This window comes from Rousettus aegyptiacus, unplaced genomic scaffold, assembly GCF_014176215.1.
Source record: "Rousettus aegyptiacus isolate mRouAeg1 unplaced genomic scaffold, mRouAeg1.p scaffold_m13_p_13, whole genome shotgun sequence".
In the NCBI taxonomy this organism is placed as follows: domain Eukaryota; kingdom Metazoa; phylum Chordata; class Mammalia; order Chiroptera; family Pteropodidae; genus Rousettus; species Rousettus aegyptiacus.
The window spans coordinates 72,077,116-72,138,063 of record NW_023416288.1 but is presented as its reverse complement, the minus strand read 5'-3'; the positions used below and the strand labels follow the sequence as shown (position 1 = coordinate 72,138,063).

Genomic DNA, 60,948 nt, shown 5'->3' with positions numbered 1-60,948 from the left:
ATTTCACCAAAGGCAAAAGATTCATTATTGACTCATTCTTAAGGAATTTCCAACAGGCAGTGTTTAAGCTCATCCAACTTCACCATGGTTACCAGAGAGACACTACCACCCGAGATCAGTATTAAGCCTTTGTTTCAAGATGCCCTGGCATATCTGAACTTGTCTTTTGGGTGTTCACTTATTTCTTCGGAAAACTCATGACTCCAGTAATGTTTCCATAAAATAGCACTTTACCACCAACTGTTACTGTATTCTTTCTGCCTCTCCCTGACGTCTCCTGATTTAAGTACTCAATGACAACTTTGGTGATTATACTGAATACTCACATATGTGAAAAGGACTCATTGTGCTAGAGCGCATGGGTGTGTTTTGAATATACAACCTGAAACACATTCTTGCTTAATAGAATCTTTTTTTTTTTAATGTATTTACTAGATGCTTAAATAGCTTTAGCTAATTATTTTGTCTCTTCATGGGAAACATATCATTGTAGCTTCTATTTAATTTGATAATGTATTTTGAAACACTCAAAACAAGATATTATTAACCCTTTATACTTGTTTTGAATGGCATTTCATGCTGACATTTATGAAGGCTGCTATTGATTTTTCTTCAATGATTCTTCTACCCAGGATATCTTGATCTTCAGACAAAAACGAAAACAACTTGTACCCAGTTATCTTTACTAGAGTCAGCCATTATTAAACACAGAGACATTAGAGTTGATGTCACCAGAAATACTTACTGAAGCATCATAGTAGTTTAAAGGAGGAGTGCTGGTTTTGAGTCTAGAAACCTTCTAGCCAAGTCCCATTGATTCTCTCGCCGCCTCAGAGTTACAGCTAAGTAGGGTGAAGAACCAGATTGTTGGATTCAGGGAGTCTAGGAAATAATAGGCCCAAGTATGGGATGGACATCTATAAAAATTTTGAAGTCGCCAAGAATAACAGAAAATGGTGGAGAGAACAGTGAGCCAGAGGCTATCGGTTATCCAAAAAAAAAAAAAAAATGCAGGAGTATCCTGGAGTTTGACAGAGTGGGAACTAAGAGTTGAAATGAGTAGTAAATCTGAGGCCATTCACTATACTTCAAAGAGCTCATTGCTAGGAAACATACGGGAGTTAGTGGAAATAACAATAGAGAATGAGTAAGACACCTACCCCATGGGCATTGTGAAATGCCCATATGAGAGAAAAAATAACTGGCCTCTATTCAGAGTACTATAGAAGAAACAGAGACCTTGAGAGATAACTGGGTATCAGAGCAAGGAGATGAAGAGTTTGCCAGTAGCAGGGAGTTGACAGTTCACAGAAGTTGCATTTCAGAGGGCACAGAGGTAAAGTTAGGGAGTATAGGACGACCAGATTAACGGATTTACAAAGCAGAATGGATATCAAGTTTCCAAATGAGACCAAAACATACAGATAGATGCCTGGGATAAGCAGGACTGAGAGACATACCAAGGTTAGTTTTGATAGTTTGCGAGAGAAGGATCACAATCAGTTATGAATGCCTTTGACTGTAAGTAATGAAAAGCACAGCTAAGACTGGCTTAAATACAAGACATAGGCCAGCACGAATTGGGCTTAGAATAAGCTCTTTTTAATCTCTCTGCTCTGCCATCTTGTATGTGATTCCTTCCATTCTCAGATCTATCCTTTTATTTAAGCACCATGCCTTCAAAAACAGCACTCAAAGCGTTAAGCTGAGAAGGAGGAAAGGGCATTTTAATCTCCTAATAAGGAGAAAAATCTTTCCCAGGAGTCTCAAAATGGTGAATAACAAAATGAATTAACACCTGAATAAGGCATGAAAACCAGGTAAGAATTTTACTAGTTGAGATGTAATTCGTTTGGTCTAAAGAATGGAGTAGTAGAAGAAACAGTAGCTTTAAGTTAAAAAAAAAAAAAAAAAAAAGTTTAATTGAATTTTTTAAATGCCAGTACAAGGATCAAAGTACATTGCTCTCAGCAATACTTATCAAAATTTCATCTTTTCTCCTACTTGCTTTTCTCACACTACCAGGTTCTACCTCCCCAAGTCCCCCAAACCTCAATCTTTCCCAATTTCTTTTTTTGCAGTCTGCCATCTCCACTTCTTTCCATTGCTTCACTCATTTATTCATTCACTCGCTCAATATTTATTGAGCATTTGCTGTATGCCTGGACTGGTTGCAGGCACTGGGAAAAAAAGCAGTGGACAAGACCAACAAGTTCCCTGCTCTCACAGTGCTTTATGTTCTAGAGAAAATAGAAGTAAAGAATTCTAACACATATAGTGAAATGTAGCCAAATGGGGAGAATAAGATTCAAGATCAGAGAATACATAAATAACAAGAGGAGGTCAAAGCCATTAAAATATTAGCAAATAAGGGCTTACATTGTAGTGATAATAAGGTTCAAGTTTTAAGATTCCAAGCATTGACTTTTATCATTACGTGTGAGAACTGGTGTCCTCTTGGACAGTGTGAATGGATTGAGAGAAGTCTGCGAACTCTCCCACGTGAATTATTAATAATCCACTGCCTAAGAAATTACTATTAGATCTTAGTGCTAACAGAGCTTTACTCTCCAAAGGAAGATGTGCATTTTCTCATTTCTAAAATTGAGAGTAACACAAATAACTACGTCTCCCTTTCACTTTGACTTTCGGGAAACTCTGAGCAAAAAAATCTAACCCTCACTATCATAGCACTTAAATATCTCTTTTAGTTTTCCAGACAACTTTATTGTGTAAGTTCATTTGACCTGCTTCAAATTCTTTGTTTAATTAGATAAGATGTCTTTTTGGTTAGCACCATTTTTTTTTTCTTTTCCAAATAACCGCAAGAGTTATTCATTATTGGAGTATAGGCAGGAACTTGTCAGGCTGAGGAAAGAATAGAAACTGGGTTGGGCAACCATCAGATGTCTTTCCCATCTTGCTCTCATCCAAGTTATTCCCAGAATATCTGCTCTATTTTTCTTTTCTGTGAACATATTCTTTCTGGTCCTGAGTCCACGGAGTTAGTGAAAGATAGATGCCCTAACACTTCTGATTTTATGTTACAAATCTAGTCACACTGAGAGACTCATGGGCTGCCTCTAGGTTCTGATTTCAAATTCCCTAAAAAGAAAATCTGATTGACCCCAATTGTTTCACATTGTTTAAACCAGTTTATGCCCAGGAGACATAGTCATGCAACCTAAGCAAAACAGTTACAAATTTCCCCAAATGAGGTTTGAGAGGGGAACAGAATGGGAATAAAGAGGTTTAGGATGAGCAATTTAGAAGATTGTATAAGTAGAAAGTTAGAAGGATAGGTGACAGATATTGGTTAGATGATTACCAAACTTATTTCCAGTGGGACTATATTTCCCAGCATCCACAAGTTGTGTAGGGCTTTGTGATTGAGTTTTATCCAGCAGAACATGAGAAGATGTAATGTGATCTCCCTCTAGGCTTGACCATTAAAAGTCAAGATTCCCAGGCAGTGCCCTCTGTGGTCCCCCAGATCTGTCTCTTGCTTCAACAGTGTTTGGACGGAACAGACCCAGGGACATTCTTTCTTCTAGCCTCCGACCACCCTCCAACCTCTTTTCCAGTGGCAACCTTCAGAACTTTCTCAGCCATCCTTGGCTTCTGAGACCAGCCAACACCATATTTTGAGCTTATTTAATTCCTTATTGCTGAACAACCAGGAGCTCTCAAATCTGTCAAAATTATTCCACTGGTGGAGGCGGCATCAACCACCTGGTCAACCTGTGTTTGCAAACCTCCTACATCTACCTCTCTCAGGCCTTCTACTTCATGGAGTCAGTGTGGCTCTGGAAGGCGTTGGCCACTTCTTCCCAGAGTTGGCCGAGGAGAAACGTGAGGGTGCCAAGTGTCTCTTGACGATGCAGAACCAGTGTGGCAGCCACGCGCTTTTTCAGGACCTGCAGAAGTCTTCTCAAGATGAGTCAGGTAAAACTCAGGAAGCTGCATGGTCATGGAGAAGAACCTAAACCAGGCCCTTTTAGATATGCATTCCTTGGGTTCTGCCCATGCAGACCCCCATCTCTGTGACTTCCTGGAGAGCCATTTCCTAGACGACGAGGTGAAACTCATCAAGAAGATGGGTGACCACCTGACTAACCTCCACAGGCTGACCGGCCCCCACACTGGGCTGGGCAAGTATCTCTCTGAAAGGCTCACCCTCACACATCACTAAGAGCCTCTGGAGCCGAGAGGCTTTTGAGAAGCCCCTCTGCATCCCCCTGGTCTTGGCCTTGTGCCTGGACTTCTTCCTGAAATCAATAAGCAGCCTTCTAATCATCCTGGAGGCCTCTTCCATGCCTTGGACCAAACTGAAACAATAAAACTTTGTACAGAAAAAAAAAAATTCCCTAGAAGGTGGTGGAGCCAAGAGAGAAAGGAGGCCCTCCTTTCCACACTGTAGCACACTGGAACACACTATGAGCAAGAAGTAAGCATTTATTGTTTTAAGCCACTGAGATTAGGGTTGTTTATCATGAACATTAATCTTTCCTAACTAGTACAGAGAAATAAAGCACACCATTTATTCATTCTACAAACATCCCTTGACTAGGTCATGTGTTGCATTGGGATGCTTGGAAACTGGGGGTGAATAAGGTTAGCACTTCTGCTCTAAATTCTTCATAGTCTCATGGAGGAGACAGATGGGTAAAGAGCAAATTAAAGTAATGAACACTTGTCCTTGAAAGGAGACAACAGAAATGATCCTAAAGTGACTGCAATATTAAAATGTCTTCTCTAATAACAGAGATTATTATTATCACTGTTTTCCTAGGTGAGTGGATGGATAGACAAAAATATTACAGAGACAGAGTTTAAAACGCTTGGTCACACTGTGATTGAAGGACAGAGAGGAATCAAGGTCAACCCAGAAGCCCCAGCCCCACCAATTGGAAGAATGGTGGCGACTTCAACAGAAACAGAAAATCCACTTATGGAGGAGCTATGTTGAGAGAAAAATGATGAGTTTTCTTTGGAATATGTTGAGCTTGAGACAGGTGGAGGAATACAATTTAGAACCTGAAATCTGTATCTCGAAAAAACAAAAACAAAGTAAAATCCTCTGGTTAGAGATATAAAGAAGTCAACAGATGAAAGTAATGTTAACAATTTCCATATTAACTTACAAAAAGGGGTCCTATTCTTCTTATGAAATATGACTATGTCAATGATACTTTTGAAATAATTTTCATGTTACTCTATTTTTTTTCCAGGGTGAAATCAAGACAAGTTCAGTATATTTTATCTTTTCCAAAGAAATAAAAATTATACTAGCAGTTTCACTATTTCCACAATAGACATGGAAAGTCCTGAGCAACCACTTAACCTCTCTGTGTCTCAATTTCTCATTTATAAAATAGGAATATCAATCCCTATGTGGCAAATTGCATTTTCAAAAATAGCCATAGTCATACTCTGTTTCTACACGCTCTTTCAGAACATTACCAGTCACCATCTGGAGTCTATCTTCCCTCCCCTTGAAACTAAGCAGGACTACCTGGACGAAATGAATGTGGCATGCATGCCTTCCTATGCTAGGTCATAACAAGTGACATGACCCCTCCAGGCTCTCTGTCTTAAATGATGAAACCCAGTTATTACACTATAAGGAAGTCCAAAGTAGCCCACTTGGTGGGTCCATCGGAGAGGTGAAGAGGAACTGAGGCTCCAAGCCCAATACCGGCATCGATCCCAGATAGGGATTCTTCAAATTATTCCGTTCCCCAGCCTCAAGGCTTTGAGTTGATGACTCTGACATGAGCAGAGACAAACTGAATTCGCTGTGTCCTGTTTAAATTCCGAAACCATAGATTCCGTGAACTCAAATGAATGGTTGTTTTATGCCACAAATTTTGGGGTAATTTTTTATGTAGCCGTGTTATCAGTCACATCTATTGAACAGAATTATTTGTTAAATAAAGAATTCCTGAAAAATATGTGTGTTTACTCTTCATAATACAAAATGTTATTTGTATAAATGTACTAGTTAGGTTATTAACTTTTATTCTTTTATCCACCTTTCCCTTTGTTTAAGGATTTATACACTTGTGCACTCTTAATAAATGTAAGTCTATAAACTGTAGAATTTATAAACATCAGGAACATTTATAATAATCTAGACTTAGAAAACCTAGTGAGCACTATTTTCAACACAGTACATTCCAGGGTTTGGGGTCATGACCTGGAAGCAAGCAGGATGCTTATATTTCCATGAAGAGTCTTCAGTTCTTGAATTCTTTTGCTGGACAAATGGGATCCTCAGCACTCCAGTTGCCAAGGTGAGAAACACCTTTAGTGCTACTAATGAGTCAATGGGAAAGAATTTAGAATGCTGGGCCATGTTTATTCTCCAGATTCTATGAAATAAAATTTTATTTAATGAAAATTGAGGGGGGATTTATTAATCACCCACAATTCCCAAGTACTGTGGGTATAAAACTATGTATAGTATAGGCCTTGCCCTCAAGAAGTTCACAATTTCATATCCCATGAAAGAAACACATATTTAAATGAACTAACAATCCATTGTAATAAACCAAACAGAAGATAGAAAATCTGGAGATTAGTCCAGAAGTTTGTCAATACTTGCAGTTTACCAAAGAATAATGGCATGTGATACTATTCATAATCAGTGACTTACCCAATTCTAACAATTTTTTCCTGAAATTTAAAAATGAATAACTCCCCTTAAATTTATATAATTTAGGTATCTTACTTTCAAAATAGTTAAGTGTTTGTAAGAGTGAAGAGCTAGGGCGCTTGTGAGTTTTGGCAGTCTTGCCTGACAAAGGCTTGTAGTACATTATTTTTTGTCCACACACATTTCCTCTCTTCTTGTTCCAAATAAAGTTCTACTAATAGTCTTGAAATGGGGGCTAGGGAAGCAGGAAAGAGGGAAGCTAGGACAACATAGGACCACAGCCACAAACAGTACTTTTATTCTGAATTGATTTTCTGCCAAATGACACTGCACAGAGTATTTTCCAGGAAAAAATACCCTTTACAGTTATTGCAAAATCTGTGAGGTAACTGTAAGGCACTATTATGAAATCATCATCACCATTGAATATTCATTAAGGATTCCCCTCTGCCCACTTCTCCGGTGACGGGAGACAGAGCACACGCACGCGCAGTGGGCTGCACCCAGAGGGACTGACCATTCAGTATCCCGTCAAGGGCTTAGAGTAACCCTTGCTTCTTCACCTGTAAAACAAACATGGGAATTCCCATTATGTATCTCCCACCAAAGGTCTTTGGATGATATTCATAGAGCCCTTTTCAGAGTACTTAATATGGGTTTCACCAAAGGAAGAGTTAATAGCTTTAGAATGACCTTTCTTAAGTTTGTATTTGTTGGGAGAAGCATTATCATGTGAGAGCACATTTTGGATGAAACATTTTTTTTAAGTTATTTTTTTGATTACCTTAACATTCTTTTGATCACTAGAGCTAAGTCACTGTTCTCAATGCTTTATACATATACACTCACTTAATCTTCACAACAACACTTGGACGTAGGTACTTTTATTTTATCATTTTATAGATAGCTAACTGAGGGATTAAGTAACACAAAAACGACAAAGCCAAGACGTGTAAGAACTGGAATTCGAACTCCGAACCAAAAGTTTGAATTCTTATTTACCTCACCATACTGCCATACTGAGTACAGGTCTCTTCCCTTTCATATAAATTATGTCAGGATCACGTAAAAGTAGTTTTCTTTTGCTTATTTGCCCTTCCACAGTGATTCCTCCCATGCACCTTTGCATCTTTCAATATCATTTGCCAGTCCTTAAAGAAAGAAAGGGCTTCCCTCGTTAAGGAGTTGCTCCATATCACATTGATTCTGGGCCGTGCAACCAGCAGGAGTCCCAGGTCAGCCTGCTAAAGACAGAACCCTTTCTGTTTCTCAACCTAATCCCTCAGAGTTTGGGCTGAAAATAAGAACTGCCCTACTGAGGTGCCAAAGGAAACATACTTACATTATGAAGTGTTACTAACAAATGTTTCAGAGATTCTAAAGGGGTAGATTTCTGAATATTCTAGGCATTTGTAAACAACCCAGACACACAGGACAGATTTGCAGCCCAAGCTTTGTTTCTGGGTTGTATAATCTTCTTCTTGAAAACCAGCACAGCTGTTGCAGTGCCATTCATCAATTGTCCAATGATACCAACAAATGTTTTCTAGGGTCAAAGTAATTAAAATGGTATTCCAATCCTTTGATTTTGAAATGGGCATTGTTAATATAACTTTGGCATTCTTTAACAGATTACCAAGTGGAATCAGAGGTTTATGTTTATAAAGTTTATAATCATTCCACAAAGTTCAAGAAGTTTGGCAGTGGTTGGAAAACTTGAAAAGAGTAATAAAAGGTTACCATGAGGAATTCAAAGCTGCCTTGTATGGTAATGCCGATTCAAACTTGCACATACTTAGCATTACAAGTTTAGTGGCGATTTTAGGGATGGATCAGTGTGTGGCTGCAGAATAGCTACAAAAAGTATAACACAGTTGTTTGCCAGTTACACAATGAATAGGGACTTTGGAAACCTTACAATTAATATTTCAGTTTTGAAAGCACATTAGAGAAATGAGAATGAGAGAGGAAGAAAGACAGAGAGACAGAGCTGGAGAGAATTATGATTTCGCTTACTTTTTGGCCTCATTTACTAAGTATTTATAGCCTCCTTGACTTTCAGCGGCAGCAGCCCCACCTTGCCTTGTAATTGCAAACCGTACACTTTTGCCAACCTGGAATGCGCACTCTGTTTCTGCCCACCCCAACCCGTGCTGAGTACGTGCTCTCAAACGCTGCTATCCCAAGCTCTTGATTTGTTGTCAGCCAGTAAAAAGAGTTTTCTTGTGAATCACAGTGCGTAGGAAGGCTGAGTGGTAGACCCTACACTTGTGTTTTAATCTGTATGGAATGCATTTGAAATAGAAATTGAGAGTTTTGTTCAACATTTGACTTTAAGCACGTTCTCAAGAAGTTAAAGTGCGACATGGAAAAATCATGGTGTCTCTCCTGCTGCGGAAAAGTTACTCCCATGAGATTGTCTCCAAAGGGGTAGGAGCCACGGTGCACACGTTTGGCTTCCGAGGTCCCTGATTAGGAATAAGCCCGTGTCATGACCCTTCCAGATGACCCAGCTTTTCCATTGGATAATATAAGTAGTCCTTCCTTTGGTAAGTTGAAGTGGAAAGGCGTGTGGCTGAGAATACACAGTTGCTGTAGACGAAGACTTTTATCAATTCTGTTGAACAACTGTAAAAGCTGACACGTCACACTTTTAATGGCAAGAAGGTGGCTGAAGAATATTATATGTGTTTATAAAAGAAGAAACAGATGTGAGAATACCATGTTTCTTCACTTGTTTACAATAAGTTGAAGAAAATGAATTTTCTTACCAGTAGTAGACACTTATTTCCCTAAATAAAACTTACTGATTTTGATTAACATTCAAAGATACAAGTCAAGTTATTTATCTCACATATCTTGTAACATGCATTTCCAAATATAGGCAAGTGATATAAGAAAAAAGGAAATGAAAAAGAAGTAATCTATTTTGGATACTTATAAATTTGGCTTTATACAAAAGTCCCTTTAGCATCGATAATCTGATACGGTCACTAGCTATAGCTGATGTCAGCAAACTCACTATCGATATATAGAAAATATCAAGGCTGTGTTAATTTACTTAATCAACAATCAATCATTCAGAGTTTAGCAAAAACTGTGATATTCACGAGGTATTATTCAAGGAAGCCATGGGCTCAAGAAACTCACCATTTTGGGAGATAGGCAGACATGCCAACGAGTTATTATAAGCCGTGTTAAGTCCTCAGAGGGGTATACAAAGGGGGTAGAGATGAGAGCAGAGCAGACTTCAGGGAGAAAGGCGACATTTGGACTGGGTCATTATTGGAAGTGTAAGTGACACACTCCAGTGAGCGTTCATGACACAGAACTGCTAAAACCCTTAGAATTTCCTAACTGATGAGAGAGTTAGTTATTCATAACAAGCCTCTTTCAGCTATACCTGAGTTTACCAGAGGAAGCAACCATGTCATTAGAGGATTGGAACATTCATTACCACTCCCTGATCTCTGGAGAGAGGAGGGGGCGGGGGACTGTGATCAATCACCAATGGCCAATGAATTAATAAATCACACCTAGGTGATAAAACCTCCATAAAAACCCAAAAGGACAGGTTTTAGGGGCAGCTTATGGGGTGGTGAACACGTGGAGATGCTAGGAAAGTGGGGTGCTTGGAGAAGGCACGAAAGCTCCTCATTCCTTTTCCATACCTTGCCCTAGGCATCTCTTTCATCTGGCTGTTCTTGAGTTATATTCTTTTATAATAAACCAGTAATCAAATAAATAAACTGTTTTCCTGAGCTTCATGAGCAGCTTTAGCAAATTAATTGAACCCAAGAGTTGTGGGAACCTCAGATTTATAGCCAGTCTGTCAGAAGCACAGGTTACAACCTGGACCTGCAATTGGCTTCTGAAATGATGGGAAGGCAGTCTTGTAGGGCTGAGTCCTTAACCTGTGGGATCCTATGCTAGTTTCAAATAGATAGTGTAGGAAAAGTGTTAAATTGTAGGACACACAGCTGATGTCACAGAATTGTTTACTGCGAGAAAAACTAATCACACATTTAGTGATCAGAAATGCCAGAAGTGAAGTAATATGTTGTGAAACTAAGGAAACACATCTGATCACCAAAGTGTTCTCTGCACTTCTTGAAGAAACACACAGAACGAGTGTATTTTTTCCATGAGAGATTAAACAGTAAAGGGTATTGTAGACAGAAGTTATTGTTTGTGCAGTAACAAGACATGTTAGTATGTGGTGTAATGAGATCGTTGTATTAGTTTTGATTGACAAAAGAGAGAGAATATTGGTGAGGAAAGTGATAGACTTTGAGCTAGTGAAGACATGCAAGGTGTGAGTTTTATTGTAAGACTTGCTAAGGAGTATGAACTAAAAGCAATATCTTCCCAATGGTGTTGTATGAAATATTAACCTTATAGACCACTTGTTTCTTGAGTTATATGTAGTGAACTGTGGCAAACAAAGGGTTTTTTGTTCAAGTAAGTTTGAGAAATGCAGGACTTATTTCACAGAACTTCTCAGAATCTTCAATATGTTAATCTATATGGCAAGACAAGACATGGTAACTAGGGTAGATTTTCCCACACTTATTGATCATAGAAACTTTATTCTGAACAAGTGAACCAGTGCTCCACATAAAGTAATTTGGAAATGCTGCTATAAGCAATTGAGTGGAATTAAGGTTTTAATTGTTGAAAGTCAGGAAGATTCATGTCCAAATTTGTATTTCAGAAATGCAACTTTGGCAAATTAGAGAAGAATTGGAAGAGATATAGAGTCAGGAGATGAATTGGGAAGCTAATGCAACAATCTAAATAAAGGCCATGAGAATGAAGGAGAAAATCTTAATTTGGGAGATTTTCAGAACTGACAGCATCAAAGGGCTAGTTGGTATGAGGAGTGAAAAAGTGAATGATAAAGAAAAAGTAGATATGACTTAACCAAGTAATAAAGGTAACATTATCAATAATGAGACAGATTGACACACTGTATGTATCTCTTGATGTGATATACTTAGAAGACACAGTATCACTTACTTTATATTGCTGACAACAAATGCATAAACTGAAAAAACATCAGATAAACCCAAATTAATAGGTATAAAATCAATAATTGTACTCTCCAAAAATATCAGTGTCATAAAAGACAAATAAAGGTTGAAAAAGCATTCCAGATCGAGATATGAAAAATATGTGCAAGTGTGATTCTTTTCTTTTTAATTTTTTAATTTTTCAATTACAGTTAGCATACAATAATATATTAGTTTCAGATGTACAACATAGTAATTAGACATTTATATAACTTACAAAGCGACCACCCGGATAAGTCTAGTACCCATCTGACACCATACATAGTTATTACGATTTTATTGACTATATTCCTTATGCTTCACGACTATGTTGTAACTACTCATTTGTATTTCTTAATCCCTTCATTTTTTCACCCACCCCCAATCACCCTCTCATCTGGCAACTATCAAAATGTCCTCTATAAGTTTGTTTCTGTTTTGTTTGTGTGTTTTTTTGTTCTCTAGATTCCACATGTATGTGAAATCAGGTGTCATTTGTCTTCCTCTTTCTGACTCACTCCACCCTGCACATCATCCTCTTGGTCCATTTATATTGTTGCAGGTGGCAAAATTTCATCCTTTTTATGGCTAATATTCTATTATATATATATTCTCTCTTCTTTATTCATTTATCTATTGGTGGACACACACACTGCCTCCATATCTTGGTTATTGTAAATAATGCTGCAGTGAACATATAGATGTACCTGTCCTTTTGAAGAAGCATTTTTGGTTTCTTTGGATAAATACTCAGAAGTGGGATTACTGGGTTTTTCTTTGTCTCTTGTTATAGCCTTTGTTTTAAAGTTTATTTTGTCTAACATAAGTATTGTTGCCCCGGCTTTTGGGGGGATTTGTTTGTTTCTATTTTAATGAAATGTCTTTTTCCATCTCTTTATTTTCAGTGTGTCTTTTCATCTGGAGTGAGTTTCTTGTAGACAGCATATGTGAGGATCTTCTTATCCTTTTAGCTACGTTATGTCATTTCATCCATTTACATTTAAAGTAATTGATGATAGATATGTAGTTATTGCCATTTTATTATTTATACTTTTGATATTTTTTTCTTCTTTTTCTTCTTAAAGAATACCCTCTAACATTTCTTGTAATAGTGGTTTGGTGGTGATATACTCCTTTAGCTTTTTCCTGTCTGGGAGGCTCTTTATCTGTCCTTTAATTCCAAATAATAGCTTTGCCGGGCAGCACAATCTTGGTTGCAGGTCCTTACTTTTATCACTTTGAATATTTCCTGCCAATCTCTTCTGGCCTACAAAGTTTCTGTTAAGAAATTAGCTGACAGTTTCATAGGAGCTCTGTTGGAGGTAACAAACTGCTTTTCTCTTGCTGCTTTTAAAATTCTCTACTTGTCTTTAACCTTCGGCATTTTAATTATGATGTGTCTTGATGTGGACTTCTTTGGGCTCATCTTGTTTGGGACTCTGTGTTTCTGGAGCTTGTATGCCTATTTCTTTTACCAAGTTAGAATAATTTTCCATTATTATTTATTCAAATACATTCTCAATTTCTTACTCTCTCCTCCTTTTGGTACCCCTATGATGTAAATGTTGGTATGCTTGATGTTGTCCCAGAGGCCCCTTAAACTATCCTCATTTTATTGAATTCTTTTTTTTTCTTTTCAGATTGGGTGTTTTCTATTACCTTATTTTCTATGTCTCTGATTCGATCCTCTGCCTCTTCTAATCTACTGTTGATTCCTTCTAAAGTGCTCTTCATTTCAGTTATTGTAGTTTTCATTTCTGCCTGGTTCTTTTTTATATTTTATATCTTTATTTTTATGTTTTCTATCTCTTTGTTAAAGTTCTCACTGAGTTCATTTACTCTTCCTCTAAATTCATTGAGCACCCAATGTTTGAACTCTGCATTGGGTAGATTACTTGTCTCCATTTTGTTTAGTTCTTTTTTTGGAACCTTATACTTCTCCTCCATTTGGAACATGCTTTTTTGTCTCTCCATTTGGGCCGCCTCCCTGTGTTTGTTTCTATGTATTAGGTAGGGCTTCTATGTTTCCTGGTCTTAGTTGAGTGTCCTTATGCATTAGGTGTCTTGTGGGGCCTAGTGGCACAGTCTCCCTGCTCACCTGAGCTAGGTGCTCTAAGTGTGTCCCTAGTGTTGGTTGTGTGTGCTCTCCTGTTGTAGTTGAGCTTTGGTTGCTGTTGAAACATCAATAGGAGGGATTGGTCCTTAGGCTGACTGATTGTGAGGGCTGGCCGTGACCAGTGGAGGCTGACCCTCTGGACCAGGATTCACTTTAGCGGAGCTCTGGTGCTGGTTTAGTCTGCCCTTTGGGTGTGTTATCCTCAGGTGTGGCCCCAGGTGGTACTCTGGCTTGGTCCAAAGCTGGCCCTAGGTTTTCCTGGGAGGGGCCCTGCTATAAGCCACCTTCAGCCTCAGCCTATGCCCTGCCCAGGGACCACGTGGCATGAGCCACCAAGCAATCTGCAGATGGCTTCCACCCGTCCACCCGTGCTTAGCTTAGATGTGCTTTAAGAGGCCACTTGGTGAATCTAGGCCAGTTACTTCTAATGCTGGGCTTGAGGCTAATCATCAAAAGGTATAGGACATACTGAAGCCAGATGCTGCCTGTTTGGATTTTATGAACCTTTGAGAGATTTTATGAAATTATACATTATGAGCCAAGACAGGCCATTTGTATAGAAAAGTCACTGGAAGTGGCTTGGGTAGGACAAGGAATCACCAGGGCAGGGTGACCAGTGTTAGCCAGATCGATTACTCAGATATAGTGGCCACCTGTGTCTGCACGCCAGGATAGGGGAACGCTCAACAAAGAAACAATGGATTCTGCCAGCACTTCTATCTGGGTGAAAGCTGCTGCCCCTTGAGCCCTCACACTGAAACCAGACAGTTTAGTTCCTCTCTGTATGTAACTGGCACCTTTCAAGCTGCTACTCCAGCACTGGAACTCAGAGTGAGTGAGCCCATCACTGAGTAACTGTGTGTGTCTGCCCTTTAAGAAGAATCCTGGCACTCCAGCAGCCCTCTGTGTCACTCATCCACAATCTCAGTTGGTTTTCACAGCCAGAGTTGTGGGGACGCTACTTCCCAGCACTGGAGCCCTGGGATGGGGAGCCTGGCATGGGGCTGGGACCCCCTCACTCCTCAAGGGGCACTTGTGTAGCCAAGATATTGCTCTCAATTTTTAAACTAGCACAGATGGCTGTGGGACCAGCTTGTTTTGAATCTCTGCCCCTCCCACTAGTCTTCAGGTGGCTTCTTCTGTGTGTTCTTGGTGCAGGACTTCCGTTTAGCTACACTTCAAGTGATGCTCCATAATGGGTGTTCTGTAGTTTGGATGTAATTTTGATGTGGTCATGAGAGGAGGCAGCACAGTGTTTACTTACTCTGCCATCTTTGCCAGAAATTGAAGAGGTGATTCTTAATTCCATCTTGGACCAGCAAAATATATGCTATAAGACATTAAAAGGACAATTGGTATAATCTGAGTAGGTCTTATGGATTAGATAATAGCAGTGTATCGATGTTAATTTTTATGATTCTAAGAATTTTACTATGATTATGTAGAATATTCTCAGTCTTAGGAAATAACACTTAAATAGGAAAAAAGGAGCATGAGGTCTGTACCTTACCCTCAAATAGAACAGAAAAAAAATTATATAGGTGTATATATATGTATGTATATATATGTATATATGTATATACCTGAGAAAAGAGAGAGATAGGGAAGAAGAGAGGTGAGAGAGGAGAGAGAAAAAAGAAAAAATGAGTGATAAAGCAAATATGAGACAGCATTAAAATTTTAAATTGATGACCAATATAGGTAAAGGGCATATGGAAATTCTTAGTACTCTTTTACAACTTTTCTGTAATTTGAATTATTTCAAAATAAAAAGTTAAAAAATAACTCAGTAATTCCACTTACAAATCCAACTATTGCAATATATAAGTTAATAATGATTGTGCAGTTTCTTACTTCAATGATTGATCAAACAAACATATAGGCTGGGAAGGAACAAGTTTGAAAGAAAAAGATGGTGAGGTCTGTTAGGACATGTTTCTTTAAAATGCCAATATCATATTCAGGGGGACATACCTGATAAGATGTGCCTGAATTTCTGGAAATAGGGGACATTGGAGTCTGAGATTTTAAGGCATCTTTACATGGGATAGTCTCCACCTGCTGGTGTTTTTAATTAAATGACAGCTTCTCTCTTCATTCAAACAAATGTAGTTGAATCAGACCAAAATTATAACTTTAGCTTAGGCTTAATCTTAAATTTCTAAATATAACATATAAAATTTTGCCACCTTTTTGCTAGACACTCCCCAAAAGGTTACTGATATAAATGACTGACAATTAAGTTAAAAGAAAAATTCAGGTACATTAAATAATTGATATCAGGTAGTATTAGGGCATAATAAGTACAACCTAGCTTCTTCAACGGTAATGGCAATAAAGTGTATTTTGTACATGTTCCCAAAAATTGATTGAATATTATAGCATATTAGTTGAGATTTTAAGATTCCTCAAGAATACCAGTCAGTTATATGTTTTGACCTTCTTAAATTTCACTATCTACAGAGCTTGAGTTTGTGTTTCATGGGCAACTTGAATTTCTGGTTTGGTTAAATTAATCATTACAGTGGAAACAATATTTGCTTTAAAAAGTACTTCTCCTTAACCTAAAACTCTAATTTCATTAGAACACAGAGAACACTAATGCTAAAATAGATTACACTAGCTAAGCTAAGAAAATGTCAAGTTTTTCAAACTTTGGAGTATAAAAATGAACAGGCTCAAAATATTCTGCTGAAATAAATATTACCTTAATCTTGTGTATACAGGCAGTTTCAACTTTTCCAATACAAATGCAAGATATTTTTGCATGAGCCTTGCCAGTTGTAAAATGCCAGAGATATCCTCCCATCATGCTGTGACACTAACTCACACCAACTTGGAAAGACCTCATGCACATTTCTTTTCGTTTCTTGGCACAGTTGTTTGAACAACCAGAGTCATTCTTCCACTCTCTTTACTTAATTTAAATGCTAATCAAATTATATCAGAATGTAGAGCCAGACTGCCTGAGTGCGATTCTGACTTCCTTCTTGTTAACTGTGACCTTGGACAAGGTGTTGAATCTTTGTCCCTTGTTTTCCCATCTATAAAATGGAACAGTGACAGTACTTAGAGTTTTCATCTCAATATGTGCAATATTAGTTAGCCAAAGTTATTCACCTGCCTAGATGAAAAGAGGGTCCAGCTTCCTTTGGGGTTCATCTCTAGCATCACCAAGAAGCTTGCAGAAGTGATTACTTTTATCCAAAGGGCAAATCTTACTAGTTCTTAACTACAGTCCAGACAGTATTTCTTGTGAGAGGACTCTACCAGCACTCTTCATAGGCTAGTAATTTCAGAAACGAACACCCTCTTGTGCTTGCTGTGACCACTGTCATTTATCATCACCCTAGGAAACTTCTAGAAGTGACCGTGACAGCTGCTCATACTCTGTCTGTATTTGTTTAACAGTATAGTGCCGTGTCCTAGAAGAAGGGAATTCACTTTCAGTTTTACCCCTCTTCCTCAAGAACTGTGAAATATATAATCTCATTAGTTCAGTTCAACAAATCCAAAATCTAAGCATGCACTAATTTTAAATTATCAATAAGCCATCTTGGGGAAATATCTTTATCCCAATACCATGTTCTGGAAAGTTGGCACAAAAGCAGTTAGAAGAGGCAGAGGGAGTATCACCTGAGGAGAAGACATAGTGGGAGAGACAGAAGGTCGGTGCAAAAAAATTGCAAGAAGCAAACCATGACCTAACATGGGTTGAGGAAAATTTCTCAAATCTTTTGTTTCCTCTCAAGAAGTAATGTGTCAGAGAGTTAATAAAAAATGAAGCTCAAGTAGTCTAACATATGAATTCTGGATAATTCTAAACAAAAACGTAGACGGCAGTAAAGTGTTTCTACCACCATCTACCACTTCTTCAGTGTCTCTTGTATCACGCTTAAAAAATGCTTTAATGAAAATCAAAATAAAAGTTGGAAATATTTTCTGGTGGATGATTTTTCTGGTATTGATGCGCCACGAAACTATACTTTTTCTTCCAAACTATGGATTTTTTTTTTTTACAGAAAATTGTCTTTCTACCACAAATTGTCAAGAACCCTAGTGAGGAGAAATCACATCACAATTAGAAAATGAGTTAAATGCTATTAACAGTCCTATGTGTGGCCACCACAAGGACAATGTGTCAAGAGAGGCTCAGTGGGTACGTTACAATATCCTGTCTGCTTTATCCCTAGGGCAGCTGTCAAGGCCAGTGGTGGTAGAGCCTCACCGAGTCTCATAGGAGAACAGCCTGAGGCCTACTGTGGTCCACGCAGGCAAGGAGCCCACTGCCACTCTGCATGGAAGGTTGCAGCAGCCAGTGAATCCCAGTCACTTCCGCAGCCAGTTCCCAAGTCCCCACTGCCCAATGTGGGCAAGGCCCAGTATTATTTTCCTGTGGCTGTTGTACAAATTATCACAGATTTGGTGGTTTAAAATAATGGAAATTATTCTCTTCTGATTCTGGAGGCCAGAGTCTGAAATCAAGGTGTCAGGACATAAATTACACATGAAAATGTTTTCCGGCTCTCTAGACAATAGGGATTGGTGATCAAAAAAGAATCCAAACCTACAAACAGTGTTAATGTTTACTTTAAAAATCTAATAGTGTGGCTATATTCACACAGTGGAATATAGTAGCAATAAGAGAAAATAACCTAACAGTATAACATAACCTAGTAACATAACATAATAACATAAAACAACATATTGCTGAGTGAAAAAAGCATGGCACAAAAGAACATATACTGAATGATTCCATTTATGTAAATTACAAATTCATTTATGGTGTTGGAAGACAGGATAGTGGTGACCAAGAGGAGGTTACAGACTAGAATGGGGTTCTGAGTTGCTGGTAATGTTTTATTTCTTGATCTGAGGGCTGATGACCCAGGTATGGTCAGTTTCTGAAAATTCATTGAAACTTTACACTAATGTATCTGCTTTTCTATATGTATATTTTCTTTGATTAAATTTAATCAGAGCAGAATAAATTATAAAATAATTACCTCTCCTACTTTTCTTTCTGTTGTTTCCTCCTAATTTTGTTGAAAATATTATCCATTGAATAGAATACCATACCAATGCTTTCAAGTAAAATAAAAACAATAAACTGACAGTTATATGTTTTTCTGTAAAAAGTGTCTATTTAAAAGTTAGGTGTTGTGCATAATTGTAAATGTGATTGGGAATATGAGAAGTAGAGCATGCTTTTTTGATCAAAAATGAAAAGTGCTGTCTCCTGAGTTTGGAGTAGATTGGAACACAAATTTTCTGGACTCTAAGACATTCATTTTCAACTATCCCATGTTTGACAGAGGCATATGGTATTCTCTACATCCTCCAGCATCCCTTAGAGTTAGGGTAGGGTCACATGACTAGTTATAATCAATGGATTAGGAGTAGGAATGGCACATGTCACTTTGAGCCCAAGCTGACTCTTCTACCTCCTTCCTGACACATGTTAGGAAACAGGATTTTATGTAAGAGTAACTAAGAACAGGGTGGGAGTAAATTTAAAGAAATCACATCATTTACATCAAACTTTAAGTGGAAAGTTTAGTACAAACAAAAGAATCATTGTTATATAATTATATGATTTAAAAAAATTATTTTCCAGTATCTTTTGCTACTTTTTTCAAAGTCCACAGCTTCGAACTTGCTAATATTTTTTAAGTTTTTAAAAAAATTTTTGTCAAATAATATAAAATAGCATTCATCTGAAATCTCTTTGTCTAGGTCTCTTTCTAGCACTGTTTCTGTTTCTCACACACACAAACACACACACATACTCATCCTTTTTCTACATTTATTGTAATATTACAAAAAAAAAGGTATTATACCATCATGAGGAAATTTGACCAAAAAATCAAAATAAAATTTAGAACTAAATGTTACTTATGGATCATTAACTGATAACAAACAACATCAGTGTGATTCAATGATTAAAACTATACTTTTGTTAGAATAGTTAAAAGAAATGTAGCAGTAGGAAGAGGGAAGAAGGAAAAGGGAGAAAGGAAAAGGAGTGACCTGGGTTTAAGAAAGGCAGAAGTGTTAAAAATTTGAAAGTACAAGTGGTTAGGGAAAAAAAATATTTTTGAAGAAAGTTTTGTGACAGAAAGGAGCCATTATGGAAGCCCATTATAGAAGCACTGGGTGTGCAATTTAATGCCTACCCTTCAGTATACTTATTTATTAATTCAATTTATTTATCGAGCTTACAAAACTGCATGACTCTCTTCAGGCACATGGATAAAGCATAGGCAGAAAGATAACTAGGAAACAGTCCAAAGCTTTATACTGCCTGTTACCCCCTTGTACTAATTCTTTTTTAATAGAAGTGTGTAGGCCAGTAGTTTATTCAGAGGAAAACAGTCTTCACATTCCAGAAGCTCATGGGGAGGTTGTTGAAAATAACAAGCCGTGCACACAGAAACACGCCCAGAAGAACCACTCATTCCCTAGACTGGAACGTAAGATTTGCTTTGAAATAGCTGAGGTGATGTTGATTTCCCTGGAAAAAAAGAGGGAGTAAAACCTAACAAGGCCATTTATCTTGGCACCTAGGATAAGAGTAGGTTTGGTCAATGAGTTCATGGCCATAATTTTATCCAATGTAGTTGGCTCCTCTGGGGGCGGGATTTAGGACTCTACACCTAAGGAATCAGCAGATGAAGAAGCCAATTGAAGAAGAAGAAAGAAAGAAAAGAAAAATTTTGAATACTAGAGGCTAACTGAAGACTCGGTTGCATGCAAACACAATGCCAGCAGTTGGCAGGATATGTGGTAGTGAAAGTTGATCAGACTTGGAGATCAGAATCCTGGACTCTAGTTTGCACCTAGTGCAAGTCACTTTTATGTCTGATTCTCTTTTTTTTTTTCATCTATCAAATGAGCATATTTTTAAGAAATGAGCTATGAGACTTACTGTTATCTAATCTATTATGTAACAGCAACTGAGAACAGAGTGGGAGTGAATTTAAGAAAATCGTCACTTATCATTCACATCAAAATGCAATTTAAAAGGTTAGTACAAACAAAAGAATCATTGTTATATAATTATGTGATATAAAAAAAATTTTCTGTTATCTTTTGCTACTTCCTTCAGACTCCACTTAAGTGGTTGAGCTTTCCTAATATCTCTGAATAATGAATTTCTAGGTTTATTGCCTTATTGTCAGAGATTATGGTCTTTACAACAATGTCTTAAAAGTTCTATGATTTGAAATGTGGGATATTTATTCTCTATCTTAGTCTTTTGATTTAATCTCTTATTTGGACCTCATATGATACTATGTAATACCACTTAATGTCTCTGTTTCAATTGAAGCCCTAAAGGCTAAGAACAATAGATTAGACGCTGAGTCCTTGCATCCCAAGGCAAGGAGCTTATGATATATGCCAAGAAATTATAAAACTACTTCTTTCAGCATTAGCAGGTCTCAGTGGGTTTACTGCAAAATAACGTGCACAAAGTCTTTTCCCAGACAATGAATAATGTCCGTTAAAAGGGTATTTAATTGCTGTACCCTGAAATCTTACAGCTTATATGTGAAAGAAACTTTATAGTGGTTTCCCCAAATTTTACAAGAATTCTAAAAATTTACATGGCAGATCCAATAAGGAGGTATAAAGGTAGAAGGAACTTTTAAACTAATTTTAAAAAATTTTAATGAACCATACCAGAACAAAACTTAAAATACCTTTCTAAGATATCTGTTGAAAATGATATTTCTAAATCATTGGCATATGAAGAGGAGATGGAAGAATATACAATCAAAATTTATAGGGAAATAGGTATTTAAGAGGTATGTCAGACAGCTAATAAAAATATTGTTATTTTTTAGTTTTGTGAGATTTAGGGTGCTTGTAATCTTTTAAAATATTTTAATTATTTCTAATTTTTAAAATCTTCTTAGTAAATATTCATGTTTACTTAATTCTTCATTTGTCCTTTAATATATATATATTTTTATTAACACTCCCACAGAACTGTATCAACTTCAGGTACCACGAAAGGTGAATGGTTCCCTGGTGATAACATATTTTTAGTGACTAAAGAATGAAGTGTTGAAGAATTTAAAGAGAAGATTCATTTGTATCCCCTCACCCCAAACCAAATAACCACAAGTTTGATGGAAAAAGAAGCTGGAGAAGTTGTTAAATCATTGTGTATCCCCAAAATTGTCCCCAACCCTGCTTCCCCATCACCTCAGTCAGATGATAAGGGCTCTGAATCTTCTTGAGGTATTAGTTAACATGTCCTGTGTTGGAAAAGGTATCTGAGGCTGGAATTTTTTTTTTTTTTTTTTTTTTTTTTGGTCAGTAAAGGGAAATTGGAGCTTTGGGCACAAGCTACACTTTCCAAAGAAGGAGCTGGGCAAGGTGCCTGACAGGAGTCAAGTAGTTCCCTAGGAGAGTGCATACTTGGGAAATTTTAAAAGGGATCCCTAGTCAAGAGAACTGCCTGGAGATGCAAAGGGACTCCATCAGAGGGAGGTTGTGTGGGGTGAACTTCTCCCTGTCTAAAATGAAATTTAGAGTTCTGATTACTGTGTTGGACTGGGCATTTAAAAGATTGAATTGTGAGTGTCCTTGTGACTGAGTGACCCACCTGAGATATCATTCAACAGTGGGAAAAGACTTAATTGAGCTTGTGCTTCAAGGACTATGGGAAAAGAATGAAGTTACTTTGTATTATACCGTAAGTCCAACTTATTCAAGAAAATTTATATCCATTTAACTTTAACATTCTTAATCAAGGACTTGGAAATTTGTGTAACAGTCTACCTGGTTTTCTTTAAAACTTGTTTTCCATTTTTAACAAAGTTTTAAAATTCTTTTCCCCCAGCTATACTGAAAAATAATAGACAATTAGTTCCTCATATTTACATTACGTGATTAATGAGTTTTTTTCTCAGTTATAGTTGGCATATAATAATATATTAGTTTTGGTCATACAGCATAGTGACTAGAGCTCAAGTGATCACACCACTAAATTTACATCTCCATGACTATTTTGTAACTATCCATTTGTACTTCTTAGTCCCTGGGCCCTTTTTCACCATCCTCTCAATCTTCCTCCTGTTTAGCAGCCCTCAAAATATTCTCTATCTATAAGCTTGTTTCCATTTTTGTTGTCATTGTTGTTTCTTTTGTCCTTTAAATTCCACATGAATGTGAAATCATGTGGTATTTGTCTTTATCTAACTTTGTTCAGTGTAATACCCTCTAGGACCAACAAAGCAATATATTTTTCCATCCCTTTCCTTTTAGTCTGAGTGTTCCTTTTAATCTGAAGTGAGTCTCTTGTAGGCAGCATATGTAAGAATCTTGTTGTCTTATTCAGCCACTCTATCCTTTGGTTGGAGCACTTAATTCTTTTCCATTTGAGGTACTCGTTGATAGATATGTAGTGGTTACCAGTTTTTATTCATGATTCTTGATACATGTTTTTCTTCTTAAAGACTTCCTTCTAACATTTCCTGTAATAGTGGCTTGGTGATGATGAATTCCTTTAGCTTATTTTTTTTGTCTGGGAAGTTCTTTATCTGTCATTAAACTCTAAATGATAATTTGCTGGATAAACTATTCTTGGTTATAGATCTTGGGTTTTTATCACTTTGAATATTTTGTGCCAAGCCCTCCTGTCCTGCAAAATTTTTTGTGAGAAATCAGCTTCCGTTTTATGGGTACTCCCTTGTAGGTAACTAACTGCTTTTCTCTTGCTGCTTTTAAGATTCTCTCTTTGTATTTAACCTTTGGGACTTTAATTAGCATGTGTCTTGGTGTGGGCCTCTTTGGGTTCCTGGTTTTTAAGACTCTCTGAGCTTCCTGGGGTTTTATGTCTATTTTTTTCACCAAGTTAGGTAAGTTTTCCATCATTATTTCTTCAAATAGCTCTTCAACTTCTTGTTTCCTTCAGGTACCCCTATGACATGAATATTTTTACATTTAATTGTGTACCATAGGCTCCTTAAATTATTACTAGTTTTGGCTTCTTTTTTCTTGCAATTCTGATTGAGTGTCCTTGGCTTCCCCATCCTCTATATTGGTAGTCTTTACCCACTCTGTTGATTCTCTCTAATATACTCTTCATCTCACATAATGTATTCTTCATTTCTGACTGGTTGTCTTTTATAATTTCTATTTCCATTTTTGTTTTTTGTTATGTCATTGTTAAAGTTCTCACTTTAGAATTCATCTACACTTCCCCTAAGTTCCCTGAGCATCTTTATAACCAGTGTTTAGAACTCTGCATCTGTTAGATTGCTTGACTCCATTTTTCTTGCATCTCTGTTCTGTCTTTTCATATGGTTTCTGCTTCTATGTCTTCCCTTTTTGGCTGCCTTTTTGTACCTGTGTCTATGTACTAAGCGAAGCTCCAAAGTCTCCTGGTCCTATTAGCATGGTTTTGTGTAGTAGGTGTCCAGTGGCCCAGTCCTGAGAGGGGTTCAGCAGCAGGCCAAGTTTAGCCCCAGCCTGTGTCCCTCCAGGGCCACCTGTTAAGATTCAGCAAGCAATCTACTGATGCTATACTTATAGTTTCTTCAGGCAGCCATGCCAGAAACAAGGCCAGATGCCAGTATGGGTCTTGGAGCTTGCTCAGCAAGTTGCACAGGACTTGGCAAGGACACACCTGGATGTGGCAGGTTGGGGGAGACAGAGTTTCAGGGAATCCTCTAGGTGGAGTGACCTATGTTAATCAGTTTGATGACACCTCAGCTATGGTGGTGCTTCATCCACACACTATGAGAGGGGAGAGCTCAATAGAGGAACAATGTTTATCACCAGCACTTCTGCCTGGGAGAAAGCCTTACTTTTGGTTCTCATTCCAACAAGTCAGCTTCCCCTTTTAGTCCCTGGTGTCCAACCACTCCTACCCCACCGGACCCCAGCAGCCAACCATGTGGTCAGAGCAAGTGAATACATCACCACCAAAGTTTGGTCATAGACAGGGTTCCTTTAAGGAATGTCTATACCTGCTAGCTGCAGCTGCCGTAGCCTCTGTCTCACTGGGCAACCTTGTGTCTTCACCCCCCCTTACTTTCCACCAATGCAGGGAGATTTCTTATTTCTTTTCCTAGTCGTAGTGCTTCTGTTCCTTTAGACCTCAGGCAACTCTGCTTGCTGTTCGCTCCATGTTTCTGTCACAATTTTGATTGTGGTCACAAGAACAGATGAATGAAGCCATTATTACCTATACCATTTTGTCCAGAATACCTCAATAGATTTTTAAAAAATGTATTTAAAAGCTATATTACATAGCATATAAAGTTTTATCTTTTAGCAAATGTGTCAATATAATAGCATCACTGCTTTTATTTTTTTTAAGCATTTACCTAACTAAATTTAGCTTTCAAAAGAGAAAATATAGCACCTTAGGAATTTTTGGATTTTCTTTTTACCCTAAAAATGATTGTTAGGTATTTTTATAAACATTCCATAGCGTTTGAAAGAAATCTATATCCTCTGCTTAAAGAAAGTAACTTTTCCCATGCATCCGTATTATTTATATCTATAACCAATTATAAAGGATTATTCCCCAAAAAGTACACATCAGAAAAGAGAAAGTACTCTCATATTTGAAACCCACAGCAAATGCCAAGAAGAGTAGAATGAACCAGGTGAAATCCTTTATGTTTAGCAGTGGAAGCAGCGCATCTGAGTTTTTCCAGGTTTTATGAGTTCACCTGCGTACAGAAAAGGCAGGATTGTTCAGTGCAATGACTACAGATGCCTCCCCAGAGCCCATGCAACATTTTGGAACTTCACTCAGCCTACATTGTACTAGGAATGTTGGTCAGTAAGGCAGTCAAAGATTTTGGGGGGAAATCAGACATTGTTTCAGATATACTAGATAACTAGAAGTGAGAGTATGAAAAATGGCATTCTCAAGTTGGCAGGATTTACGTAAATTGAAAATATTTATACCCTTTGGGCCAGCAGTTGCACTTATAAATCCATGAGAAAAACGGTTGTGTATGAGTATTAAAAAATATAGTATTATGCAACTCAAATTTGTTAAGTGGGTAGATTTCACGTTCAATGTTCTTACAAACAACAATCCCCCCCAAAAAGACACAAAGAAATTCTAGGGGGTGTTGCAGATGTCTATTACCTTGATTGTGGTGATGGTATCACAGGTGTTTGTATGTGTTTGAAGCCATCAAATTGTACACATTAAATATATGCAGTTCTTTATATATCAATTATACCTCAATAAAGCTGTAACAATTATTTTTTTAAACATTTGGGCCTAAATCCCTTTTTTGAGACTTCTGATACATAAAAATTGAATTAATACCAGGTTGCAAAAAAAAATAAATAGAAAGTTTTATAAAACATTGTTTTAAGAGAAAAAATAGGCAATTATTCAAATATTAATTAATCGAGGCTTAACTAAATTATGATATATCTATACTGTGAAATTCTACGCAATAATTATAAGTAAAATTTATGTGTTGACATGTGAGATTCATAAGATACTATTTTTTTTTAATGAAGTTGCAAAACAATATAAAAAGTCTGATCTCATTTGTAAAGATGTGTGTCATTTTGCAAAAATGCCCAGAAAAGGCTTTGGAAGGATATACCAAAACTGTTAATAATATTCTTTGGGAAGGCAAGTAGAGCTGGAAAGGGATATTGAAAGAAGGCTGAAGATATACTTCTCAACTGGTTAAACTTTAGATGAGAATATTTTAATGTATTAATTATATAAGAGATTATAATAAAAATATGGAAATCTTCCCTTATACAACTTGGAAGTTTGGGTTTTTATAACTCACAGAGCCAAAAAGTAAAATTGAAGGCAATATGGATTATAAAATTTTAAAATTTTCATTTTCATTTTATTAGTATCAAAAAATTATTGTCTTTCATTGCCACCAAATTTTTTTTTTATTACTATTTATGCGTACAGCACCTGGTGTTCCTAGGTAGTCTCTCATCCAAGTATTAAACAGGCCCAACCTTGCTTCGCTTCCGAGATCAGACATTGGGCTCATTCAGGGTGGCATAGCTGTAGACCATGGACCGTGGCTCCACTGGGGTGTGAACCCAGGACCTTCTGCTTGTAAAGCAGATGTGCTAACTGCTACACTATGGAACCACATCTGTCACTAAATATTTTACAGTAGTCATTTTATCATTAATGAAGTTGCCAGATTATAAGTTTTATTGGCAAATGAAAAAGTCGTCAGACCGACTTCCATAAATCAGCAAACATTTATTAAATATGAGCTTTACGTCCATATTATGTTAGTCACCAATATCGCCGAGCAATATCGCTGAGTTTAGAACTGAGATAGCAGGTCTCAGAAACTATTCAATTTACTGGTCCAAAACATTGCATTGCTTGTAAATGTTATAAATACAACATTATTATAAAATGGTCCAATACATATATTTCAACTCATTTTTAAAGCAGTTTAGGTTCAGTTTTTTTGGGATCTTCTCCTGTTCCTTTAAAATATTTCAGAAATGGTTTATTCTTTCCTTAAACTCTCTGAAGCTTTTCCAGTTTAAGGTTTATTTAACAAGTATCATTTTTAAGAGGCCAATCCTCCTGAGTAGTTTAGATATTCTAGTTTTAATGTAAATTACTCTAACTAGATTGCTCCTACTCGAGACTCTGAGTTCTCAAACAATGTACTATGGAGGGAGAGTAAAATTGGTGGGCAGAGGAATGAAGGAACGTGAAATGATGAACAGAGGTGATTTTAGAGTACAGACACTGTGGGAGGTTGCTGACACAGGAGTCTATCATCAGCTGCAGGTGGCTGGGGGACAGGGTATGTCAGGAGATAGGAAAGAAGTGGTGGTGGAAGTGGACTTAATCATAAATATGAGGTTGATAATACCATTGTTGATCATGCTGTTAGCAATAATGACCAGCATTTCTAGGGTGCTTAACCAAGAGTCAAGCTGCCATAAGCCCTTTATATATATGATCTCATTTACAGGTCATCTCACTTAATCCTCACAAAAACCTAACTATACATATAATGTTTTTATACCCATTCTGCAAATGAGAAATTGGAGGCTCAAACAGATTGAGCAATTTTCCAAGTTTACACGTTAGTAAGTAAACAGAACCAGCTGGAGTAAGTTTTAATACTTCTAAAATCAGATTTCATATACATTGGGGAAATTCTCCAAGTTAGTTCTATGAAATATGTATTCATTTTAGTGTTAAAAAATATAAATAGAAACCTATAGTTAGAGTTTTATGGCTTAAATTTTATTTTCTCCAAAAACTCAGAACGCAAAAGAAATAAATGATCTGTGAAGGTCAGGGAAAATCTGATACTTGAAACCACACAATTACTACCTACTCAAATGCCTTCCTATTTCCTTATATTTCATACGAAAGCCTCTCTCTCTCTCTCTCTCTCTCTCTCTCTCTCTCTCTCTCTCTCTCTCTCTCTCTCTCTCTGTGTCTCTCCACCCGGTCTGTAGATTCTCCCTTATGGCGTTATCATGACTCCTCTGCTTCCCTCACTATTTTAGTTTTTATATTTACTCTCTGCTCAGTATGGCTTTGATTCCAGCCTGGACTCTCCAAGACCTTGCTATGAGCTCTTCACTGTTACCTGACACAGATGTGTCTCAATATCAAATCCTAAAATTGGATACTATGACTGGCTGACTGGTTCAGTTTGAGTTCAGTTTCCTTAGGCAGGTACAATTAGTTATTGTCATGGTCCATGTGATAATGGAGCTGCACCCTTTGGGAGATTGTAATTGAGGAGACTTTTTTTTTCTAAGAAAATAATATGATTGAGGAAATAATTGATGCTGTTAGCACTATGGTTTTGAAGCAGTAGATAGAAAAGTCAAACTTTATTGGAGTTAGAGGTAGCCTTAAGAAAGTAGGAGAAAAAACCTGTGAGAAGAAGCCAGAAGAGCAAGGGACTATGGGTGTTAGGCAAGGTACTGGAAAGGGAGAGAATATATCACAAGGACATTTAAATATAGAATAAAATTCAAAGGAGGAATACTTAGAAGCAAAAGAGTATGACGCTTGTCTTATTCTGGGACCTGAGCAAGAGCCATAGATAATGAAAATATAACATCACTTAGGGTCAGATGGGAAATCTATACCAAGTGATAAATCTAGTCTGGTTTGGGGCAAAACTGAGAACTCTGCAGGTTCTTAAATGGTATTGGCCCAAAATGGAACATGTTGTCTTTTTAAAGTCTTTCAGAGCAACTCAGAAACATTCATGTGAGACTGGTGATGCCATCTCATCTTATTTGTTTTTTTTTTTTTGGATGTGTCATTTGCTTTTTCTTTGTTTACTTCAGTTCATTGCTATAACTATCATTTTGAGCCTTCTAGATATTAAGGAATTTGTTAAGAAAAAAGAATAGATCACTGTTTATGCACCACTAGACGGTCGGTAACTGGAGAGGGGGGGGGAATGTTATTTAACTCTGTGTTCTTAGCAACCAGCACTGGGTTTGGCTTCTTGCAGTTGCTCAGTAAATATTTGCTAAATGATTCAGACCTAGAGCAGACCACCCTGGACAGCCAGGTGTCTTGTTAGCAGTAGCAGACCAGATCAAGGACACAGGTGGTTGGGCAATCAGAGAAAGCAGTGAGAAAGAATTTCAGGATAAAATTCAACTGCAAATATGACTTCAGTATTTCTGAACACAAGGCCCAAACTAGGACTGAATAGATAGACTACCATGCTTGTTTCTAACGTTAAATAACTAATAGAGTAGCATTGTTTACCCAAATACTACCAACAATAGCTTAAAACTCAGTGGGCTTTGTGGTATTTTAAACCTTTTTAGAAGTCTGGAAGTAGGACTGAGGATGACACAGTGCATTCTTTGCATTCAAGCAATTGGCTCACACCTGCACCCTCTATAATTCACACTACTGAGCATCTAATAAGACTCCTTTAATGAGTGATAAATAAATGGACTGTTTTTCTGACACTCTTGCCAAGTAACAGAACCATAAGTATATTAAAGATATAGCATGGACCAACTAGAGACAAATGATGTTCTTGAATCCAATCAAATATACTATTTTATAGAAAGCTTTTCCTCTAACTCATAGCAAGCATGAGACAAATATTGCCCTTCGATTTGTGGAAAAGTCAAAATGAATGGTAAAGCTAGATTTTTACTCGCTAACTAATCTCATTGAAAATACATGAAAAGAATGTGGACTAGGGAAGCAAGGAAAGCATGGCTAAGTCACTCACTCTCAGTTCCCACATATTTTACTTTAACTTAAATTTATCTAGTAGTTTCCTTAACATTATTTTAATAACCACCATTTCTCTCCATCTCTATGCTGACAAAAAAAAATTGGCCTTCACAAAAATATGAGAAGTGGGTACATATATTTTTTAAGCCTGATATTCATATGTACTTAATTTAAGCATAAAACTTAATTGAAATTAAAAGGTGTCTGACTACCTGAGTATCTATTTGGAGATGTTGATTAAAGTCTTACTAGTAAGAGCACAGATTTTGGAATATCTCTATAATGGTGATCTCTCATTACATGGAGTCAGTGATTTCAATTTACCAAAGTGCCAAATCTCATTCTGACAATAAATGTGACTTCTTGGGCATCTCACAATTATTCCTTTAAAAAGCCTCCCTTTTTTTCTAAATTACTTATTTGACTCCAGTGTTGTTCTTATCTCTTCTGTCTCAGGGTTTGACCCTAACACAACTATCGCAGCTGGACCAATGCCTGCCTCTGCCTGGCACGAACCTGTGGAATTTTGAATTTCACACTTTAGGAAAATTTTATTTTCTCCTCATCTTAATTATGATGTCAGATTCAAAATATTTCCCAGCTCCAAGGTGAGATGTTTTATTTTTCCCTGGATTCCCTCTTCCTACTTGACTACTATGGAATTAAAATTACAAATGTTGTTAAATTCCTTGATACATGTTGGTTTAACATACCAGCATAAATCCTATCAAACTAACATTAATATGTAGTATCTACCAACATACTTAGATGATTTTAAAAATAATAATATATATAATTCTCACTAAACCTCTAAAGTGATAAATAAGGATACATATAAAGCAGAATTTACTCTCATATTAATATTTTCATAAGTTGATCAAAACACCAGTGTGTTTGATGAGAAAATAAAAAAGTATATCTCTTATTTGTCTTACAGTGATGTTTTTAATTCACCTAATTATATCTGCGATGCATCTGATTAAATCACGTCCCTAAATCTTAAATGAAAAGGGGACAGGAAAATAAAATTATGGCTTCATACAGTATAAAAAGGGCATCCAAAAACTGTAGGTCAGCCACAAATATGAGGCATGTCCATTAACTATCCTTTGCTACTCAAGGCCAACACTTACCCTTCTTTATTTAAACTTCTAGAACACTGCTTTCTCATCCAACTTTATGCCACTATCATGTGAATAAAACACTCTCATTCTAGGTTAAATGAAGCAATTTAAATCTCATGAGTTACTACATTAGATTCTAAGCTGCGATTCCTCAGAAATATTCATTTCCTCTCTAGTTTCGTCATAATCCTGCCTTGATATTTTGTAAGCTATAGACTAAACGTTAAGGTTAGCTACTACCTGGTGGGAGAAAATAGGGTAGTATGATAAGATGAGAAATCTGTATTGGAAACCCAAATATTAGGCTTAATTTTTCTAGATTTCTATTTGTATTTCTTTATACTATTTAGTATAATTTATTTTGAAAAGATCAGCCTTTCTTAGTTTTTCTAAGTGGAAGTGATTGAAAGGGCTTTTGTGTGCTGGAACCAGGGTGGTAAAAAGTTGAAAGGTAAAAGTGGTAGCCGCAATCAATGTACCAGACTCCCAAGAGGGAGGAAAACCTAGGCAGGGAGTAAAAGGTTTACTTTTACATCCCTTTAGGAACCATTTTCTTCTCAAATCTTGGAAGGAACTGCTTTGTTTTAATTATGAAAGCCAGCACCTCTAAAAGGAGATAAATTTGATAAATATTTGTCATAAATAATTCAGATATGTACAAAAGTTAAACTCAAAAGTCACTGTGGAGCAATACGCAGAAAAAAAGCGCAAGATAAACTTTTGGTTGGGTTAGCATTGTGTTCAGATTGGTTTTAACATGAAGATTTATTGATGTTTAAAACTTTACTGAAATAAAATCTGAATAAAAGAAAGGGCATATATAATAAATGAAAAACCCAACAGATTTTTGCAAGATGAACACAGATGAAACTAACACCCTCTTAGTCTTTCCTCTTCAGAATTCGTCCCACATATATTTCCCAGATTTTTGCTAACACAAATTAACAAAGTATTTTTTAAAATTATTTTTATTGTTTCCTTACATTGACATTCAATATTATGTTAGTTTCAGGTGTATAGCATAATGGTTAGACATGTATATAACTTAAGAAGTTATCACCCCTGTAAGTCTAGTAGCCACCTGACATCATGCATAGTTGTTACAATATTATCGACTATATTCTTATGCTGTATTTTATATCCTGTAACTATTTTGTAACTGCTAATTTGTACTTAATTCCTTCACCTTTATTCCCCAGCTCCCCAACATCTCTCCCATTGAGCAATTATACAAATGTTCTCCTATCTTTCATTTTGTTTCTATTTTGTTTATGTTTTTTTTTAGATTTCACATGTAAGTGAAATTATATGGTATCTGTCTTTCTCTGTCTGACTTACCATAATATTCTCTAGATCCATACATATTGTCATAAAAAATAAGATTTCATTATTTTTATAGCTGAGTAATATTCCATTGTATATATGTACCTCTTCTTTTTTCGTCGTCTATTGATGGATACTTAGGACGCTTCCAATCTTGGCTATTATAAATAATACTGCAATGAACATAGAGATGCATATGTTTTATTTTTCAAATTAGTGTTTTGGATTTCTTGAATAACTACTTGGAAGTGAAATTTCTGAGTCATAGAGTATTTCTATTTTTAATTTTTTGATGAACAACCTAACTGTTTTTTATAGTGGCTTCATCAATTTGCAATGCCACCAACAGTGCACAAGGTTACCTTTTCTTCACATCCCTTGTCAACACTTGTTGTTTGTTGATTTATTGATGATAGTCATTCTGATAGGTATGAAGTGATATCTCACTATGGTTTTAATCTGCAGTTTTTTGATTATTAGTTACACTGAGCATCTTCTCATATGTCTATTGGCCATTTGTATGTTCTTTTTGGAGAAATATCTATTCAGGTCCTCCGCCCATTTTTCAATCAGATATAACCTCTTATCAAATGTATCATTGCCGAATATCTTTTCCAATCCAGTGGGTTAACTTTTCATTTCATTAATATTTTTTGCTGTGCAAAAACTTTTCAGTTGATGTATTATCTGTTTATTTTTATTTTGTTTCCTTTGCTTGAAGAAATAAATCAGAAAAAAATATTACTAAGAGCAATGGCAGAGAGTTTGCTGTCTATGTTTTCTTCTAGGAGTTCTATAGTTTAGGGACTTACATTTAAGTCTTTAATTCATTTCGAGTTTATTCTTGTATATGGTGAAAGACAATGGTCTAGCTTCATTTCATTGCATATATCTATTCAGTTTTCCCAACACCAATTATTGAAGAGATTGTCTTTACCCCATTGTATATTCTTGCCTCCTTCATCATAGATTAATTGATTACGTAGGCATGGGTTCATTTCTGGGCTCTCTAATCCGTTTCATTGATTCATATGTATATTTTTATGCCAGTACCATTCTGTTTTGATTACTTACAGCCTTATAGTATAGTTTGGTATGGGGTAGCATGATACCTCCAACTTTGTTCTTCTTTCCCAAGATTGCTTTGGCTACTTGGGGTCTTTTATGGTTCCCTGTAAATTTTAGAATTATTGGTTCTAGTTCCATGAAACATATCATTGGTATTTTGATAGGGATTGCATTGAATCTATAGATTGCTTTGTGTAGTGTGGACATTTAAGGCTGTTAATTCTTCCTATCCATGAACACAGTATATGCTTCCATTATTTGTATCTTTTTCAATATCTTTCTTCAAGGTCTCATAATTTTCTGAGTACAAGTATTTCACCTTCTTAATTAAATTTATTCTTAGTCATTTTTTGATGTGGTTATAAATGGGATTGTTTTCTTAATTTCTATTACTGATAGTTTGTTATTGGTATATGAAAATGTAACCATACATTTTGTATCTTGCTACTTTACTAAATTTATTTACCAGTTCTAATAGATTTTTTTTGGTGGAATTTTAGGGTTCTCTATACATAGTATCATGTCATCTGTAAATTATGACAGCTCTAATTCTTCCTTTTCAATTTGAATGACTTTTCTTTCTTTTTCTTGTCTGATTACTGTGGTTAGGACTTCCAATTCTATGTTGAATAGAAATGGTGAAAGTGGACAATGATGTCTTGTTCCTGATCATAAGGAAAATGCTTTTAGTTTTTCACCATTGAATGTGATGTTAGCTGTGGGTTTGTCCTATATGTTATGTTGAGGTATGTTCCCCCTATTACCACTTTGCTGGGAGTTTTTATCATAAATAGATGCTGGATTTTGTCGAATGTTCATATGATTTTTATCCTTCATTTGTTTATGTCGTGTATAAGGTTAATTGATTTGCAGATATTGAACCAAACTTGCAATCCAGGAATAAATCTAATTTGATCATGCGAAATCTTTTTAGTGTATTATTGAATTTCTTTCACTAATATTTTGTTGAGAATTTTTGCATGTATATTCATCAGGGATATCAGCCTATAAATTTTTTTTTGTTGTTGTTGTAATTTCTTTGTCAGGTTTTGAAATCATAGTAATGGTGGCCTCATATAATGAGTCTGGGACCCTTGCCATCTATTAAATTTTTTGGAATAGTTTGAGAAGAATAGGAGTTAACTCTTCTCTGACTATTTGGTAAAATTGATCCATGAAGCCATCTGATCCTGGATTTTTATTTTTTGAGAATTTTTTAATCATTCAATTCAATTTCGCTAATAATTATTGGTCTGCTCAGATGTTCTATTTCTTGACTGAGTCTTCAGAGATTGTATGTTTCTAATAATTTATTCATATTTTCTAGGTTATTCAATTAGTTGGCATATAATTGTTCATAGTATTTTCTTGTAATCCTTTGTATTTCTCTGGTGTCAGTTGTCACTTCTCTTTTTTCATTTCTGGTTTATTTATTTGGGTCTTCCTTCTTTTTAGTCAACGAATACATTTATTTATTTATTTATTTATTTATTTATTTATTTATGAGTCTGGTTAAAGGTTAGTCAATTTTTGTTTATCTTTTTACAGAACAAGTTCTTGGTTTTATCAATCTTTTGTATTTTTTTTAACTTTAGTTTATTTTTGCTCTAATTTTTGTTAATTTTTCCCTTCTACTTACACTGGGTTTTGTTTTTCTTTTTCCATTTCCTTTATGTGTATGGTTACATTGTTTATTTGAGATTTTTCTTGTTTCTTGAGCTAGGCCTATATAGCTATAAATTTTCCTCTTAGAACTGCCTTCATTGGGTCCTATAAAATTTGGATCATTGTGTTTTCATTTTAATTTGTCTCAAGATTATCTTTTGATTTTCAGTTCTTTTCTTCTAATTGATTTCTATTTTTACACCATTGTAGTCAGAGAAGATGATTGATATGATTTCAGTCTCTTAAATTTATTGAGACTTTTTTTGTGGCCTAATGTGGTCTATATGAAAAAATTTTACATTCACTTGAATAGACTGTATATTCTGTTGCTTTAAGGTAAAATATTCTAAAAATATCTATTAAATACATCTGATTTTATGTGTCATTTAAGACATCTCTTTCTCGTTGATTTTCTATCTGAGTGGTCTATCCATTGACATTAATAAAGTGTTAAACTCCCCTATTATTATTGTACTACTGTTGGTCACTCCTTTCATGTACATCAACGTTTGCTCTATACATTTAGGTGCTCCAATATTGAGTGTACAAATGTTTATAATAGTTGTACCTTCTTTTTGGATTGATCTCTTTATCATTATGAAATATCCTTCTTTGTCTGTTGTTGTAGCCTTCGTTTTAAAGTCTATTTTGTCTGATAGAAGTATTGCTACCCCAGCTTTTTTTTTTTTTTTTTTTTTTTTTTTTTTTTTTTTTTTTTTAGTTTCTATTTTCATGAAATATCTTTTTCCATTTCTTCACTTTCAGGCTCTGTATGTCTTTCAATCTGAAATCCGTCTCTTATTGGCAACATATGTAAGGGTCTTATTTTTTTTCCATCTAGCTACCCTATATCTTTTGACTGGTACATTTAATCTATTTATATTGAAAGTGATTGTTGATCAGTATGTAGTTATTGCCATTTTATTATTAATATTTTTATCATTGTTTTTCTTCTTCCTCTTAAATAATTCTCATTAAAGATTGTTGTAATATTGATTTGGTAGTGATAAATTCCTTTTTTTTTTTTTTTTTGTCTAGGAAGCTCCTTTTATGCCCTTTGATTCTAAATGATAGTTTTGTTGTAGAATAATCTTGGTTGTAGGTTCTTGCTTTTCATAACTTTGAATATTTTGTGTAAATCTCTCTGCCCTGCAAAGTTTCTTTTTAGAAATCAACTGACAGTCATATGAGAGTTCCCTTATAGATAACTAATTGCTTTTCTTTTGCTTCTTTTAGGATTCTCTTTTTGTCTTTAACCCTTAACATTTTAATTATGATGTGTTCTTTTGCGGGTTCCTCTTTGTGTTTCTCTTGTTTGGAACTCTCTGCACTTCTTAAACTTGTATGTCTATTTTGTTCAGCAGTTTAGGACAGCTTTTTGTCATTATTTCTTCAAATAGGTTTTCTATTTCTTGCTCTCTCTCTTCTTCTGATATCTTTATGATGTGAATATTGGTACACTTGATATTGTCCCAGAGGTCCTTCAACTATCCTCATTTTTCTGATTCTTTCTCTTTTTTGCTGTTTGGATTGGATGCTTTCCAATACCTTGTCTTCCAAATCACTGATTCAATCCTCTGCTTCATCTAATTTGCTGTGGCTTCTATCTAATGTGTTCTTTATTTCATTTATCGCATTCTTTATTTCTGATTAGTTATTTTTATGATTTCTATTTCTTTTGTAATTTCTCACTGAGTTCATCTTTTCTCCTCCTAAGTTCATTGAGTATCCTTATAACAAGTGATTTGAGCTCTGTATCTGGTAGATAGCTTGCTTCTACTATTTTTTAGTTTTTTTTTCTTCTTGAATTTTCTCCTCTTCTTTCATTTGGGACATGTTTCTTTTTCTCTTCATTTTGGCTGCCTCCTCGTTTCTGTTTCTATGTGTTATGTATTAGATATCTTGTGGGATCCACTGGTACAGTCTCCTTGTTCACCTCAGCCAGGCGCTCCGGGGATGTCGTTGGTGTGATTTGTGTTTTTCCTACTCTTATAATTGAGCCTTGACTGCTGTTGGCACAATAGGGAGAGGGAGTGACCATTAAGTTGTGATATCTGGCTGTGACTATTGCAGATGAACTCTTGTGTTGGGGCTGACCCCATGGCTCAGGATTTGCTTTAGAGGAACTCTGGTGCCCGTCAAGTACGTCCTTCATATGTGTCATTTGTGGAATAATTGGATGTTTCTCTGGTATGATCTGAAGCCAGCTACCAGGTATGTTGGATCCGGGGCCTTTTGCATGGGCCTCTAGTGCAAGCCAAGTTCAGCAGCTTTCTGTGCCTGGCCTGGAGCCATTTGGTAGGAGGTATGAAGTGATCTGTAGTTCACGGCTGCCTGTACTGGGCTTGAAGACACCTGGAGAGACTATACTGTGAACCAAGACCTGCTGCCACTAATGTTTTGCTTGGAGCTGTTTATCAAAAGACACTGGCCACACTGAGCCAACTGTGGGTTGTTTGGAGTTTGTGGATTTTGGGGAGATTTTAGAAAATTTTGCATTGTGGCAGAGTCTGGTCAATTATGAAGAAGAGCTTCTGAAAGAGGTTCGGACCTGTGCATGAATTGAGTGGGGCAGAGTCTCAGGGAATCACCAGGGTGGGGGGCAGGGTTGATAGTGTTAGCCAGGTCAATGGAGACTCAGAGTTGGTGCCCATTCATGCCTGCAGTCTGGGTAGGGGGAAGATTAACAAAAGGACAATGGCATCTGCCAGCAATTCTCTCCTAGAGAGAACTGCCCCTTCAGCCCTCTCCTTGAATCCAAACATTTCAGTTCTTTTCCATTTAGCCCTGGAGCTTTTCAAGCTACTGTCCCTTCACTGGCGCTTAGGAAGAGTTTTTGTGAGCCCGTTAGTCTGCCTTTGTGCCCTTTAAGAAGACACCTGCCTCTACAGCAGAACTTTGTCTTATTCTGGGTAGAATTCTCACTGATTTTCACTGCCAAATATTGTGGGATCTCCTCTTCCTGCCACCGGTGTTCTGGGCTGAGGATTATGGTGTGGAGCTCAAATCCCTCTCTCCTTAGCGGTGAACTCCATAGCTAAGATATTCCTCCTGATTTTTAACTGCCCACGTGGGTGTGAGATAAGCCCATTTTGCATCTTCACCCCTCCTATAAGTCTTCATGTGGCTTCTATATCCTTATGTATAGGACTTCTGTTCACCCATTCTTCAGGTAGTACTCAAGGTTTGTTTCCTGTAATTTAGTTGTAATTTTAATGTGATTGTAGGAGGAGGTGAGTGCAGCATTTTCCTATTCCACCATCTTGACCAGAAGTCTAATAAAGTATTTCTAATTATCTGGTATATAAAATTTTCCTCCCTGTTTTGTTTAAAAGTCGCCCCCCCCCCCCCCCGAAACATACTGATATTTGACTCTAGTTATACTGACAGCGGTGAGAGGTGGTATAGGCAGACATGAGGAAAAGCAGTTTCTCTTTGCAAAGCTACTATCTTAGGCAAGATTGTTACAAATCTTCAAGCAAGCCAAGGAAAAGCTCATGACAGAGGTAAAAATTAAAATGTCTGCTTCTGCTTACAGAAGAGATTCTGTGGAACTTTAGGATTTATATACTTTCATAATCTGATTCTTCCCATTTAGCCCTATTTTAATCCATAAGTTTCCATCTTGCCCAAAGAATGTCCTAACTTTTACATGTAAATAGACTACAAGTTAAACTGAGTTTGTAATTCGGTGACTCTCAGGACAAAATTTGGAATTTTATTTTCCAATTCAATTATTCCATTACTGAAAATGTTTAAAGATTGTTTTGTATGATTATAGAAATTATCTACTCTTTAATGCATCAAGACAATTTTGGATGTTGAATATGTTTAATTTCTATGAGTTCTCTGGTGCACTGTGAAACAACCAGTCTAAGCCACAGTCTTTACAATTCCAAAGCCTGCCATTCCAGGTAATCACTGGTGAAGAATTAAATTAACTGTTTTGCCACTGCTTGCCATAGATGGCAGAACCCCATTATCTGGTGACAGTTTTATTCTGAGGGCCTTCTGACATAAGCAGGTCATATGATCTCAGATTTTCATTTTCTTTAGGATCTGGATGCCTACCCCTTTTACTAATACCACTTATTATCTTGGTCAGAGTACTAACTTGTGAATAGCAGAATCAACTTGGGCTACTTTAAATAATAAAGGAGTATATAAAAGGATATTGGGTCCTCACAGGATCTGTGAGAGTCAGAGACCCAGTTTAAGAAGCCATCAAATCTGGAACACTGTCTAATCATGCTACATTGCAATACATCTTGATTGCAATACTGCAGCCTTCACAAAGACTGCGACTTTCCACAATGATGTTAGAGACTAAATGAGAGAACCTCACCATTGTTGCACGTACACTATCAGAACCACCACTACCACACTCTTCAAGAAGGCGCTCCCTTGAGAACACCTACTTAGCCACGTTTCAGGTCAAAGTCTTATGCAGCTAAATGAATGGAAATCTTTTCATATACACATGTCCTAGCTACAAGGAAGGCTGGAAGGCAACTATGCGCACCACTATACCACCAACAAATATGTGTAAAAGGGGTCACATATGTGGTGACAGAAAGAAATCTAGTTCTTCCTCCTCTTTCTTGAAGGATATCTATTTCCTTCCACTAGAAAACACTCCCACCTCTGTCCCCTTGGCAGCTTTTCATGCCCAGCCTCATGGCATTTCATGTGCCCTATTGTGACTGAACTTTAGTTAAATCCTAGAATTGATTACCCTCAGTCTGGAATCTGACTTTACTGCGTGGCTTTACAGAGTCTATGACCACGCTGACCTCTTAAATATTTACAATTATTCTTCTTTTGGAAGGGGAAGCAAGGAGCACAGTTCATAATTCTTTTCTCCTTTTAAGCTTTTTTTGATGTTCCAGTTCTTCTCCAGTGAATTAATACTTATCCAAGTGGAGCCTATGTATTTTCGGTGCTGGTTCTCTCTCATCCGTCTGCTTATTTGATGTCATACATTAGTATAAACAAATAAATATCGAGGTATTTGACTTGTCTTTAGTTTTACTTTTCTCAGAAAAATAAATTCTATTTAATTTTTCTGACCGATACTTAGATACACCTCTTGCAACTCACATAATTTTGTTTTTTAAATCAACTGTTGGAGCTTTATCAAGATCTAAAAATGACTCTTCCCTTTCCTACCTGAGATCAGAACTAATTGAGATATAGGGGTGGAGTCAGATCAGTGGCCCCATTGAAGATGCGTTTAAGAACTTGGCTTTAGTTTTGTAGCCATAATTGGCCTCCAAAATATAGCCTCTGAATGAGAAAACTGGGCCCAGTGAGTCCAAGAAAGATCTAGAGAATTGTAGATCTTCCCCAAACCATTTCCCACAGGGCCAGAGCCTATCCAGGGTTATTCATCCCTTGAGTAGGATGACCAGAGCTGGGGCTGACATGTTCAAAGACGTTTCTCTATATAAAAAACAAGAGGACAGGAGAAAAAGAGATTCCTCCATATTGAGATGTGGAAAGAAACCTGATTTGTGTTTATCTCTTTTTATAACACTAACTCCTATTCTCTTCATATTGGCCTTTGCGTTTCATTTTCATATAGAGAATGGTCTTTAAGTAACCACTGAAGTAATACTCTCCAACTTAATTGTTTAAAACTTTTGTTGCCTCAGATTTCTCAAATTGAGGCCCTTTTACTCTCCTTGTACCTGTGATCCAGTAAAAATCATTGGTATTTATACAACGTGTCCATTAATAATGCTCAAATTTTCATATTTATAGATTATATCTTCCAAAACTGATATATTAATGGCTTTACTTCCAAAATAATTTTCTTTTAGGAAGATATGAGAACAGCATACATAACCGTCACTAAATTGTATTTGAAATAAGATCATTTGGGTACATAAGTCGAAGAAAAAAAAAAGATATGTAACCAGCACAATTCTGCTAATGAAATAAGTTTCCCCGGGCAAGCAAAAGAACACTGTAGATTGTTTAAAGATATCAAGACGTGGGGCATAGATTTTAAGAATGCCAAACAAAGGGCAGGAAGGAGTCCACCAGGATACTTTGCTGCATTATAGTTCGTACCCCTATCTGGCCCTCTGAGGAACTCTCTCGTACTCCTAATGAGAGAGAGAAAGACAGAGACAATCTTGTAAGTAGTCTAATAGGTGTCCTTATAAGCAAATATGGGGACTTCTTCTAACTAGTATCTTTTTAAACACCCATTGATTAACAGGCAAATAAGATGAGTGAATACATTATGAGAAGTAAATTCTTTTCTTCCACAAGATTCTTTCAGATTCATTGTCATCAGAACTGTCTTTTCATAGACTTTTTGGGCTCACTGACTATCGCCTCTCTCACTCTTCTTTGAAATGGTTCCAATACCTCTTCTGTGTGTGGTTCAATGGCCTCATCTAAATTTGCCATAAGCTGATTCGTTCAGGGGTATTTGATGTGCCATTCTCCAAATAGTATCCATGGTGTAAAGCCATCTTCTACTGGCTCTTATCACACTAGGATTCAGAATGTTCATTTTGGAAAGACTGGAGGTCTTAATAAATGATAGAGAATTCAATAAAATGCACACAGAGAGTTTAAGAATTGTTTTTGTAAGTCCTAAAATCCAGTTTGCTTATATTAAAATAGTTTTGTGCAGAGGGTAAAGAACCCTGCCAGAAGTCAGAGGATCGTGTGACATTCAAGTCTGACCAGAGTGAACAGCCAAATGGAGCACTCTCTGGTCCACAGATTTGCATTGTTCTGCTAACTTTCCTATGCCAAAAACATTCAGTTGCTCCCTTTCACCAGCCTCTAAGGTCATAAGACAGACAGTTCTTTCTTCATTACTCAAACAAACACAAATCTGATTCAGAGGGGGAAAGGGAGCTGCCAATGGTCGTGGCTTAGGAAGGGCAAGGCTGCTTTCACTTTATAAGCCAACCTGATGAATCACCACATCCATGACTAATTGTGGTGTAAAAATGTGCCCGATAATATAGCCTGTTTTTTAGAAAGGAAAATGCTAAAGGAGACACATAGAAATATGAAAGAAAACTAAATACTTTTACATAAATATATAGATGGCCTAATAATCATAATTGGATTCATAAATATCTATATCCAGTCTTTTGATCGAGTCCTAGAAAAATGTGGAGTTGGTATTGCTCTCAACATGACTTTCCTCACAAGAATTAATTTCATGGCTCAAAAAATTTTCCAAAAGTTTTCTAAATCTTATAAGGCTAAGCATGGGAGGTGACTTCACAATAAATTATAATGCTGAAGATTTTTGTTCTATGGAAATGATAAAAACAGACTGACATATATATAGAATATATATGTATATACATACATATATGATATAAATATACATATAAACATATGCACATATATATACAGGAACTAGATATGTGAAATATATGTATATATATGTATGTAAATCCCCTGTTTTCTTTGTATAGGTACCAATGACACAGTAATAAAAAGGCATAGTTGTCCTCAATTGTATGGTCTGTTGGGAAAGAATTATATAAACAGAAAATTCAAATATAGTGAGAAAAGGTTGATAATAGTCATGCATGGGTTATTATGGAAATGAAAGAGGAAGTCTTGAGGGGTGGGGAGCCAATCTAGGAAAGTGAGAAATGGAACTAATCTTAAAAGAACTTGTAACAGTCAATCTTGCAAAGATGGAAAGAGGGATAGGCAATGAACAGAGGGAATTCCAGGTAGAGGAGACAGTATAAAACAACAACAACAAAAAAAAGCCAACTAGGAAAGAAACAGCATGAGATATATAAGGAATAAAACAGAATGACTCATGTAGAATAGGGGGAGGCAAACTAAGTTCTGAGGGCCAAGTTTAGTCTGCTTTTATATGTACCATGAGCTAAGAATGCTTTTTGCATTATTAATATTAAAATCAAAACAAGAATATTATTTTATATATTTTGTTTGAAATAATGTGAAATTCAAATTTCATTACCCATAAATAATTTTTTATTAGAACATAGTCATATCATTTAGGTAGTGTCTATGGCTGCATTTACTCTACAATGCAGAAATGAGTAGTTGTAACAGAGACAATGTGGTACTCTCCTTGCTTTGCAGTGCTATTTGGTGCAGTATACATCATAATGAAGCATTTACAATTTGACAGTGTTTTGAATGTCATGCATATCACCATATTGCAACCTGTTACTTTATAGTTATTATTACTAGTGCATAACTATCATGTTAAAAAAAGAATAGAAAAGCAGACTTCAAATACGAGACCATGCATTTAAGCACAGTGGAGTGAGGATTATTATATTTTTGAGTTTGATGGCAAAGTATTGTGTTTATAATGCAATGACACTATAGCTGGGCTAATAGACTACAATATTTGTTGATGTTCTCATACTATGAAGTTGTCACAATATTCTCAACTCACAGGAATGTAACAGTCAGAACAATTAAAAAATTTAGAATATTTTACCATAGCAGAAATTTTACACACATTTTAAAAATCAAGACTGAAACTGCAATCAAATTAAGCTTCTAAGCCGTTCATTTGTTAGCCAAGCAAGGAAAGTCATTTCTAATGGTAGGTTAATCAAAACACATTTGATTGCAGCAATTGAAAACAGTGTTTAGAGAAAACAAACTTCTCTAAAACCATTAGCCTTTCCACAAGAACAGCTGCTCAAAGAGTTGAAGACATTAGCGGTAACATCAATAGTCAATTGAAAGACCAAGCAAATAATTTCAAGTGTTTTTCCTTGGCTTAGATGACTCAAGAGTTAATAGTGAATTTAAGTGACTAAATAAGTAGCTTGTATGGACAGTCTGTATTGGAGCAAATACAGAGGGGAACATTTTCAAAGAAGTTGAGAAAACCCTAATTCAACATGAACTGAAGCAGAACATGCTAAGATGTGTTAAAACTGAGAGTAGCAAAAATATGTGTGAAGTAGAAGTAGGCTTATTTGGACACAGCTATTAAATCTGTAAAACTATAAAGTGTTTATTCTTTGTAATATTCATCCAAAAGTACTTTGCAGAAAATAGTTAAATCCATCATGTGTCACTGATCCAATAGTATCAAGGATGAACTGCATTCACTTTCATGGACTTAACCATTATTGCTGTGAATTTTTGTAAGAAATAGAAGCTGAAAAATCTGACTTGCTCTACCATATAGAAATTCAATGTCTTAGCAATGGTAAAATTTTAATCAAATTTTTGGAGCTCAGGGCCAAGACTAGAATTTTTATGAATGAAAAAGAACCACTCTCAGCCGCTATTACTAAACATTGAATATTTTTGGAAATTAGCTGCAGACTTGAATATGTGTCATAATTAATTAAATCTTAAAGTACAAGGAAAATCAATACTTATATGTAAAACTTACACTTCTGTAAAGTAATTTAAATAACTGTTATTTGAATTACAAGAAATGTGAAAATGCAGTCAAATTTTTTTAAAAAAGTGAAATATCCAGTCATATGCAAATTTACAACAAATATATGTTCTGACCTCAAACTACAGTTTTAGAAATGTTTTTCAGACCCTACTGCAAATAAGAAGGAAATGTCATATTCCAAAATCTGTTTAGCTATACAATTAAGTAGCTTCCACCTACCCTTCAGTTGGGAATGATTAATCTGTAAGGTAATGATATATTAGAAAAACAACTATGGAGAAGAATCTAACAGAATTCTATAAATGCTTTCAAAAAATAACTATGTTTAATTAAAATTTTGTGGTCATGCATAGATATAAGTATTTGGCAACACCTATCTATATAAAAAAGACATTTTCAAAGTGAAATATACAAAGTCTCATTACACATCAATATTAATAGATGTACATTTGTGTTGTTTTGATGATAAAGAACACTAACTTTGAACCATTATTTAAAAATATTATTTGCAGACCTTGGACTGGTATCAGTTCATGTCCTGTTAGGAACTGGGCCGCACAGCAGGAAGTGAGCAGCAGGCAAGCAAGCAAATCATCTGTTTTGCAGCTACTCCCCAGCGCTAACATCACCACCTCAGCTCCATCTCAGGTCATCAGGCATTAGATTCTCATAGGATCACCAGTCCCTGGTGCCATAAATGTTGGGGACCACTAATAGAGGAAAAAGAATGTTATTATTCTCATTAATGGACAGAGTATAAAATGCACTCAATTCTTATCACTATATTTTAAATTTTGTCAATAAAAATGTTATGAAAATTTGTTTTCTCCCTTGCTACATATTTACCTATATAAAATCCTCAATTTTGCTTGTTGGCCCACAAAACCTAACATTTTTTCTATCTTGCCTCTTTCAGAAATTTTTTGCTGATCATTTCAGAAAAATTTTCTATTTACATAGAAAATAACCAAGGGATGGTGAAATTTTAAAGAAGGTAGCATATGAATACGTGAACAGTTGCAGAATTCAAATGCATATCTGTTTGAACACAGAGCCCGTGCTTTATGTAATTTAAGCTTCATTGACTTACAAAAGGAAATATAGGCAATTGTAACAATTAAAAATAAATTCATCCCATCCATGCCCCATACCACTTATTGGTATTAAGATTTTTGGCAATTATTTTAATCTTTTTCTTTCCTATGCATAATTACACACTAATCCACTATATTTTATAAATTTTCATACTAATCTACATATGTTTTACATTATAGATTTTAACATTATGCCTTGAATGTTTTGTCATTAAATATTATTTGAAAGTATTAAATATAATTGTCACATAGTAGTTTTATCATATGAATATTTGTAGGTATTTAACCAGTGCCAATACTAATCATTCAGTATGTTTTTACTTTTTTCTATTATAAATACTATTTTGATTACTTAGTGCATAATTGTTTTTTGCTGATCTGAAATCCTAAAAGAATAATTACAAGATCAACTTATCCGAATTTTTTTAAAGTTCTTTTTACTCATTACCAACTAGCCCCTAGGAAAATTTTTGTTAATTTAAAATTTTACAACCAGCATTTAACCATATCCCCATTAGTAATAAGAGAACAATTGTAGAATTCAAATACATATCTATCTGACTTTTTATAAAAGTCTTGCTTAACTGGAGAGGCAAAAACCTCAGATTTTACTATTTTGATTTTTATTTCTTATATTCCTAATATTGTTAAGAAATTTTTTTAACCATGTATTTCTTTTTTCTAAATTGACAATGAATGTCACTCACCCATTGGGTTATTGATTTCTAAAGCTATAATTCTTGATATATGTTTTTAAATTTTTTCAGTTTAAAATTTATAAAAAATTTTATTAGTATACCTTCGACCTTAAAACTTTTTAAAATTTCATGCTGTTAAAGTTTTTGGCCTTTTCCTTCATGTATTTTCCCTGCTTATACCAAATATTTAAGAAAGAAATAATATCAATTCTATGCAAAGTTTTTCAGAAATTTTAAGAAAAGGGAACACTTCTCAACTCATCTGGGAGTCTTGCATTACACTAATCCAAAATACAGATAGTATAGAAAAGTTAAATAAATACCAATATAATACATAAACATAGATGTAAAAATCTTATAAAAATTTTAGCAAATCAGCTTCAATATTTAAAAAGCATAATGCTTCATAAATAAATGAGGTTTCTCACAGGAGTACAAGGCAGGTTAAACATTTGAAAATAAATCAACGAGATTTATCATATGAAAAAAAACAAAACAATTATAAAATCACCTCAGTAGGTACAGAATAAACAATTGACAAACAAAATTCACTGCTCATTAATCTAGAAAATAGAAGGAACACTACTCATTAATCTAGGAATAGAAAGGAAGTTCCTTAACCTAATGAGGTCATCTATTTAAAAAAAAAACATAATTAACATCATACTTAATGATGAAAGACTAAATATTTTCCGCTGAGGTCAGAATCAAGGCAAAATGTCTACTCTTATCACTCTTGTTCAATGCCATACTCAAATTTCTAGATTATTTACATAAAAAAAAATTCCCAAAGATCTATAAAGTGGCTATGAGAACTAATTAATGAGCTAAACAAGTTGGCAGAAAACAAGGTCAATGTTCAAAGGTATCAATCATATTTTTATATTCTATTAATGAAAAGTTAGAGGTTGAAATTATAAAATAGCACTCTTTACACTTAAAACACCAAATATTGTGAAATTCTTCAGCAAAACTAACAAAATATGTACACAATCTATAGAATAAAAACTACAAAACACTGATGAAAGAAATAAAAGAAGAGCAAAATAACTGAAGAAATATAATGTTTTCACGGATAAGAAGACTCAATATTATTAAGATGTCATCTCTGTGGGTCCCAGCCTGACTGATCCTAGGTCTATCTAGCTGTGATCCAGGCTCATGGCTAGAAATAGGACCCTGGATTTAGAATATTACATTAATGTAGTAGGGTGTTTGCGCCTAACTCATGTAAGCATGATTCAGCTTATTATATCACATATGTGTGGCTGAATGCCACTATTGTACTCTGACATATGTAGAGCTCATGTGGTCCCCTAGAGCAGAAGCACGTTTCCCGCAATAGAAGTGTCCTCCCCACAATAGAAGTGCGTTCCCCGAAATAAGAGAGCATGCTCCCCACAATAAAGATAGTGCCTGCCATTTCATTCTCATGTCAGCCCCTTGCGCGCTCTTTCAGTTGGGCGTCTCACCACCAAAATCTTTCTTTCTTGATCAGTTTGGCGCTGACGCTCCCCAAACTGAGGTCCAATGTAATTTCAATCAATATCCCAGCAAGGTTTTTTTAATTCTAAAATTATATGGAAGGGCAAAGGAACTAGAACAGCCAAACAATTCTGAAAAAAAAGAACAAAGTCAGAGGACTTATATTTTCTAATTTCAAGATACACACACACACACACACGTATATGTATATGTATATGTATAAAACAAGACAATGTGGTATTGCTGAGATGATAGATTTATAGGTCAATGGAACAGAATCAGAGTCTAGAACTAAACCTACACATATATATTCAACTGATTTTCAAAAAAAAAAAAAAATGCAAGAGCAATTCAATGCAGAAACAATTGGTAAACTCAAAATGGATCAATACCTAATGTGAAATCTAAAACTATAAAATTTCTAGAAATAAGCACAGGAGAAAATCTGTGTGACTTTGAGCTAGGTGAAAATTTCTTACCCATGACATCAAAGCCATAATTTATAAAAGAAAAATTGATAATTTGGACTTCAACAAATTAAATTCTTTTGCTTTTTGAAAGACAAATAACAAAGTGAGAGAAAGTGCTTATAAATCACATATCTGATAAGGACTTATACCAAGTATATATAAAGGACTCTCAAAACCTAATAATAAAAAAATAAATCACCCAATACAAAATGGAAAATATTTTGAATTGACACTTCACCAAAGAAGATATTCATATGACAAATCATTGTATGAAAAGAGGTTAATACCATCAGTTACAAGGGAAATGCAAATTAAACTATAATGGGATATTACTACATGCCTAGTATAATGGCTAAAATCTAAAGAACTGACAATACCAAATGCTGATGATCATGCAGAGCAACCAAACTCTCATTCATTGCTGGTGGGAATGCAAAATGATATGGCCACTTTGCAAAAACAGCTCTATAGTTTCTTAGAAAGTTAAGTAAGTATTTATTTACAATACAATCTAGCAATCCTAATTCAAGGATAAACGTTTTATTTACATAAAAATATGAATACGAAGGTTTATAACAGCTTTATTTGTAATTTCTCAAAACTGGAATAATACAAATGTCCTTTAACTGTTGACTGGATAAACAACCTGTGATACATCCATAAAATGGGATACTATTCAGGAGTTAAAAGGAATTAACTACTAATAGACCACACAGAGTCTCAGATACATTTTGCTACATGACAAAAAGCCAGACTAAAAAGCTACATACTGAATGATCCAACTTATATAATAGTTTGAAAAAAGTAAAAGACACAAAACAGATAAGTGGTTGGCGTGAGCTGGATGTAAAGGAAGGAGTTGTCTCCAAAGAGACATGAGGAATATTGAGGATGACGGAGCTGTTACAAATCTTTATTATGGTGGTGGTTGCACAGAAAAAATATAAAACTGTCAAAACCCACAGTACTAAATACTAAAATGAGTAGATTTTATTTTATGTAAAGTGTATCTAATAAAAAAAGGAGAATTTAAATAGCATCAACAAATAATAAAATAAATAATTATTTAATATATATGAATAATCTTATAATTTAATCATAAAATTTAGGAGATTAAAATTTTATTATTTTGCCTTTTAATTTGTTATAATATAACAAGCTATCTGGATCACACCTCTATTGAAACCAGCTAATAATCCTTAAAACATATATATTTTCAAAATTCATTAATAAATTGACAAGATAAAAAGCACTGAGTAAAAGTAGGTATCCACACAGGTAAGTAGAATCCTATATATAGCCTTTTTTTTCATTTTAGCAGCAGTTGGTAATTAGGTTGAATTTGATTTAAAATGCTTTAGCTTCCTAGGGTGAAAGAAACAAAAACAAAAAGCCCAGAGCTGTTTATAAAAGTCACATTTGAAACCTAAAGATTCAGAAAATTTGAAAATAAAATGATTTTAAAAAATAATATACACTAAAAATCTAAGCAAAAGGAAGGTGGTAAGGTACTAGCACCACTCTAGATAGATTTAATTGCAAAAGCATGAAGAGAGATTAAAACAGTCCCTAGATAATGTTAATAGATGCAATAACTCAAGAGCATATAACAGTTTTAAACCTATTTGCACCTACCAATATAGCATCAAATATAGCAATTAAAACTTGAGAGAAAAATAGGAAAAAATAAAGCACAATAATAATGGAAGAGTTCAATACATTCTTCTCATAAATAAAAGAATAGCTGATGAAATAAAATCATATATTAATAATTTAAAAACATAATTAACAAAGGTTAATTGATTAATATATATAAGACACTACATCCAACAACTACAAATTATAAATCTTTTGAAACATACATTAAACATATTGTAAAACTGAACATATTCTGGTCCACATGTAGTCTCAACAAAGTTCAAGTAACTGAGGCAGCCAGGGCATATTCTCTTGTTTAAAATAAAATTTTACTAAAAATCAAAACAAAAAGATAACTATGCTTGGAAAAAAAGCACCTTTAAATAACTCATAGATCAAAGATAAAATCATAAATAATAATATTTAGAATTGAATGATAATGAAATACTACTCATTAACATGTGACAAGGTTAAATTAGCACATAAGTCTCAATTTCCATATTAAAAAAGAACAAAAGCTCTTAATGAATGCTAAGCAACCATCTAAAAAGAAAGAAACTAAAATAAAACATAGAAAACTGCATAGATTATTTTTAAATAGAGAAACATATAAAAGAATCAAAAGAGCCAAGTTATGAATCTTTGTGAAGATTAATAACATTAATAACGAAAAAAGCAGTCAATATTAGAAATGAAAAAGGAGATGTGCAGATACTAAAAAGATAAGATATTAAAAACAACTTAATTCCAATAAATATGAAAATTTAAATAAAATTGACAAAGTTTTTAGACAATATATCTTAAAACTAATTGAAAAAGAAGTTTTCTAATATGTTTAGAAATATCTAATATGTTAACCTGAATTTCTCTGGAAGAGTTAAAGAAATTCCATCGTTTTGCAAAATGTGTCCCACAATGAAAACACCAAACAAAGATAGCTTCTCCACTGAATTCTAAACTAAACATTGAGGAAACAAATATTGGCGATGCTGTACAAATTTTTCAAAGAACATTAAAACAAGAAACATTCTAACTCTCTAACACTAACTCGAATCTAAGGACAGCATAGGAAAGAAAATGATAGGCTAACTTACTCCTGAACCTATGCACGAAAATCCTAAACCAAATATTAGCCAAATGAATCCTGCAGTGTATTAAGGTTATTGCATCATGACCGAGTTGGTTTATCCAAACTGTACAAAGTTAATTTATATCAGAGTATTAGTTTATTTGATTCACATCAACAGATTAACCATATAACTGTCTCAAATGCAGAAAATTAATTTGATAAAATTCATCATGCATCATTATTAAACAAAACCTTTTAACAAAGGCTATTGGATGAAAAATCAATGTAAAAAATTAACTGTATTTTTATATACTAGCAACAAATAGAAAACAAATTTAAAACAAATCACTGAAAATATAGAAAAGTAAAATACTAAGGGACAAATCTAACAAAAGATTTACATAAAGTATTTTTTCATAGAAATTACAAAAAAAACATAAAATAAAGAGATATATGCCATATATATCATCTTAACAGTTTGGAAGACGACCTGTTAGAAGAGATTTTAAAAAGTTGATTCATATTTCTTTAATCTTGTTTGGCTTGCTTTTTCAGATTTTGATGCATAATGATGTTTGAATTAGGTAGTTTGAGGGTTTTTTTTTTTTTTTAAATATCGAACACTCTCACAGAGTTCCTTTTTTGTTTACTTATCTCAATAAATTGTTAACATATCTAAAAAAAATGCTTAAGCCCACCATCAGCCTTAGGTATGCATTTATTCAAAGACTTCAAGGGTCAAATTTGCTATTATACTGTTTAACAACCAGTTCTATTTTTGGAATTAAAAAATTAATTTTAATATTCACATTAGATATTAAATTCTTTAGACAGGCTATCTACACCTCCTATATTCAACGGATAATGGCCTCAGTATACCCTATACTTGGTCGCATATTGATATTTTATAATTCTTACTTACACAAGGTTTATGTTTTATTAAGTAAGAACAGAGTATCGGTTTTAGAAAAATATGTTATAGTTAACAAAATCAAGAAAGAAAGGAATTAATAATAGAGGAGAAAATCTCTAACAGCAATGGAGAGCATTTGACACTTGGGGTGCTACTCTGTGAACTCTAGGTTCACTATCTCATTTACCCGTACAACAATCATATCTGGTGGTTGCCACTGTGTTCCTATTTTACAGACCAGTAAGTGGAATCCTTATATAAAGAGTAACTTGCTGAAGGTTACTCAGCTGATTGAACTTGAAATGTGACATCATACTTTCAACATAGTACAGGGCCTCTCAAGCTAGCATATGGATAGAGTTAAAAGAATGTATGCATATCTGTACATATGCAAAGAGGAGTTATGCTGAGTGTGTTAGGAATCATAGGGTGAATAATTAATTTATATCTCACCACTTTAAAAATTAAGGATTGAGAGATTAAATATTTTGGTGTAGCATATTGCCCTTTATTGAAAGAATTGGGGAAAAGTTTACTATTTAGAAATAGAAATATATTATTTCTCTAAAGCTTGATTTTGGAGTTAAAATATACATTCACTGTGCATTTGGAAAGAGGAGGCTAGACATTCAAAACTTTAAACACAACTTCATGAGGCAGACAGGATTCCTTTGGGACTTCATATTAAGCTATTTTCAGTAAGGAGTACAAATATTTTGTTCAAAATGCTAAGAAACGCTGTTAAAACATATCCTAATAGGGTCATGAATGGTCTGTTGAAACAAACAGAAACCAATTTGCCCCTCTGTCTGTATTATTACTTGAGTAATCAATATTTACTATTATTATTATCTTTTCTTACTAAATAATAACCTACTTTGGGTCGATAGAGGTAGATGTTGTGAAAAAATAATTTTGATAAAGATTACATTTTTAATTTGATGCAAAAATACTTTTTTGGTCTTAATTCATTAGGATGACAATTTGTTCTATGATTAGGTTTTCCCTGCTGTTATTTAAACCTGGCTATTACCTTTTCTACTTCTTTACATTTCTTATATCATGTAATTCAGTGTTAAACTTAAATATTTGTGATTGATTGCCCTTTTTTTACCTAATGAAAAAATTCCAGCATTTGTAAAGTGAAATAATATTACACTCTAACCACTTATGGGTAATCTCCTATACTGTGGGTTACTTAACTATCAAGTCTAATGTTGTAGAGTGACTGTAATACATTTCTGCCTGTAGGAGGCATAGGACTAGACAGGCCCACTCTAAAACAAACAGTAGGTTTTCCCTTCCTCTCTTTTCTGTGGTTGTCCTTCCCCTCTGAGGTGGCCCTCCTCAGACCTTCAGGGGTATCTAATATTTGCTATCACAATTTGCTCACTGAATAGGCTCTAATATCAGTCATTTTTACCTTAATGAAGATTAAAACTCCTGTATATTCTCTTTTTAAAGGATTTTTATTTTAAGCTTAGTTTTTAACTTGACATAAGAAGTACTATTAGCCCCCCACACACACACTTTAAAACATTTAAACATCAGAGATATGAGTGGAGATAGAGGAGTAGCCTTGAAAAATATATTATGCATCCTAAATAACACAAATTTATGCAGAGCTAGTCCCAAAATAAACTATAATACATTGTATGGAATAATAAATAAATATAAGGTGCTTGAATAATAGAATCTTAGAACTAGATTACACCTTAGAATTCATTGTATTCTCTCCCACTCAAGGCAGTAATCGTCTCTCTAAGAACACTAACAGATGGTAAACAATTTATATCACTATTTTGGCTTCTCTTATTAGAATAGCTAGATTTCAGGAACTTCTTGGCAAACTGCTATTTTATTGCAGAAATGCATCTACTTAGAAACTCCAAAATAACCACATTTCCCAATGGAATCGAGTATGTCTTATAAAATCCTGGCTCATTCATAGAATGTGGTAAGTGTGAATTTCATGGCAAGTTAATTCTACCATGATGGTGGTGAGGTGCTTTGTGCCAGTTTAAGAGGTATTGAATACAGTCGGTAACAGCTCAAAATAAGGACAAAGAACTATGGACTAAGAGATGTATGTTCCAATTGTGAATATATCTTGCTGTCAAATTTCAGATAGTTAAGAAATAATGTTTCATAAGATATTTTTGTTTCATAATTTTAAGCTATTGTACTCATTATACAAGTAACCTGCCATTATACTTAGACACAATATCTAACAAGTGAAACTGGACCAAATGTTTCCTTTAACTGAGAGACAATTGAGTGGGAAACCATTTCTTGAGTTTCAGGCACATTGGCAATACTAAGTACCACGAAGATGCTAAAATTCAGCCAAAATGTTAGAAAAACAAAGTTAATGAGCACAAATTATTAGCGTGTGTGCATTTATGTGCAGTATAATCCACTTGTAATGTTTCTTAAAATGTAACAATTCTATAAACTTTTATTTGTTTACATACAGTAATTAAATTTCAAATGCAGTCAGTAGATGATATTATTACTGAACACATAACAGAATTTGATAAAGAATCTTTCATTCATTTTGACAGATTGATAGATAACCTTAGTAATCTCTATCTTGCTTAATACTTCTTGCTCTCTCTACTTTTGGACATTCTCATGACTCATTTAATGGAGAAAAGGTCACATTAATATTAAATGATGAACAATCAAGCATTTAAAATAATTTCTACTCTAATCTAAAAAGAAAACAGAAGACATTTTGAAATCTAATAGAAATGTCATATTTATGAAAATATGTGCGTACTACTTGTAGGCAGAGATTAATTTTTAAAAATGAGGCAATTATACTGCACCACACTCCGTATCAATATGCACAACACAGATTTCATGTTTCAAGATTTAATTTACTTTGTGAATTTACTGCATTAGCTCCCTAATGATTTCCTCATGATTCTATTTCTAACTCAAAATACTTTTTTCTAGCCCTCTTTTTCACTATGCCCCTAACTACCTCTTCCCGACACCACCAGCAAAAACGAAAACAAAAACAAAATTTAGAAAAGGTTTTCTTTTACAAATGTTTTTGTATTTCAAATGGTTTTTACAAAACTTTTGGAAAAGTCAAGTGCAAATGAATCAGAAACACATGGGAATAAATTTCCTTTGAGATGTACAATCAGGGTGAAAGGACTTGGCAAAGTGCGATAGTTTAACAACAAAAAATAATCAAGAATACTCACTCTCACATGTCTTTAAATTTCTTCCCAATTCATTTATTTTTAAAAAGGAACCATGTGCTAGAGGCGTGAGTTAGGAAAACTACCTAACGATCTGATCTAGCGTTATCATGCACTATCATCTCATTCTCTACCGCCAACTTAAAAATTACTGTCTCAAACAAGATGAGTTTGAGTGAAAAAGAGAGCCTGAAGGGAGACGTATGGTTATTCTGCTCATAGTCCACATCTGTTTTGAGTCTCTGGTGGGCTCTGAAAACTCTTACAGTAGGAAAATGGTTTATTATACTTCCTTTCATAACTTAAAGCAAAAAAAATTATCAGGCTTTTACTTTTATGATCTCAATTTTTGGTCAGAAGTATTGTAATCTGTGTGCTTATTATTTCTGAGAGACATGTTTACTATACATCAGACATACTGTTGTGGACAAAACAGTCACTTTTCTTTCCCTCCCAGAGCTTGCACTCCAGCAGATGTTTCATGAGACTGGTATCTGTAGAAAGTGTTTGGGGAAGTACAGCTTTGGGGAGAGTAATGTGCTACCATTGCACAGGATAAGGACACAGTGAACACCCAAGGAAGGAAAAGATTTGCAGTGGTCTAGGTAGGAAGAAATGAGAATAAACACCAGAAAAATGGAAGAAGAAATGAAGGACTGGAATCATACATGAGGTGGTTTAAATATAAAATCAACAGGATTTGGTTGCTGCCTGACTGGAAATCAAAGATAAATTTCATGGGAACAATAGTTTCGCTGATTAAAAGAAAATACAAGGGGTTTGGAAAAGAGAGTGATGAGTTTAGGTCTGTATATTTGTTTTATATGCTGTGTAATAAATTCCTACGAACTTTACAGTTTAAAAGCCTTTATTATCACACAGTTTCCATGGATCAGCAGTCTGGGCATGGCTTCGCTGGAAACTAACTGCTCAGGAGCTCATGCACTGCAATCAAGGGGTCGGCTGGGCTGTATTCTCATCTGGAGGCCTGACTGAGAAGAGCTCTTTCAATATTTATGGGAAAAAAGCATTTCTTTGTGGCTGAATGACTGAGGGTCCCAGCTTCTTTTGCTTGTTGGCCAGATGCTGCCTTCAGGTCTTAGAGTTAGCATGATGGCCATTTGCTTCTTCAAGGTCAATGGAAGAAGCTCTAGCTGCAGTCTTGCACAACATAATTTAATCAGAACAGTGCCACCCCATCACCTTTGGCATTCAATATAACCTAATCGGCGGAGTGAAATCCTATTGCCTTTGCCATATTTTATTTGTTAGGAGCAACCCCAGGTTCCACCGACATTTAAAAAAAGGATTATAGGAAAACAGAACTCATTGAGAGCTCCCTTACAGCATGTCTGCCATAGTCTGGATATGTTATGTTTGAAGTATAAGAGGAAGCTTCTGGTGAAAAGTCATCAGCAGTTATAAATTGGACAATGTACATCTAAAAAGTTTTGTCTTTAGTAAACTTTGGTAGCAATTTGAATTAAACTACTACATTTTCATAGTACTCATTTATCCAGCTTGTGCTAGATAAGTCTATAAAATCAAGAGGAGTAAACTGTGCTATGACAATAAAAAAATTGAAATATTTGTCAGATGGTGATGAAAATAACACTTGGAGAGATATATATAATAGCATCACTCAGACAGAGTTAGAAAGCGTGGAGATGGACGTTTGTTCCTTAAAGCCAAAGATAAAATAACTTAATTTTCTTATCTGAAAAGCTTCATAGCACATAAATTGGCAGCCTCTCAGCCAAATATCTCTTGGAAAAAGAATACCTCCCACTACACTCTAGCTTCTGAGCCAATTTCCATCGAACACACAGAAGTTAAATCTGGCCCACTCTTAACAAAATCTTGACCTTTGCATAGTATTGGAAAATGAAGGGAGATTTAGAAACAGAGACAATATGCTAAAAATTAGTGCTGCATTACCGGCTACTCTTATCTCTAAGTGACCAAATAATATGAGCATAGATCAACTTTAGCTGGGGTTTATGTGACCAAATCTGTCAACAGATGAATGTCAACAATGAATAGCATCACTGTGCATAAAATTACAGCCTCACTTCCTGTATTTCACTCCTGGTGGCTTTGGCCAACAGCCACTCCATTTCCTAAAGGCAGAAAGTAGAACAAAAGATTATCATATTCAACATAGGAAAAAAAAAAAAAACTCTGTAAAGAAGAATTTCTTTCTGCCTAAATTTTGAATTAGTTGCATTCCATAATCATGGTTATAAAAGAGCCACTTTATAAATGCATTTTAAAAACTAGGATATAAAACCTCAAAAGTCACACTGTAACTTGGGGATATATTTGGGATATATATGAAAAAAGATTTTTATCTTTTATAACTGAAGAATCTTTAAAATGAGTAAAATAAGATGAACACAATAACATTGAGAGATTAAGTAAAAGACATGAAGAAACACAATGGTTAATATACTTATGAAAAATGCTCAAACTTATTTGGAATTAAAGACATATAGATTAAAGCAATGAACTATTTTAATGTATCTAATAAGAAAATTAATATACCCAGGTGGGAGCACAAAAAAATTAGTACTTTTAACTAGCTGAAGGTGGTATAAATGGCACAAATTTTATGGAAGACAATTTCAATATGTATAATCCTTTTTTGAGGTTGACCAGCCTCCAGAATCCACCACAAACATTTGTTGTGTTGGTGACAGATAATTCAGATGCATGCAACACACTTTGATTAAGTTACTAAACCTATTTTTATGGGTATATTTTAAAACATATTCATATGTGTTTTTCTTTCTCACATTTCCTTGTATATGATGCCCTCCTTACTTCAGCTAGTGAAACCTAGACGATTATCTTAAGAAGACTTAGAATTAAAACAGGAATTCAAATGGGAAAGGTGTCATGTTCAGCTTTTTATTCCAAAAATTAGATTTTTAAAAATTCCCCAGATATTCTTGAAACTGATGCTTTGTTTAAAGGGAGAAAGTTTTTAAAAATCCTCTAAACTCCAATTTCCATTTAAGGATATAGGCCTAATGGACTTTAGCCCTAGAGCTTTATTAGAACTCCAGAGAGATGACAGAGGAAGAGGAAGAAAGTCTTGCCATGAAAAGACAACACACATCTCAGAGGGAATGCAGTTAAGCTGATGAGATGCCTGGTTTCTTTGTCAGAACTAGAACGACCGCACTGCTGCCTCTGTGCCTCAGTCAAAGGGAGAGAGCAAGAAATTCAAAATGCCCTTAGAGAGCTGAAATAGGTTAAATGAGAGGTTAATGTTCCTTTTCTCTGTCAACAAGCCAAATAGCTGTACGGCAGGGATTGCAGAGGGAGGCACTCAAAGATGTGGCCAAGAGGGGACTCCAGTCCTCCCTCAGCCTATGCGTGGCATGCCAGAGACTCAGGAGCTCCTGTGTGGCCAGTGGGGAATGTAGAGATGCCACAAGGACCTCTGGATTTGGAAAAGGAGAGCACACGTATTCTGATACAGGCAAACACAAAATGAATCTAGAGTTCAATATTTAAAGAGAGAAAAAAAGAAGGATGAGTGCCAATATGCCTCATGTCCTCGACTATCTTCAGTCATATGATCAAAGAGAAGAAAAGGTTGAGGAAAGTATCAAAATGTCTGTAAAGTTTATCGTGTAGCATATTCTGCAGAATGAAGAAAATGGGAATAAAAAGAAGGCAAAAATAAAAATTTGTAGTAAGCTAAATCACCATAGTTGCTGAAACTGACACAGGGGACACTGGTAATGTGCTGGGGAAAGGGCGCTGCGAGGAAAACGGAGGGTGGACGTAAACATTATCTGCTGAAGGCGCGGAGCCGGTGGTTACCAGTGTTTGGCGACGATTCTCCATGAGCTTCTCAAGTTTCTACATGTCTCGTGAGCATTGGCACTGACTGATTGTTTTTTCAGGAATGTTTGTGTAGTGAACAGCCTTGGTAGATGGAGAGAGATCTTCTGTTAGGTCACAGGGCACCTTTGTAATTGTCTATTGTCTATTGTAATAAAGATCATATCTAAGCTCCAGAGCAAAAGTCAGGCAGGTTTGCTTACTTCCCATTAAAAGATTCAAGTTTGCTAAGTCTGGAGTTTTTCAGTTGTGACAAAAAACCACTGCATGTGCGGCATCCACCTGGGCTTCTCCATATCTCACCCATGGGAATTTCAGGCCAGGGAGAACCAATGTAAACATGAAGCTCATGGTGACTGCTGTGCCATAATAATATCTTTTATCTCTGAACCAGGGGTCTTGTGTCTTCTGCTAACATTATGGAACTGTGACAGGCTAACTTATTCACATGATAGTAAATCCTCGGAGTCTTTATGGTTCCTGATAACCAATTTTCTAGGTGAAAGGCACATGCATTTCGTTGTGAAAGACCTCGATCTGTAGCGATTTTACCAAGTAGGAGGTTTCATGCATCATCTGAGTAATACATATTGCTGAGAAAATAGCTACTATGGGAAGAAGAAAATAATAATACATTTCCTTAACTGCTCTTACCTTTTTAAAAAAATGAATATAAAGGTCTATATTATTGATTATAAAAAAAAACTTGAACTCTCTGTTATCAACCTGATAAATAAACTGTATTGCCTGGAATATCAGCCAAATTTTTAGTTATACTAATTAAATTATTTAAAGTAAATCTGATAATGGGAAAAGTTTGATTTAGGACCCTGGGTCTAGCTCTATTCAAAGGCTGTGTTTCATAAAATTCTATTAATAAGTAAACATATTGACCACCTTAACAGGACTTCAGTGTGATTTTATATGTTTGTTCTCTTGACGCAGATGTGAAAACAATGTAATCCTAAGGATTTCTGATGGTGATGAGATATGCTATTCGATCAGACTTATTTTTCTAAGTTTGTAAAAGAATGTCATGTTTATATGTGACAAAGATAAAACAACATAATAAATAGAGCTAACAAGAACAAAACACTAGGAAGTAGGCAATTTGACATTTTTCACAGTGTTTAAAAATAAATATAACTAAAGCTTTGGAAATTAATGCCACTTTGATTTGCTTTAATTAAAAAAACTGTTGTTACAATAATGATTTAATTCCTTCAAATATTTGTAAGTATAAAAATAGTTTTCTGTAATTAATATAACAGAAAATATTGAGATTAGTAAGATTTCTTTTAACAAGTTATTTAAAAGAGCTTATGAAAAATAGGCAAAATAATAGAATATCACTAACTATTGAAAGAATTAAACCCCAGCATTTAAGTGGCTTAATACAATGACATTTCATTTCTTGTTCATGCAACAGTCCAGTACATGTGCTCACTGTCTGATGTTGGGGCCAGGGATTCATCTATCTTAGTTATACAGAGACTCGTTGATGGCAATACTGTCCTCCTCAACATATGGCTTTAAAGATTACCATCACAGTCCAACTGATAAAACAGAGAAGAGAGAAGATGAAGAGCCCCACTAGCTGTTGAATTACGGATGTCTCTTCCTTTCACATTCTGTAGTGAAAATTAGTCACATAGCCTCTCCTAGCTGCCATGAGGTATGGAAAAGTTGGTTTTGGCTGAGGAGTCACAATATAAAACTACTGCTGAAGAGGTAGCATTAATTCTGGCGCTGTTAGCCATCTCTTCCATAAACATATACCCAACAGTAGAACTTTTATCTTTCTAAAAAAAATGGTACTTGGAGATATAAATCAGTACAGAAGTAGACTGGAGACACCATATGAGTTAGGGATGAGTT

General features: G+C 35.1%; 1 pseudogene; it reads left to right on the top strand.

Moving 5' to 3' along the window:
- The first annotated feature begins 1,809 nt into the window (after positions 1–1,809).
- Positions 1,810–6,441, top strand: LOC107497460 (annotated as a pseudogene).
- Positions 6,442–60,948: the final 54,507 nt, after the last annotated feature.